At 39.1% G+C, this 60,948-nt stretch overlaps 2 protein-coding genes across 2 annotated transcripts; both read right to left on the reverse strand.

Annotated features, from left to right (window-relative positions):
• Nucleotides 1-8,619: 8,619 nt before the first annotated feature.
• Nucleotides 8,620-30,827, reverse strand: LOC139736045 (uncharacterized). The gene is made up of 21 exons (XM_071646796.1): nucleotides 30,793-30,827; nucleotides 30,116-30,273; nucleotides 29,015-29,140; nucleotides 28,028-28,156; nucleotides 27,489-27,623; nucleotides 26,680-26,799; nucleotides 25,845-25,964; nucleotides 24,982-25,104; nucleotides 24,102-24,224; nucleotides 21,999-22,121; nucleotides 21,284-21,409; nucleotides 19,053-19,097; nucleotides 18,287-18,412; nucleotides 17,010-17,102; nucleotides 16,113-16,208; nucleotides 15,107-15,202; nucleotides 14,233-14,328; nucleotides 12,253-12,354; nucleotides 11,317-11,422; nucleotides 9,809-9,925; nucleotides 8,620-9,423 (listed from the first exon to the last, which is right to left on the reverse strand). The coding sequence occupies exons 1-21, from the start codon at nucleotides 30,825-30,827 to the stop codon at nucleotides 9,363-9,365; spliced, it is 2,256 nt and encodes a 751-aa protein (XP_071502897.1). The 3' UTR covers nucleotides 8,620-9,362.
• Nucleotides 30,828-48,908: 18,081 nt separating this feature from the next.
• Nucleotides 48,909-60,747, reverse strand: LOC139736905 (protein arginine N-methyltransferase 7-like). The gene is made up of 12 exons (XM_071647583.1): nucleotides 60,630-60,747; nucleotides 59,881-60,030; nucleotides 59,288-59,396; nucleotides 58,448-58,560; nucleotides 57,376-57,691; nucleotides 56,529-56,687; nucleotides 54,777-54,973; nucleotides 53,599-53,682; nucleotides 52,990-53,127; nucleotides 51,858-52,094; nucleotides 50,392-50,549; nucleotides 48,909-49,622 (listed from the first exon to the last, which is right to left on the reverse strand). The coding sequence occupies exons 1-12, from the start codon at nucleotides 60,648-60,650 to the stop codon at nucleotides 49,358-49,360; spliced, it is 1,947 nt and encodes a 648-aa protein (XP_071503684.1). The 5' UTR covers nucleotides 60,651-60,747; the 3' UTR covers nucleotides 48,909-49,357.
• Nucleotides 60,748-60,948: the final 201 nt, after the last annotated feature.

The raw sequence follows: 60,948 nt of genomic DNA on the forward strand, positions 1-60,948 counted from the left end.
TGACGTTTGCTCCTGCGACAATATTGTTCCCATGGAAACTTGTCTACACGCTATTAAACCCAAACATAAATTATACCTATAAACATAACCCTAACCCGAATTGTAAACCTCACATTAAACTTAACCTAGAACCCTAGAACCCTGTCACCCTATACCCTTACCCTAACCCTAGGTCCGTGGAGAAAATAAGACAGGAGGAATTGTCGCAGGAGCAAATGTTATGTCACCATTATTACAAACGATCATTGCTTTGATTAATTCTAATTCATTTGTCGATACATACTATGTCGCAGGTCGCATGGACTGATGGCATTGATGGTGTATTAAGTTGATTCGTGTGACCATTTCTGGCCGACTCAGTGGCAGGCATTGTAGGTGATGCTTAAAAGTTACACGCCACAATATGTCTTCATATCCAACAAATCAACACACAGTGCTAACGATTCTGAATCAAACTGGCGCTGTTGTGATTGGTGTCTGTGGAGAGAGCGTTCTTTTAAAACATTTTACATGATTTACGACCAATTAGGACCCTAAATATTCATCCCATCTGAGAAACGCAAAGACATGTATACCAAATCTTTCTTACATCCTTCGGACTTTAGGCCCACTAGTTTACTCATCTTTATAGCGATCATATCAATATTGATTGAATGCAAGAGGATTTGAAGCACTCGAGATAAACGGCTATTCTTTTCTCCCTCTTTTCATCACACAACCAGTTGAGTTCAAACTAAAGATTCGTCCCAGTCATTCTTCAGTGGCGCAGTAACGCAAACGAAGATGTTTAAATTGTATATGTTTTATTGACTACAGTAAAGCTGACAAATCATGCTTTAATCGTTTACAAGAGACCTCTCCTTTCTTTCCTCCAGTTTGTCGACATGAACCACTTACTGCAGTCGTATTATCTCTCTTCCTGAACTTGTTTGTATTTTGAACCATATTCCACAGCGTTAAGTAAACGGCTATTCAGAGACCGAACAAAAGATCTCGCATGGCTTGTTCCAATATCTGGCACAAAAATCAGAATCCCGTATTGAACATGAGATCACTTTTTTTTTCTTGCACGCAATATATTTTTCCCCTTGGTTATCTTTTAAGAGGGGTACAATAATTGGTGTGACGATCGACTAACTGTTGATTCTTTGAGTTGGATCGTGTCATCGACATACTTCTGGCCCGAGAGACGGCCCTGCTACCGGTAGCCGTTAGCACGTAGGGCAAACTTGACTCTTTGCTTGCTGGCGACAACTTACCCCCTCAGCTGTCACTGGTTGGCGATTGATCAAATAATCTTCGCGGAAAAAGCATCTCGGCGTCGACCTTGACAGTCGTGTCTTCCACACGTTGGCCGATGGCCTCTGGACGCCGTTTACACCTAAACACTTAGATTGGCCATCACCCTAAGCTCATAGAAGCGACACGACGGTAGTGGTAATAATCGATGAACAACCTGTGCAGTGTTTCGGTCCCACATGCATGCATTCACAGAGTTGGTGTTACGCTTGACATATCGAGGCGAGTGGGAATTAATCGAAGAAGTCGACCATGTTTGCATTTACTCGATAAAAATCTAACCATCATTATCCGACATCATCTGGTATCCCTGAAATGTAATAAACATTCCCTGTATTTGGATTCAAAGAACATGGCCTAGCTAAAAGAACAGAACGTCAAGAAAGATGTGTCTAGGATCATTACGGCACTGCTTCCCTGAGACAAAATTGCATTACGTCCATCTCTTTATAAAAGAAGAAAACAGGTGATCGAATAATGTTTTATCAACCCCAAGGGGTCAAACATGATTTTAAAGATGGTCATGATGATGATAATAATGATGATGATGATGATGATGATAATAATAATAATAATGATAATAATAATAATGATAATAATAATAATAATAATAATAATAACAATAATGATGGTAATAATAATAATAATAATGATAACAATAGCAATAATTGCATCTATAAGGCGCTTTATACAGGTGTTTCTTAGTGCACAAAAAGACTGAAAAACAAAATAACATTAGGACGATGCAAAACCAAAATTACAATCACAAAAGAAGAAGAAGAAGAAGAAACAAACGATATATTAATATGTTTGATTCCTACAATTTATAATATTTCTACATGATATGAATTTGGATTTAATTTTTTCGTGTGAAATGAGATCAAGTTGTCGAGGGTATCACTCCAGTTGACGTGATCAAGTGGGTATCCTTCCTCAAGATTCGACGGGGAGTGTGTGTAAACTTTGTAAAGTTTTCCTTGAGAGCGAGAGAAAGGGAGGAAAGAACTGTTTAATCGCTCGCAAAACAAACATCCAAGCTTAGTGCAAACGTCTAAAAGACCCCTAATATGTGCGATCGTTGCTTTTAAATTTTCCTCACGACTTTTTCGTTCCCCCATTGTCAAGTCGCATTTGAGGACTGGCCCGAAGCTAAGTTTTGAATGTATAAACATGAAATTGTATACCGGGACTGTAGATTTTAGCGGATAATAGAGCGAGGAAGAGCATTATGTTAGAATAAAAGGGCATAAACTGGTGATATTGTCAGTCAAATAGCGTCAGATGTTTGGCCGTGGGTAATACTGACTTTTGAATGACACGGAGCGCGCGGAAAGCTCTCCGCAGATAAGATCTGCTGAATTTATATGGCGCTGTTGAATTCGTCTCATGTAAGAAATTAAGGTGCCGATTAATTTGCCATTAACTCGAGATTCGATCTTTATTTCTTTTGTGGGACCTTAACCACTATCGCATTGACAATTAACATCCAGCAGTTGTCCTTAATGATGCGTGATTAAAACCAAGAGCTGATGGATTTCTCATAAGCAGCCGAAATTCAAACGCTGATATTATCATTACTATAATATAGTGATGATAATATCAGCGTTTGCATTTCGGTAGCCTGCTACCTGTAACCTGTTACTTTCGTTGCTATACTATCACAACAGATAACTCTATTTTCAATGATTCTACATAATATGGTACTGCTAGCCACCAAGACACTAACAACAATAACCACAACTCTACCAGTGCTACTACTACAACTTCTATAGTACAATAACTACTAACGCTTAAATCATAATTCCTTGGCAATCGGTAAGATTATCAATGCCTATACATTTCCGATGCTGTGTTGTCAGTCTTGAGCATTATTGTTACATAAGTCGAAGTTGGTGTCCCTGTCAATGTCAATGTCTGTATACTGTAAATCGAGGAATATTCGCGTTCATTCAATTTCGCGAATTTTGGGAGAGCCAAGATTTGGAAAATTAAAATGCACGTGAAAGTTCTTGTCTACACTATACGCATTGAATGTTACAGTTAGCTCGCGACAATTTCACGCCTCGAAAAAGACAGTCTGCTCCAGTTCGCGAAAATTTCATGCCGACAAGATATAATGTTTTACAGATTATGTTCCTGTCTTGTTTCTGTTTTGTCTGTCTGTATCTCCGTCTCTGTCTTTGTCTTTGTCATTACCTCTGTTTTGTATTCTATTTACTATGATACTGCATATTATGGAATGGTCATACTCATTTATGTTGAGGGCACACTCGTCACAGGTTTTTGTACTTCTAGAGATGTGACCCCAGCATTTTCAAATTGGTCACATGTTGCAAATAAATGCCATTGAACCTGAACTTGAACCTTAACATTGAGACTTGGAGAGGGAAATATTATGTTAAAGGGGAAAATCAAGCCCAAATATAGATTAGTCTGATAAGAAATAGTAAAATATTACAAGTTCAACGGTAAAATTTTGATCAAAATAGGGTAAAAAATGACAGTTTGAAGTTTCAATATTTTTTCAGGAAACAGTTCTTGAAAGGTAAATATGAATCTGCAAATGGTAAAGTGAGCATGTCATCCCTCACAAAGTTGCCACACAGTTTGTACCTAAATTTTTCTCATTCAAACACAATTATGAAATTATGAAGTTTTTCAACCAGAAACAACATTATGTTTCAGATGTCAATGACAAAAACATGGAATTTTCGTCATTTTTTTTTTTGGGTACACAATCAATGGAAAATTGTGAGGTTATGACATGGTTAGCTTACTAATTCTCCAATCCACTGTACAAGAACTGTTATGCAGAAATTAGCAAAATTTCAAAATGTCACAACTTCCTTATTTTCCAACCGATTTCAGTCAAGTTTTTACTGTTGGACTCTTAGGATTTTACTCATTTTTATCAGACTAACTTATATTTGGACTGGATTTTCCCCTGTAATTACTCATATATAATACTTATTTTAGTGGTATATGATTATGCCTCCAAATTAGTTTTGCATCTCCCTGTCTCGCTGTCTCGCTGTCTCGCTGTCTCGCTGTCTCGCTGTATCACCATCTCTCTCTCTCTCTCCTTCTCCACCTCTCCCCTCTCCCCTCCCCCCTAACCCTCCACCTTCTCTCACTCTTTCTCTCCACCAGATCCCTCCATCTCGCGCTCTCTCCTTCCTCCTCTTCCCTTTACATCTTCCTGTTCCGAGGACATTAATGGAGGATGAATGTACGCAAGGTTGAGGATCGTATACATTGTGTTGCGTAATCGCGAACGTTTGGAATGATTGTATACTGGCGAGCTGAAACGACGAATGTGCATCACGGGAGCGTCATTCTGCCTGAGCGTATACAACAATTCAACAATTGCTTGCAGTTTGAATAACTCGTCATTTCACTGAGATTTTTTTCCCCCTACCCTCTCTCTTTTTGCATCATTCCGAGTTTTGCATTGATTTGCGTCTCGTGATTAAAGTAAACCATCCTCTGAATGGTAAATGCCACTGATTGAATCATATGTCATCACCACTCCTCGGCAGTCAGTGGTATTTAGAAATAAACTTTTTTTTTCTTCTTTCTCTGTTAAAGTAATCAATAGAATAACCTCAAACACACATTCATCGTAAACTCATTATTTGCATTTCATTTTGTTGATTACAGACGAGGAGAGATCATTCACTGAGCTTAGTGGTATAGAACATTCAGTTGGGGCATCACAGAGAGTGATATGGCAAAGGACGCGTATTTCTTCAATGTTATCACGACCACCAATGCCTGAATGAAAAGAATTAAGACGCATCCAAAGATTTCCTCTTTCCTTAACCCTAACACAGCTACTTGGTTGGACATCATGGCAAGAAATATATACCTCATTTTTTTCCTTTTCTTTATATACATCGCGTTCTGGTAAATTAAAGGTATTCTATAGCAATATGCTCTTGATCGCGTAAATCTGTGTGTGCTGTTTCGCTAACTTTTTTTTCTTATTTTTTGCTTTTAACCTTTGCTATTTTCCCCTCATTCATCACCTCAACAAGTGACCAACTTGACACAACCGTAATAAACAGACGAAAAATGTAGCTCTCTACAGGAACATTGGTAACCATGGCAACCACATTTACAATCACATTTACAATCTAAACACTTTCAATTACATCGATTACGCATTTTTGGATGAAATCATCGAGAGACAATAAGCTTCTTTTTTTTATTCGGAATCAAAAAGAAATGAAACACTAGAAGCTCGATGGTCTAGTAGAGATGACGCATGGTCGGAGATCAGGAGGTCGTAGGTTCGAAACCTGCTCGAGTACGTGCGCTCATTATTTCTTTTATCATGGCTACTTTACTAAAACACTGATCAATTCAGTGCTTATTACGTCGATGTAGGGCAATTTTTCAATAAGTTGCAAACTTTTGTTATTACAAAAGGAAGGCCTTATGAATAACTTGTGGACTCGCCCCACGTTCCCATTCAGATAAATTATTCTTTAGTTACAGAATATTAAAAATTAAAGATTCGCATTTGTTTGATGTTCAATGTTTTCGAGATGGAAACGAATCAGTTCACAAGTATACTTATAGTAGGCAGTCTAATTATTTTCATTTACCTCTATTTAGGACTTCATTAGCTTAGAATCACTCATATACACAGGCCCTGAATTGTGCAATTCTTATATATATATATATATATATATATATATATATATATATATATATATATATAATATATATATATGTGTGTGTGTGTGTGTGTGTGTGTGTGTGTTTATATATTTTTGTGGTTTTGTTTGTTTGTTCTTTCTGTCCTTTCTACGTACCCTGTAGTGTTTGTCTTGATCAGAATGACTTTATATTTTCTATTCTAAGTTTTTCAGTCAGTATTGTATCACTTCAGTGTCCACAATGTATGCCAAGCTTTGCTATTTAGTGGACTACTATTTGTTCTTTTCTTAAAGCATGGATAACTGGATAATGTAACATGTAACATTCTTGATTTTTTTCTTTTATGTTTTGTGGAAGAAGAAAATGAGATAAATTGAATTGATAATGATAATTGAACTTTGATCTAACGATAAAATGGGAAGGAATTTTAAAAAAATCAACTGTACATTTTCGGAATTGTTTTATATTGCAGACTGAAACACCTACATACAAGGTATGCTATCTGATCAGATCCGTAGTTCCTGCGACAAAAAAAAAAACAGCAACAAAACCCTTATTCACTCGTTTTTAGATGCATTCCACGTTTTTGCCACTTAACAATTCATACTAATGTAATTCACTTATATGCCATACAAGACAGAGACAGTCCTCCGTGAAGTATTGCAAATAAGGTTCAGGGTTTTTGTTTTGTTTTGTAGTATAATATTGCATTTGGAGGGCGAGAGTGATAACTGTCTATATCAAGACTGATATAATCACTACGGTCTTACTAAAATATATAAATGACTTCTTTATCAGCATTTATAGATAATCCCTCGACCCCTCTCTCATTTAAAATGTCATTAAAGATGCAGTACGGATTATGTCTACGTTGAAACCCTATGAAGAAAATTTATATTCTGTTATATTTGAGACATATCATGAAAAGGGGAACTCTATAATTTATGAGGAAGTGAAAAAAATTATATACGCATTGGTGTCAGCAATAGCCACTGACAGAAAATTCGTCGAAGATGCCTTCATGCATGCATGCCCGCATTCAAACCGTTAAAGGAGCCAGAAACAGAATACAGCATGTCGTTCGCAGACATAAAAAAGGAAGAATCATCCATCCCTTCAACTACCTCTACCCTCTAACTCTCTTTATGCCTTTGTCTTTGCATTCTGAGCAGTCTGCATCTTCTTTGCCTTTGGAATCCTACGCCTTTTACGCCAATCCACTGCTTACACCAGTCAGTGGAAGAGAGACGATTTGGGGTTTGGCGCTCTTGACAGGGTCTCCCCTTTAAAGCTCACTCACGATATGATATGCTACCGAAAGCCAAAGAGGAACCAGTGAGAGAACAGGGCAGGGGAAAATGACGGCGCGTGATAGAATTGGCTGGTATACTAGTAGGCAGAGAGCAGAATACTGTCGACGGGGCTTGGTATTGAAGTGGACCCTCGGGTACGTTGAGAAAAGTAAACATTAAACATGTTTTCATTCTTGAATGAAGCCATTGAATATTACCAAAAAAAAAATGACAGAAGGAGAGATAGAGAGAGAGAGAGAGAGATAAAGGTATAGAGGCAGAAAAGAGAGAAAAAGAGCAGAGAGAGAAAGAGGGAGAGACAGACAGATATAGACAGACAGACAGACTGACAGACGTGAGGGAAGATAGAAATATTGGTACAACGGTACTTCAGCGTGGATTCTCGAAGTGTCTTCTGGAGGTATTTCATGTTGCCGTGGCAACGTAAACCAGGGTGGATATTCAGCATTGTCAATATCGAAAAATGTATGTTTATTTGAGGCAAACTATCAACATTTATGTAATGAAGGATATTCAATGACTTTATCATATAGCCGCCCCCTCCCATAATTGAAGGAAATTATATTGACATGATACACCAAAATTGCATGCGGGACTTTGTGATGACACATAAAATAAACCCTGACATGCCTGATGCGTTCGTGTGTTTGATGAATCATATCTATGGAGATCGGAAAGTAAAATATATCGTATGTATGACCACAAAATGAAAGAAGATTATAGGACATAGTGAATAACAAGACCTATGACTCTCTGAAGACGGGTTGTATACATCATTCGATAGTCAATGACAGCTCTGTAAATACATGTAGATCTATTGAAGCATATTCGTATTGTTTCACGAGGGTTACAGTAAGCCTAATCACAAAATCATTCATGATTTAGTGGGTTTTTTTCTATATCTCAAACACTCGGCATCTTTTCTCTTTCCCTCTCTCGAAACACGTCACCCGTTCAGTCACTGAACAAAGAATATTCACAAATATCATGTGATTTACATAAGATTATTATTTTTAATATTCAATATTCTTTGTAACTATTTGCTCTCCGATGATCAAATACATATTAAAATCTGAAGATGGGATTTCTCTACCGCATGGATTGACTGGACTCATGGATAATCAGGGGAAATCAGTAATGTTCCTCCAACAGAAGGACTATATTGTTTTTATAGCGCGAACTTGAGCATACCGGGATTTTCGATACCATTATGAATATGATACCAAGGTACAGTGCCTTTTGATACTCCTATAATGAGCAATGTAGTTCTGAAATAATTACCAGTACATTAAACCATGCCATAAGAGTCCAGGCAAGATAGGAATTATAGTATGTAGTATGGGAATTAAAACATATATATAGGGTGAAAGCCACTACAAAATCCTATCAACGCCATTTACACCGTGATTCCTCACCTACTGGTATGAAAGGAGCCCGGTAGTTTGACAAGACATGCTTGATTTTAGCGAAAGAAATTCGGCGAGTGGGAAATGAGATGCATAACTGTTTATATAGCCTCTTTTACACAACGTAATCAAGAGTCACGAATTTTGATCCCATCAGAAATCTTAAAGGCATGTTTTTCTTAGTTTTTGGTTTAAAAAAAACGAAAGCCACATTTTCTCCACTGAGCTGCCATCATATGAACCCGAAATAGGAGGTAATAGCTTCATGCGAATGGTTAACCAACCATGAAGTTAGGATGTATATACATTTGCTTCATTTAATCTACACCAAACGCAACGCTCAAAAAGTATATATGAAAATATGGATATCATTCGCAGGATTACATTTATGGATGTCCAACGGTGCTGCATGATTATACATGATGCGGTGATAATTGCCTTTGCCTGATTGTTTGTTTGTTTGTTTTTTGTCGTCGACTGTATCCAACTAAATACGCTTTGTGAAAAATCAGTTACGTTTTCGTTGACTTGTTCGGACCCTGATTCAAAGTCCGAATAAATGAATCTCCGCCATGGTCTCGGTTTGCAGAAAATCTCCTTTTCACATTTTCTTTGAAGCGCGGGCAGTGCTCGATCCAGAACGGGGGGTATCGATATGATGAAAGTATCGTCCGTCTGCTCAACACGCCAACCGGTAACCCACCCTCGTCACCGTGTCGTAGATGTGTTTTTGGATAGTCCTGCAAACCAAGTCAAGAGAATCAGCTAGTCCTGTTATACTTTTTTTTTCTTCTGTAGGCAAAAATAGCTCTCAGAGCTGAGAATTCGTATAGACATTTACACTTATTGACTTTATCTTATGGTAGAAAGTGGTTATCATGAGTCCCTCTGTGTGGCTATTTTCAAAGATTCAACAACATCTTCATTACCCAGAATTCAAATTTATATGTATCTATCAGCTGACGTGTTAAACGTGAATGTAAGAAAAAAGGAGTAATTTGGTGATGTATAGTACGTCTTGAACAACCAATGATTAAATAACAAGACCTTGCAAAGTATACAGACAGGAACAGAAGGGGTGTTGGACACACCCCATTAGCAAGACCTATGTTCTAGTGTTCTCACCTGTATAAGGTGCACGTCCTCCAGCCGAAGGGACCGCAGGGGGAAGTGTAACTTTCCTTCACGAAACGCCGGGAACCTCGGCGTACGGTCTGAGAGTAGGTCTGTAGGGGGCAGTCACTGTACCAAGGAACAAAGAACATTAAAAGTACCTTATTTTAAGAATTCATGTCATGCCATCATTATCATGCATTATCATCAATTGCCATTGTCACTCAACATCATCGTCCTCGTCGTCGTCGTCATCATCATTATTATTATCATCATCATCATCATCATCATATCATCATCATCATAATATCATCATCATAAATATTATCATCATATCATCATAATAATATCCTCATCATCATGTCATCATCATCATATCATCATCATCATCACCATCATCATTATCATCATCATCATTATCATCATCATCATTATCATCATCATCAGCAGCAGCAGCAACAACATCATTACAATCATCATATCATCATTATATCATTATCGCATCATCATTATTATCATCATCATCATCATCACCATCATCATCATCAAAATCATCATCATTATTATCGTCGACATCTTCGATGGTCGATAGCATCTCAACTGACTGTGATTTGGTGTAATTGTGCAGTCTAACGCAGCATGAAATCTGGATCTACCCATGCATATGCTACGACAGAAAAATCGAATGTGGTCTCAGGGAAACCCAACATCTGTCTGATAAACTTTAACCCTGCTCTTTTCATTGTAGGCAGCCAACGTTTATTGTTGGTTGCAGAGTTTCCTACAACCACGAATAATGCAATATGCCGAACAGGCTGTGGCCAACACTGAGGGCGCTGCCAGGGTTGCGCATATTATGCGTATGATATTGATCGATATTAGTCCATATTGTTAACAATGAACTATTACTTACAATAAAGCAAAAGTGAAACACGCTTAGCAGTTTAAGGGGGTGGAGTGAGAGCAGATATAATGGGATTTCCTTTTTTCTGCAATGACACACGAGTTAGATTTCGTAACAGAACTTGCACTCTAAATCTACATTTTAATGTTGCATTGGTAACCCATTACCACAATGAAATTTTATTGCGCAGCACTAACCCAGCATCCTGCACAGTCTGAACTGTGCAGTCACATGTCGTTTGATAATCAATAAACACGATATTCTATTCCTTACTCGAATATTTTGTTTAGTTGTTTGTTTGACACACCTAGTCAGTCTCAGCTTACCCAAACATAGTCATGTGTGGTGTTTTCTACTTGATGCAGTCATTGTTTTCATTCTCATGTCTGTCTTGTCTTTCTTAACTTTAAACATCAAAATACAAAGAGGAGTATTGTGTTTCTAACGTGTTGTTGGCTGTGTTTGTTTGTTTGTTTGTTTTTTTTAACCAGGAATGTATAAAGACTTTCTTGTCTGTCTAAATTTACCTAAACACTATCATGTGTTTCTTTATCTTGGATTTGTTGTTAATCAAGATTTAAAATAAAATGATACCTCCCTACCAGTCTGAACTCACCGTCTCTCACATCGCAGCCCCGAAGTCCCGGTGGGACAAATGCACCTGTTGCCAGGCATACACGTTCCGCCATTTTGACAGGCGGGCCGACATCGCACGGCACCCACTTAAAAGCAAGCAAGCAAACAAAACACACGTCAGATTATTACAACCGTCACGTCTATCCATGAAATATTGTATATTATATATCACATAATATTATATATTATACACTATATATCATATGATTTGTATTATATATTATATTTTATATGTTATATAATATATATTAGATGTTACATATTATATATCATATATGATATATCATATATGATATATTATATGTTATATGTTATATATCATATATTATATAATGTATAATGTATGATATATATTATATTTATACGTATCAACAATGTAATGTAATTATCTATATGACATATGATATGAATGAATACTAGTATTATAAACTGTATACACATATATGAAAAATACATATATCCGATTTATATCCTATTAAAAACTGATTTAGCACATTAATCAAACAGTAATATTAGTTGGTTATTGAAAGCAAAGCGAGGCCCTCATAAAGTACGCAACAAATTTTGCATCCCCTTTTCTTCGATTCCAATTTCTCCCCAAGAATCATAGCATCAGTAGATCTGAACTCATTGTTATACACATCGTTGTCACGCTGGGCGGCAAAAGTTGAACATTGATCATGATGACTAAAAAACAAACAAACAAGCAAACAAAAGACTTAATAAACAAACATGCCACAGCCTCAGGCTATCACAAACCAATTCGTGGCTACGTCTGTCACAATAATTAACCCTCTTACACCCAAAACATGCATACACTCTTGCCACCCAATGATATTCATGATAATGTCGGTGACAATTCCCAGGTTTAAACGCGGTATACCAAGCACCCTGCCACACCCATTTTGTTTCTTACCGTGTTCACACTGAAGTCCGTAATAGCCGGATGGGCAACTACACCTGTTGATACCCACGCATCTTCCTCCGTTTCTGCACGGTCTGTAACAATACGAGCGCTCTGTCGAGGCAACAAAGAGGACAAAATATTTTTTGTCAAGCTTTCTTGGTATTGAAGATGCGGCAGTGGATTCAGAGTTACGAACTTCGCTATTTGAATTCTATGAACGATGGAGTGAATTTTGATTGGTCAGAAATTGTTTGAAAACTTCCGCACAATTTTGAATGACCATTGTGTAGACCTACTCAGTAGAGACAAGAAAATGCTATCTGACTGAAAAAAAAAAGTGTATACATCTATTTTTAGTGAGCAGACATATTTTTTATTCATAAATCTTTGAAAGGTACATAGTATATTTTAGAAAGAAAGAATATACGATATAGGACACAGTCGCCAGTAGCATATTCAATTCAGTCAGATAATTAAGAGCTTCAAGATATAAAACACATAATGCGAGCTTACATCATATAAGTCAAAAAGAATGTCAACAAATCAAATCACCTTTTCCCCCATGAAACCTACTCTCATTCATCAACACAATATTGACGTATGTCTGACGACAAAAGAGGAAAATAATACAAGAGGATTTTGCCGGAAGTTCTGATTCGGAAACTCCCATCTGTTATTATAGGTGACAAATAAAGTACCTCTGCTCCCGCGTTATTGATTGAGATCGCGGACACGACAACAATGTTGTCGTAAGAACACGCAATGTGGTACAGTAGGCCTAGTGTGTTTACATCGACGTGGATCCCTAAAGTATGTTCGTCAGGCACATAATGCCCGCATGGATATCGATTTGTGTGTACGTACATGAATCAACATGGGTCACTAAAGAAACGAGAAATATGTGTGGGGAAAACTATATTCTAACACTGCAGTGGTGGTTAATAAAAGGAAACTACGAAAACGCGGCTAATGGTCTGACTTAGTTACTGATTCCGCGGGGCTACGCGAGCAACACAATACTAATGGCTTTCGTGTTGCTGTGAATAGATACAAATCAGTCTTGATACCATCGAAGCAATGTCGGAAATGCATACAGCGGTGTCACTGAATACCTAAAAAATCTAAAGACTGTGTATGACGGTGATGTATACATATGTATCTGTTGTTGTAGTATTGTTAATATTGACGAAATATGTGTCACTCTTACGCATTTTTCATTGACTATGAGCATGATTTACGCAATATCAAATACTGAGTAGTACAGAGAACATATTCCACTGTATACTTAACTATTAATGATACTGAATATACTCGAGTATTCTGATGGCACGAGATTGAGATTTAGCAAATTCGTGTATCGTAAATGTGTTGGTTTGGCCGGAAGATGGCGCTGTACGAGAAGTCCTCATACTGGTTCGCCAACTGCACCAAAAAAATAAAAAATAAAAAATTGGCGACTAAATTAATTTTCTTGGGAGATAGCACAAAAGTCTAGTTTTATTAACGCAAAAGATTTCATGATGTAGCTCACAGCAGAGTGTGAAAGGAAGAGAGAGAGAGAGAGGGGGGGGATCAACAGACACTGAGGGGGAAAGGTGGGGTGGGAGAGAGGTGGGAGGAAGGTCTCACACACTCTGATCTCTTATATCCAAGAGCGAATTTTGATAGAATTTTGTCGGATCTACGACAACGGTGATCCAGCTGAATACAAGCCAGCGAATCTTTGCCAACGGATTGGAGTTCGCATCTTCGGAATGAAAGCATGGAAAGTAACCAATTAGGAATCTGATCAGTATTCTATAGCCACTGGACGGATAGAGTGAACAAAATTCCGGTCTAAAGAGGATCGACTCACCGTACTGACATCAAGAAACCAGGACTCGCATCCTCGGATTGAAAGTAACCGAGTAGGAATCCAATAAGTATTCTGTAGCTATGGGATGGATAGAGTCTGAGAGCGGGGAGGGCCTGGGTCTAGCGAGGACTCACCGTACTGACACCTGGGCCCGTAGAAGCCCGGTCGACAGATGCAGGTATCCGATGCATAGCACGTCCCGCCATTCTCACACGACGGCTGACACTGGGCTGGGGGAAAGACAACCACAATATGCCCTTATGTGGTTTGTTTCTCACGTTATCACAGATGAGTTTCCACAGTTCACATATCAAAAGATAGTTGAGAAATGCACATAATTATCATGTCGGGAAAACATCGGTGTACAGTACTGCAAGGTGAAAAACATACACGTTTATATACATAATTATGTCATAGTCCCTTGTGTTCATGTGTTACTGCCTACTGAAGAGTAGTCTACGGTGTGATAGTGAAAACAATGTTTATGCTACAATCATAGGAAAACGTTTTACGTTTTTGGACTGAAGTGGCCTTAGGCTATTTCTTTTATTGATTCCTAGATGAAAAGATAGTTACAGAGAAATCAAAGAAAGCTTATATTCCAATATTGAAACAGGTTTACGTTAAATTAAGGTATTACACATAATTCGGAATTCAGTCAACTAATTTTGTCTTTATTATAAAATACTGCTTAAGACATGGTCATAACGAAGATGTTTCAAACATCCTTGCGACATATACGCTCTTCTTGCCACTGGAAATTCAATGAGCGCTATATATGCCAATAATATTTCGAAAAGAATCGGGCAAAGAAGGTAATATTATGGTTAAATCGAAGTTGTGAATCATCTCGAAATCTGCTCAGTCCAAAGTTGAATATCTCCTCATAAAAAAATTACAGGCGGAATGAAAAGACCAAAAAATCCAAGAAAGTAAGCGGTTTCATAATGTTGTCGACAGTTGAGTATAGTTTCCCATCCCAACCGGTGAGGACGCAATTCAACTCACGCGTTTGGCATTGGTCGCCCTCATATCCAGCGGAACACTGGCACTCGTTCGGCCCAATACAGTTTCCTCCGTTCATGCAAGGCAGCTCACAGGTGGCTGGGAAAAAAGGACGTAATGAGCTATTAATAATCCTCTTACTGCCAAAGATAACTTTTGCTATATGTGTGGTATTATGTTTATCACAGGTTGCAACATGACCACTGACAGTGACAGATGTACTTGGAGGGTTAAGAATGCCAATGTAAATCAGTTTTAACACGACAGGGAAATATTACAACACCACGAACAGACTTCTGAGAAGGTGCTAAAGATGACTATGCAGCGTAGTTTTGTATGGAGCGCCAAGTGTCGCATGGCTATTTTCTTACAAAACAGCTGCAAATTCAGTCATTTCGTCGACGAAATGACCATTATGTTTACGAAATGAAAAATAACTGATTTCATAACGAAATAGGCCATGCGACACTTGGCGCCCCATACAAAACTTTGGTCTTTGTCAATGATTTAAACCATTGTTTCAATTGTACCACCTTCATTCGGGCCAATGTGTACGAAGGAGCAGACGTAATTGGAAAAGAAAGTGAACATATTCAGTACGTCAGCAATATCTTCGATTAATCTCGTTCCACTATAAACGTTAATACGTTGCCAACTGGGTGGTGAAAGATGGGGATAATTCTTCGAAGTACCATCAACGACAAAAGTCATCACCAAATATCAGTCATGCACTTATATGGCATATCTGATTTCGTACTATGAACTTTGGGGAATGCGTTTTGATGGAAGCACATTGATATCAAGCGATAAACTAAAATAGGCATATCACAGACAGACAGAAATACAGACAGACAGAAAGACAGATAGTCAGGCGGACGATTAGACAGACAGACAGACAGAAAAGGACAGAGAGACGAGAGTCAGATAGAGAGAAATATATGGACAGACAGACAGACAGACAGACAGATAAATACAGAGAAGAGACGGGCAAAGTTAGGTGATAACTTACGTCGCTGACAGCCAATGCCTGAGTAGCCACTGGGACATGAGCACCTGTTGTAGCGGAGACACGTGCCTCCGTGCATACAGGGTGGGTTGCAGGTAGCTGGGGAGACGCAGGGGAAAGACAAAAATTATGATCATTTTAAATAATAAATCGTAGATTAAACTTTTCAAGGACTTCAAAGCCATGAAGTAAATTCATCATATCATCACTTTTCCAAGAAAACTTGTCATACTTTTATTTGAAAAAGTCGAGAGCCGTGATATAGATGTACATTCAATTCAATATTGCCCCCATCCAACGTGTCCAACAGAAAGGTGATACAAATACAAAGTATACATTAATAAATTAAGCCATATTATGCAATATATTGTTAACAATATTAAGCAAACGTATTCTAGTTCATGTATCTCGGTGACAACTTTGGCCTATCGAGATTACAGTGTAACACTTGTTACAACACGAAGTAGGATCGGTCCCATGAACAGTTATTTTAACCTATCGAAGACGAGCTGATTTTGGTATAACACACATTTCGAACAGACATCTGCCCAAGCATCCCCGGGACTTGTCTTCAACGGCAAAGTGTTTTTGCGCAAGAACAACATAATACTTTATGAAGTAATCTGGGCGACGCAAAGTTAATGTTTTTACAGTTTTATGTGTTGAAAAGAATGGAGACAACGGGGAAAACAATGATTAGCCTGTAATTGGTCGTGCTGTTTGGCATCTTTTAGTGACCACAATGGAGACAAAATATGTGGTGAATTGCCAGTTCAAGAATTATTGATTTACGAAAACCTTCCGACTGATATGATAATACAATAAGAATTATATGATTCAATCTCCACTGCGCTAATGCTTTAATCTCCACTTCAATCACTCTTCACACTTCATACTCACGAGTACAAGTCGGTCCCCCGTAGCCTGCCGGACATACGCAGTAGTTGGAACCAGCGCAGACACCGTAGTTCATACACGGTGGGTCACATATAGCTGGGCAACAATTATTGAAAGGGGGATGGGATAGAATGTCGAATATATCAAATCTCTTCTCTGTCTATCATATATTATCCAAGATGTTGTTGTTGTTGTTGTTCATTTTCCATCTGTGAAGATGGCTGGATAGCCCATATTCAGCTACAATAAGCTGGTCTTCCATGGGGTCCAGTTGGATGTGGGGTGGGACCACTTCACCGGGTTAGACACCCTGCTCTTTGCGATGAATGAATGAAGCGGGATCTTTTACGTGCATGAGCTGTGACTCTCTCATACACGGGACCTCCATTTTATGTCCTATCCGAGGGACAGAGTGTTTTGCCTCTTGCTAGAGGGGACGGTATGTTTACACACAACATTGCTCAGTCCAGACTCGGGTTCGAACCCGGGCCGCGTGATCGTGAGGCAGACGCGCTACCGACTGAGCAAACTCACCGCCCTCTAAGATGATTATTGTTACCAAAGATTTAAAAAGAATACTGTGACAATCGCGAAAAAATAAATCAATGTGGTTTGTAATTGATTTTCAAGTAAATCAACATGTTGATATCACTCTTACAATTTGCATAAGGTGAGTGCTCTGCTCGAACTTTCTTCAGAGGTCCATGGCGGGAAACTAGATGGTGTTATGACTAAAAAAACTGTATGTGATTTCCGTCGAAACAATAATTGTGAGCATTTTTTGTACCCTCCAAAATGAGCTCATTTACAAAGAGGAATTCATTTTCATCAACTATGGCTAATCCATATCGATCAAGCTGGCATTCCAAGTTGTTTGGATCAAATTGTTTCACCATCCTTGGTACTGCAAAGTGATAGGGCTCGTGAAGAGCAATTTTATTAAAGCTACTATCTTTGGTGTGGGTCCAAGCCTGGGAGCGTCCTTGGTGTGATTTCAGAATCACTGAAATACCCCCTCTGCGTTAGTCACTTTGGCATCCAACGTTAGAGGTCTCAAATGCGTGTGGGTGAGCATGAACCTTGCTGGGAACCTCGCTACTTTTTCGTACAAAAGATACTGAAATAAATCTGTTTCTGGCGTTGCCTGCCTGCTTGCGAATAGTTACAGATTCGATACAAATAGCCATGACTGATATCATAATTGCAAGATTATCCTAACTGTACAAACGAAACACCAAGGAGATCGAGGCGGCATATTTCCTCTGCGATCATATACTTACCTTCACACCTGTACTTCAGCCTGGGTCGAACCATGAAGCCATCTCTACACGTGCAGCGGTAGCTCCCGATGGTGTTCTCACAGAACTGCTCACAGCCTCCGTTCGCGTCCGCGCACTCGTTGCGATCTGCGACAGGTGGAAATCATCGAGGTGTAGAAGACACTTTTGGCAGTTGGATAAAGGCGCGCATCTTATATAAGATATGTATTTGAAAGACCGGTTGAAAGGCCGTTTGAAAATGGGCACATGACTCTGCTCATTACTTAAAGACACAAACAGTATTTATCATTTGTTCGTTTTTTTGTTTGTTTGTTTGTTTGTTTGTTTGCATCTTTAACGTGGCTGATAAAAACCTTCCATGGTCTTCGAGTCCCCTTCCAGGAACTGGTCATCCGTCATCATTTTAAAAAATCGTTCATTAATTTTTGTTTGTGTATTTTTCTTCTCTTTTTCTTCTATCGATATTGGGGGGGGGGGTGGAGGTGGGGACAGGATACAGAAGCACAGAACAATGCTTATTCTAGTTGCCAGCCACCACCTGCTTGGGTTAGACTAGCCACTTGTATGATGTATATAGTGAGAACCTAGGAGTAATTACACAAACGTTCGCAGAACATATGGGAGAAATTATTCCACAATATTAGCGGAAGAGGACCACGATAACATCAAAAACAGACTACAATTACTTCAGCACATCGTTCTTATCTGCTTGTAATGTCAGAGGCATATCTGTGTGATGCTTGTGGGTCACATTAGTCTTAGCTACTTGATGATGTCCTGATGTCCTTCTTCACGGCACATGTTGTGATTTCTGGAGGAGGAGGAGACAAAAAGGCAAGACGCGTCATTGGATAAGAGCTGAATGACAATGTGACGCCATCTCCGCGGAAACCTGCTTCCAAAACTTATTTTAAGGTCATGACAAAACTACGTGTGTTGGCAGCATGCAGGCGACTGTTTATCCAAGTCCCCGCCGCAGCCAGGGAGACATTAATGATTGACAAAGTCAACCTCTAACCCAGGTCTGATTGTTTCTAACCAGTCACCATGGTAACAACGATAAACAATGCTCATGACTACACGACTTTGGCGCGGCATCGACTTAAAACTTTGGGGTGAATAATCGCAATGAACCTCACTGAGACAAAAGAATCTATGACATTCTAAAAGTTTCAATCCTGCCCTCGATCTGCACGTTCTACCTTCCATTTTGAGACATAACATGAATGACAGAAGCCATATTGATTATCATAATGGTAATAAAGAGAAATGAGAGACAGACGAGGGATGATGACTAAAACAGTTGAATTATAAAAAAACTAGAGCAAGAAGGTTGGAAAACAAGAAGTTTACGTGATTAAAAAAACAAAAACCCAAAACTTGCCTCGCCTTAAGGCCTTGTTAGAGAAGAAGGATGCGCCCTGGTGAGTTTCGATAAGTCACGTTCATGACTTAATAAGGATCCGTAGAGAGAGTTTCAACAAGGTGCCTTCTCACCGCATGCAAGATTCAAAAACCTATATAGACCTACCTATATACAGTCAATCTACCTGTCTATCTTATCTATCTATCTGTATATATATATATATATATATATATATTATATATATATATATATATATAATATATTCATTGATACATAAATATATTTGATATAAAAGACCTACATATATAACACAACTTCCATACACATGTAATATCAAAGTATGGCATCTCCCCTTTAACATAAAATAAATCATTGAAGTTGACACAACATGAGGAAACGTGATTGAAATGATGAAAATAAGATCATGGAAAAGCGTAGCTTCCTGGGAAAAAAATATAGATAGAATAAAATTCCCCTAGAACACTTCCGTCGCCCTCCAGGAGCAATAAAAAGCAATAATATCCAGAGCTTCAGTCAAAAAAGTGGATGCACCGCATCTCTTTTTCTATATAAGTTCAGTTCCTCGTGAAAGATTTTTTGTTTTTCCAAGGCACACTCTCTTCTTCTCGCGACGTAATTCTGATGCATGTGTGCTAGTAAGGGCACATGTCTCTCACGTGCTCACCGTGTTTGCCAAAGACCTGTACATCCACTTTTTAATTAAGCGGCTAAAAAGGCTTGATGCATTTTGTTTATTGCCCGCTTTTCGGCGGTACCATTGTGCCCGGCATACATCGCTGAAAATCCGTCGCAAATGGGTTCGACATTTTTCTCCTGCCGTCGATCCCCAGTGTACGATACTGTTCTATCTATCTCTACTCTTCCCTCCTCCCTTTTTCTGAATCTGTCTATTGAAATCATTTTATCTATCTATGTATCAAATCAATTATCTTTTATTTATGCATGTCTCTGACTGCTGTTTTTTTCCACTTCCTCTTTATCCATTTCCCTTTTCTCAATGTCAAATTCTTGCTGTACATCACTGTTTGACTATTAGTAGTCATAACTCGTTGACAGCGAGGTAATAAAGATGCGGACCTCGTCTCGCACACACCAGACTACAACTACTGCTATAAAGAAACAAAAATACTGGAGAGATGGCGCTACCAAGCACAGCCTTTTGATCTGATTGCTATACAGCCAAGTGAATGTGGGTTATGGCGGTCAAAGCTATATTGGATGAACATGATTGGACAATTCTAGCAACGATCACTGTCCATGTTCGACGGCTTTCAGACTGATAAGAGAATTTTCTCTCAAGAGTATGCTTGATAGCTCCTTAACGATACTGAAGTAATAAAGCTGATGTCAGAGCAATATGTCAGAAAAAGGGTCATTTTACAGGGGGTCTACGTACTGATGGTTGGATTAGTAACGAAGACTGATTATCTTAAGAAAAACATTGAGAGTCTAAGATCTCATACTACCCAAATTATTCTTGTTTTTATTTAATGACACTAATCGCAAATTTTCAAAAGAAAAATAAATAGTGGAGAGAAACCCGTACCACTGAGACACTGCCCACAGTCTGTGGTACACAATAAAAGTTTAAAAAGAAAATACAGACCCACCTTCGCATTGGCTGGTGCTGTTCACCACCAATGCATGGGCGGGGCCGCAGTCGCAGTGATGCGATCCGTCGGTGTTGATACATACTTCCTGGCATCCTCCGTTATTGATCTGACACTCGTTGATGTCTGTGTGTACGTCGTGTAGGAGCGAGGTTTGGAGAACGGGGAAAGAAAGAGATGGAAAATGTTTGACATGTTTAAAACACCACTGATCCCTCCCCCCCCCCCGCCCGCATAAAGGAACAAAATGGAAAAGAATGAAGCTTCTGTGAAACTTAGATTTGCTAAGAAGAACTGCGCACGAAGAATTTCGGGAAGATAGAACGTACCCGGAAAGGAGAACAGAAATGTATATTGCTATTAATGGATGAACGCTTAATCCACATAAAAATACCGACACTTCATGACGAGTTATTAAAATGCAGCAGTGAACCCGTTTTTACAGAAGTTCATGGAGCGGGTACAAAACGCAAAACAGAAAAGTAAAGAAGAAAGACCTGCTGGGTATACGTGATCACATGAAAAAAAAAACGAGTTTAAGACGAAGAAATCATATCTCAGGACGCAAATTATACCAAACTTTAGTTTAAACGAATAAAAGTCATGGAAAGAAATGGACAACAACAAGCTCAAAAAATGGAAGGCAACGATATCAAATAAATGAAGGCTTTCAATGTAATATAACTATCACTGTCAGGCAGGCCCCGTGTCTCACCGATACAGGTGGATCCGTCTGAATGGAGTTGGTACCCGATGTCGCAGTAACACCGGAAGGAGCCGGGCTGGTTTGAACAGTGCTGCTGGCACATCTCTTCTTGCGACGAGCATTCGTCTATATCTGAGCGTACATCATGAATCAATTTTCACATAATTATTTATCAAACAACATGACTGGGTGCGAGAGGAAGTTACATAGATTATTTTGAAAGGTTTTCTGTGCACCAGTCTACTCCCTGAAGCGGCGTATATCATAACATGGAGACTCATCCGACGAATTATTCAACATTGTGCACAAAAGAAAATTACTGACACGATTCGCGCTTAGGTAGGGCCTACAGACAACTTTGGAGAGGTATTGTGCAATCATTGTTAAAGAGCGTATGTATGTGCACATTGTGCCCTCTACATAACTTTGTTATTGTTTGATGTATTACCGTCATATTTGGCACATGGGTAGAACAACTCATACTCTACATGACCGAGCATTTGACATTTTTCAAGTTCACCCATAGAGGGCGTTATTTTTCCAAAATATAAAGAAATACATAGGAAATGTGCTAAAAACATGATTTTTCTGTGTAATATCTTTATCCCCAGTATACGTTTCTCAGTATAGATTAATTATTTCATATTTGCCACAAATGATGTACAAGTCGAATCTCATTATTTGTCTAGTTGAAATTTGTCAAGGTCCCCACATGGGGGCACTATTCAAAGCAAACTACAGAAATACATTATGAGACCTGTCATGCATTGTTTGGGATAAGTGCGTGAATAGTAATCACATTTCATATTTTCATATTATTGGAATTTTAAGTTTGCAAATTGATAATGTGATAACAAATGATATTACAGGCATAACTTGGGTGAAGGACTGAAAATGACACAAAATAGAAGGGCAATTTTTGGAAAAACTGTTATTTTCAACTATCTCTATCATATCTATTGTTTTATGTCTATGTCACGTAAAAACATAGGAAATGATAGGAAAAACATTTTAGAGTCATAATTACTTCACATTTTTTTTTCAGCAAATTTCAGCCAAGAAACGCCAATTTCACACACTACAACATTGTTAATTGAGATTGGAACAGAAAAATACGCAAAATTTGACTGACATGGTTGTCAGTTTATGGTTGCCATGGCAACCAGCAATATCAAATATAGCACAATTATATATCAAAATGTTTGCAATAAGATTTTGGGAAAATTCACAAAATTTGGTTAAAATTGGATAAAGGGCGAAGGAGTAGCGAATGAAAATCTGGTAGGGGCACAATGTGCACCCCCCCCCCCTTGGGCTTTATGGGGTTAGATGAATATGAGGCGCGAAAGCAGGTTCATGATATTGTCATAGAATAACCAAAACTGTGGCATTCTTTTCTCAAGATGGAATACAATATCACTTATTAGGCAAGCTGGGGTAGATTCTAACTGAGAAAAGATAACTAAGTCAGAGAGAAGATAAATTGAGGTAGCTTCTTTCAACAACAAATGCACTCGTCATCATAAAATTGCTCAATGCGCTCGCCATCATTATACTGCTCAAAGCAGAGATGTGTTTGTCACAATTAAGTTATGTAAAAGCCGAGCAAAATTTAAAAAAAAAGGAGTGTAACCAATCTAACCTTTCTATGAATTCTCTTTAAAACTTGTTTATTTATTTGTTTTCTTTGTTATTTGCCTATTATCAGAAGATGATGGCAGTGGTACACAGATGTATTATACGGTTCGTGTGTAAGGCTGCCGCTACAAAATTTGAGAGTTTGCGTGATGCTTTTATTTCATAGTGTACAAACAAGCCACTGTTAACTGCGTTGTTGTTCTTGTTGTTGTTGGTAAAGTTATAGTATATCAGCAGTGTATGATTACAGCCGCCTTATATTGCTCGCACATGCTGTCAAATTAAACTGATGTGAACTTAACTTGGGAGCACCGTGGCATATAGTGGACAAGGCTCGTTATTTGTAAACAAAAGGTCTGGGTTTGGAATCTTGCCTGGTTAGTGCATCCATCCTTTGACAAGATGTTTTACTCAGTATGGAGAGCACATGTACCCCTGTGTCTACTCGAATGTCAAATGTTCGCATTATCTTACCGTGGCACTGCGAGCTGACCTGCCCCACCTCGTAACCCCGGAAGCAGTCGCAGCTAAAGGTCCCCGGTTGGTTGATACACTGCTGGTCACAACCCCCGTTGTTGTACGCACATTCGTCCGCATCTATTGAGTAAGTAGACCAGGAAAAAAAAAAGTATATGAACGAGGGAGGGAGAAGCGTAAATAAAAAAGAAAGAAAGAAGAAGATTTCAAAAAGTAAATCAGAAGATCAGACTCAGAGACAGACAGACAGACAGACAGACAGACAGACAGACAGACAGACAGACAGACAGAAATTTGGATGACTCAAACACGTAGGCACTACATTATTAACTATGCACATACATAGGGCCTACCTACAAAGACACATTCACACACACAGTCGATACGTACATATTATGCATATCTATGTGCAAACATCTAGACTTATAAAGAATAAAGGGACCTGGATGGGCGGAATAAGTGGACTATTAAGTATAGTCATTGTTCTAAAAAAATGTAGGCCTCCTATTGTTACTCTGAACCACCGCCGCTTGCTACGTCACATCCGTCAGTTTTTGAAAAACTTGGGTTTATCAATGAAGCAAAAGCAAGGCATTTTGAATAAAAAAAAGAAGAAAACAGACGTAACTCTGGAACGAGATGTCTTGATAATGTACACAAACCTCGCATAACTGCGAATCAATTAGCGGAATACTTTCTCTATTTTTTTCATATTTTATGTATACCTCTCTGCTTCATCTTTCACTCTCTATAAAATTTCACTCTCTCATTTTTTTTTAGATCCTAGCGGTGCCCTTTCGGGAGAGGAAAACAAAAAGTCATTGCAACGAGAGAACAGAAAATCATGGTGACAGTGTTGTCTGAAGCCATTTCTTACCGTCGCAGTTTTTCCCGTCGCCATGGAAACCAGCATAGCACTGACAGAAGTAGGATCCGACGATATTACCGCATCTGGCAAAGGTGTGACAGTCATGCCGGCCAGTGGAACATTCGTCGATATCTGCGGCAAGGAATAATCGAGGTATAGTCATTTTTATTTTCGTTTCATATTCTTTTAAGATGTATCTGCTGATCTGTTTTAAATTGTTATTCATTTCTAATAATCTGTAGCCACTAAACTACTTATCTTTTCACAGATTAACTTGACTTTCTATCTACTCATTTATCGTTTATCTTCATACCCACGGAACAATTTTTGGTAAGCATATTGTAACTATATTTATATTCATGCGTGCATTGTGTTGTTTATTTATTCATTCACGCTCTTCTCAGAAGCAGTCACAACAAAATAATCCTGCTTATACAAAAGAGGCTTACTAAGTTAAGTTTCAGTATATTGATTTGATGGAAGTATTGACGTTAATCAGCATCATCATCATTATCATCATCATTATCATCATCATCATCATCATCCTTATCATCATCATCATCATCATCATTATCATCATCATCATCATCATCATCATCATCGTTATCATCATCATCATCATCATCACCATCATTAATTTTCTCCATCATCGTATGACACTGTTATGACTAAATATTTGATGACTGAAAAAATTGCTGCAACCAATTGTATCAGCGCAACAAAAAGTGAAGACCAACAGGATCAGTTGCATAGGGTTCATCATAGAAATACCAAAGGGTCGCCGAGCAAGGATGCGCTAATGCGACACGTTGTAGTGACGCAATGATTGGGCTATAAAAGGTGCAATGGCGCAGACAAAGTAATATACATGCCTTGGCAATCCGTGGCGTTGCCCTCAAAGCCCGACGGACACACACACAGATAGCTGCCGACCAGATTGACGCAGAGCGAGATTCCGGGACACACCGCACCTCGAGAGCATTCATCGATATCTGATGTGAGGAACAAATCACGTGGATACAAACAAAAACAAGGGAATGCAATAATATGAGGAGAAAAGACGGATAGAATCACCGCTCTTTGCATTAAAGATGATATACATCTAGATATTTGAGTTAAATGATTAAGAATCTCTGTAACCGCCAGATTTGAGCTATGAACTTGAAGTACAGATTGGGATAGCACACATATTAACCATCACATTATGGAACAATTCGTCCATACTTGCTTTCCATTATACGGATGCGTCAATTCATTGGGAGGCCATAGTATTTTTTTATGGGCACATATTTGACAGAACTCTGTTCTTAAACGCTTTTATCTGACTTAATGCGAAAATAGCGTTTCCAGTTTGACAGGCATGATGTGCTCAATCTATCAATTAGTGAGGGATTTACGTTGAGTTGTTATCGTTTTCTTCCCAACTGTTGAGAGTACTTCAAGGCGACGTGAATTTATCATGCGCTCAGACGGAATACAACCTGCTGTAAACCGTTCTGACGCAGAATTCGTAATTTTAGGGTTCTGTATGGTGAGAGCATTTGTTCGGGATCCCTTCGGATGTTAAACTTATAAACCAAAATCCTCTTATGACTATAACTTTAAGGTATCATTAACATCTAAGATAGTAGAGTTTCAAGTGGTGCTGGCATGTTTAAGGACTCTTGAATTGAACTGAGTAAGGAACTGGATATTTCGTTTCTTTACCTGCGCAACCAGCAGCCGTGTTCTCGTAGCCATCGTGACACACGCAGCGGTACGAGCCGTCCAGATTCTCACAGGACGCCCCCTCTCCGCAGAAGTTCTCCACCTCGCACTCGTTAAAATCTGGGCAAATTGTCAATAAAATTACACTAGATGAAATATGCAATGCATGGCAAGATTCCTACGTAGTAACAGGTACGTACCTTGTATAATAGACATTATTTGACACTTTTACGTAAATATCGAAACAATTATCTTACATCAGATCAATTTGAATTAGTATGTAGGCCTACATTATTATCAATATTGTTGAATTCATTGGCAGAACATGCTCAAAGAGATGGAAGCTTTCAGAATCTATTCTCTCCTTCTCCCTCACTCTGCCCCATCTGTCTATCCAGTAAATCTTGAAGAATTAGCTAGTAGAAATGGACATATGGCTCTAGTTTTATCCCTCTGATCTTTCTTGCAGTACAATCTTAGAATGCTGTTCAAAGAGTCTGTGACCCAAGATTTGGCTCATGCATTAACCCTCAGCCTGCCTCAATAATTACCTGCCCATTGGTATATTATGTGAAATTAAATGTGCACATAAAACTCACTGGCAGAGAAAGGGTTAGAGGATTACAGTAGCCTCCGTTTACTTGAGATTCATTAATCTCTATTCGTGCTGCCTTGACAGGGCTATCCTCTCGCAGTACGAAAATCTGTTCATTCATTCCGCCTCTCCGTCTTCTTCTCCTTCTTTCCCTCTTCTCCTTCAAGTCATCCTCCTTTGGTTTTTTTCCCTTTCAGTTTTCCCCAGTTCTTACCCACGCAAAATCCATTCGAATCCCGCGCGAATCCGTCCAGACACAGACAATCGTACGAGCCGGGTGTGTTCAGACAGTCGGCATTCGGTCCACATAGGATGTGAAGTAGCTCGGTGAACTCGCACTCGTCCACGTCTGAGTAGGAAAGATCGTTGGTTATAAAGGATAACGCAATATATAATACATAATAATATACAAAATTCATAATCATTAGAGATACATATCATATCATATCATATCATATTACAGTAGATATTTACATAATGAATTTGAAGTCATGCATCAAATGTAGTTTATATATAGTTTATAATGTTACATCATATCACAACGGTACACAGTCATGAAGATCCATGTATTCGTTCACCCATCTATACGTATATGAAGACTTTAAATCCATCATTTTTCAATGGATTAATCGCCTTTTGGTTGAATAATCTTCATATCCATCTATTTATCTATTTATCTATTTATTTATCTTATTGTCTATCTATATAAACATCTATCTTGTTACAATATTTAAGACGAGACGAAATATTCACCTTCACAATTCCCGTCGCCAAAGAATGAGAGGAATCCAGCCTGGCAGATACACTGGTAGTCACCGTCAGAGTTCACACAGTCGGCTCCGATACCACAGACATCCGGGTCCTCTGTGCATTCATCTATGTCTGAAACAATAACAGAGACAACAGTAATGTAACTTATGTATATCGATATTGTGGAACATTCCAAGAATAATGACGTATAAGTGGTTTGTACTGAGTTTGATCTTGGTATTACAACAAATCTGGTTCCAGCCTCAATAGGGTAAACTGTGTGTCATCATACCATTTCTATCTGTAAACGCCCAACTAGAATACTTCCGCAGTTTTTGCCATTGTTTTCGTCTTTGTTTTGTCTGGTTTTGTTTTTCTAAAGAGAATAATGATACAGTTTCAGGAGACTTCGGAAACCTTCTTAAGTGGAAAAGGCATACCACGTGACAGACTTTCCCTGCAAAAACACAAAACGCTGGAAACGTTCCTGCAGTGCTTATGTATAGAAAAACAAAAAGTATTGACTGTCGTATAGATTAAACAGGCAGTCCAGCGGTGTGGGGATCCAAACCTCAGGCACTTATTCCATTTTTCTTTAGTGATAATAGGGTGGAATCCCGTGTAATAGTTTGCTCACACACTTTCGAGGAAACATGAAAACGATACTGATTCCTCACGCAGTTTTCCCTGTTTTACTGCTAAAGTTGAGCTAACATTCTTAACTAAGAACATTCCAAGACGCGCCTTCTTTGACAAGTCAAAAGAAGGTCCAAGAAAGTTCGAGAAACTTCTCCGATTTCACTTCTTCGTCTCTCTTTTTCTTTTCGGATCCAGTCGCCACCTTCTACAGGTTACAATTAAACTAGCTTCCAAAAGTAAAATCACGTATCAGCCAAATACAATGAAAGGAATCGAGGGCTTTTACCCCCCCCCCCCCAGATAATCTAAAGAAGTTAGAAATTTATCAAACTGATTAATCTTTATACTCACCTGTACATATTCCCTCATGGCCGACAGGTTGATATCCCATGGCACACTGACATACATAGAAACCGGGCCTGTTGGTGCATTCTTCGTTTAGGTCACATATATTCTCTTGCTCACACTCGTCGATGTCTGGTAGATTTCGTGTGTCACAGGTTCATTGAGAGAGAAAGAGAGCAGTGATAGATAGATATGTGAATTGAGAGAGAGAGGGGAGGGGAATAAATTTAAAAGACAAAGATATATCTAAACAATACGAGAGGGACAGAGCCAACACATGATGTCACAGACGACTAGCTGTTACACCAATGGGAGTATTGCGTAATCAAAAACCAGAAGTCAAGGATAAGAAATAGTTTGAATATTGCTATTTCATTCAATTCAATTTATATTTCGTATCTCTGTATGGAAACATTATATAATGTAATGATGCAATATATTAAAATTTAGTGTAATATAATGTAATATAATATAATATAATATAATATAATATAATATGATATGATATAATACAATATGATAGAATAGAATGTAATATTAGATATGATATAATATATGATAGAATAAGACAGAAATGTATCTTACATATATATAGATACAGAGGGTGACTCAGGGTTTATTAACACAAAAAAATCTGTAAGCAAGTGCGTGTGTGAGAGGTTTTGAGCTATTTCTTTTCACGATACCAAAAAAAAAAAAACCACACCCTGACATAATCATGGGTATACTTTCATAGGTTCCCTGCATAATCGTCTTGTTCTTGATATCGACGGATCTATACATCCTGTTCAGAGATACCAAGAGGGTATGATTGTATTGCACAAACTATCCAAAACTTTGCCTCTCTTGAAAAAAAGAAAGAAATGTTTTACGTTCTTTACATTTACATGTGCAGCCTAAGAGCACGTGCATTTTGTATAATTCAGATGACAATGAAAAATTATTCAATACATTCATCTTTCTGATTTACGTACAGCAAACTTGAGAGGTGGCTGATGTTGGAACAAATCTGATGAAATTTTATTTTCATTCACGAAAGACGCAAAAGAAAGCGTTGTGTATTGAAAGGTGATGATAATACGAACATAAACACATGCGGCAACCTACCTGTGCAGTTATGGTTATCTGAAGATAGTGTGTAGCCGTCCAGACATGCGCACTCGTAGCCTCCCGAACCGGTGGGCAAGCAAATATCCGAACAACCGCCATTCTCAACAGTACAGGGCTCGACTGTAAATAGAGACAAATACCAAGCACCACACAAACTGTATTAACAGCTATACAAAAGTGCTGAAATGTGTTTTATAATATTATTTGTGTGGGTGTGAGTGCATGTATGCGTGCGTATATCTCTGTATGTATATATCTGTATATATATATATATATATATATATATATATTTGTGCGTATGTGTTTGTGTGTGTGTGCGTGTTTATAATACAGTCGCCTTTCGCATGTAATCCTTCACTTTCTTTTGACTTTGCAGTGTGTGTTCTTAACAAGGAAATAAACAAGGAAACTGTTATAACATATTACCACACAGGAAAAGGAGCTGACGTTGTATTTTGTGATGTATATGTATTACCTTATAATCAATAATAAACAATGCTGAAAGCTGGATGGTATACAGAGACGTTCGTAGAGGAATAATGGAAACATACACCCACTGTACGAGGAAATGGAGAGGACGGAATGTGGGCGTATATCAGAGACTTTTACTCTCAACAACGGAAGATAAGTTCACCGGCCTGATGGATGTGCAGAGTCACACAACATCCTCTTACACCCATCTCTCATCCTCTTTCGAGAACCGCATCATTTGGGTAAATATACAGATAAACTAGCAAGCACTATAAAATCATGTCAAATACGATATAAATGGCTAAAGTCGCCTTGATTCACTTCCCCAACGATATAATGTTTCTGATATTTAGCACCCAGTTGGAGGAAGCGGTTTCTGATCGTGAATTAACCCAGAAAACTTTAGAGACAGGACCGATACCATCTATCACAACCGTCTATCATAAGTCACAACAACTGATGTCAGTTCTGATTCATCCGGGCAACGTTCACTAAAGGTACAATATTAAACATTAGCATCTGGAATTACTGTTTTAAATTCCGAGGATAGGACATAAAACCGTCCTCTTAATTTAAAACAGTAAGTCCAGTTGTATGCAATGATTTAACTTTGTACCTTTTGTTATAACTCAAAACGAAATTGGATGAAAAGGGTTTGATTTCGTACTTCTTACTTCGTTTCATATCAAATAAAAGCAAATTTAGTGAAGAATTATGTCAAGCAAATGGGAGGCTTGTGAGCCCACAATGACATCATCGCCATAAAATCTTTGCGAAGCTGACTGCGTCCAATATCAATTTTTTAAGGAAACGTGTGAAATTTAGAATTCCCATAAGTTTAAATTTGTGATCATTTTCTAAATCGAATTTTCGTTGTTTCTTTATATTTTAGGAGAAGGGTTCAGTTTTTCAGCTTTACTCTATTAATTTGAAAATGGAGCATATCTTCACTTTAAGTGGAGGACTCTGTAACACACCCCCCCCCCCCCCCCCCTCACCGCACTACAACCACAGTCCTCTGAATTCAGGTTACGTGTACGGCGATGAGACCAAGAAGGTATTATCTCGCCTAGTATACCCCCTTGATGAGACGATGCGACGTTGCAGCGGCAGTGGTCGACTTAAAGGGAAAGTTTCTTTTACAACATTGTGTCTATTCAGCGAACACTCGGTGAAAATTTCACTGAGAATGGATAAAGAACAATGAATTTCTCGAGTTTTGGTTAACCGCTCGTCCTTAGGAAACTTCAAAACTAATCGTGAGGTAACAAAAGTAGAACGATATTAAAGTAAACAAAAAAAAACTTAAGACAAATAAAAAAAACACATTCTTATGAAGTGTCTAAAAAAAAACTTAACCTTCATTAGCTCCTGCAGCAGAAGTCATGAAAATTGATATCACATCAAGGCATAGCGTGTACTTTTCATTAAAAAAAAGATTCGCGAAATTCGTTGATATAATTTTGTCTGTCTGTCTGTCTCTCGTTCTTTTATCATCACGTGACGATTACAGTTTTGACCTAGGTGAGGCAGCACATTAATCAGTACCAAAAACTAAATAAATCAACAACCTTTGAATGTCCTGATCGATCTTTCCCCCTCGCTCACTCATCATTTCACCACTCTTCCTAAATTCGCTGAATAAAGATCATGTTTGGGGACACTAGTTCCAGTCAGCTTCATTGCTAAGAATTAAGAATGAAAGAAGGGCGAGCTGTGCACACAGCCTAGAATCCAAAGCAACCACATACTTATGAGGATTAACCCTTTCTGTGCCAGGGAACCTTGGAGAGTGTGTACAACGCTATAGCATTTTTCCGTGCGAATCAGCACCGAAAGCACACAAAGGGTCAATTGCCTCTCCAGTTGGAAATTCAGGATTCCTTGACTGCGATGAGGTACCGAAAGTTTACTCCCAAAATATGAAAGTCGCACTAAAACCAAATACGTGACAACTTCGGGCAGGCGTCATTATAAGTAGTTGACTGCTAGACTGATGTTCACACGTTTATTATGTTTCTCACTTTCGATGCTTTTTCCCCTCTCTTTTTCGTCTGTTTCGCGTTAGCAGCTGTCGAAAGTCGAAGACTTTCCTAAAATCATGACAATTCATTCTTTCGTCTGTCATAGTAGGGGGATTAAGGGGGTGCTTATCAATATACCGCGTTTGTTTCTGACCTGAGCTGTCATAGATGAAGTCGCTCGTGAGGTACGATGGGACGCCGGAGCTGTAGCTGATCTCTGTAAAAGGTGAAGGCGTTGTACTTGACTGTGGCTACAACAAAAAATTCAAATCAGAGAGATGAAAGAAAAATATAAATGGTTCATTCATCTCTTAAGAAGATATGCATTCATGCCAATTAGGAATATAAGATGACAGTGCACGCGACACATTGGTTGAGTTGATCTAAAATGCCAGATACGTAGCAAATACATGCAATGATTACTAATGAGACTCCACGGAGGCAAATACTAGTATATAGGAGGATTTGGTTATATGCTCGCGCCATATCAAAAACATTTTTTCCTCGGTAGGAATGTTTAAGATAACGGTTTGGGCATGGTGAAAAAAGGAGGAAAATATATACTATGCAAAAACGTGATTATCATTATTATATTTCTACAGAGTAAAGCTCAGCGCCCTCGACTATATCAGCTAGGATTGGGAAAATGACTTCATGTATATGTGTTTGGTCTGAGTGTTTGCACGCAGTAAAAAATCTCCGTATGTATAGCATGAGTGAAGGACATTTGACTGTCTGCATGCACCTGTCATGTCATTAGGCCGTTTTCTGCCCTGGTTGGAGCAGGTAGCAACGATTCACCCTCAAAACGCTCATCTCTATACACATGGAACACGTCACCGACAACCAGGTACCATGCAACTATAGACTGGGTCTGTATTTCAATGTTGCTCAATCACCGGACGCATTTCGACGCAGTTCAATCGAGATGAAGAGATGATTCCTCGTCTTCTTCCTCGCCTTTTCGAAGCCGAAAAGGTGCGAAGCGAGATCTGAGACCTCGTTTTATCCGACTTCTTGGGTCCGAAAAGGCGAGTTGGAAGATATTACTGTCAGATGTCATCTTCTTGCTTTCTTGGAGCCGAGAAGTCGAGAAAACAATATCTCACAATTCGTCTTCTCGGACCCGAGAAGGCGAAAAGACGAGATCGGTAATCTCCGGAACTCACCCTTTCGGACCCGAGAAGTGGCTAAGACGAGATTGGAGATGTCCGGATCTCACCTTCTCAGATCGGAGAAGTCGAGAAGACGAGATCGGGGATCTCCGAATCTCACCTTCTCGGACCCGAGAAGTCGAGAAGACGAGATCGGGGATCTCCGGACCTCACCTTCTCGGACCCGAGAAGATGAGAAGACGCGATCGGGGTCCTCCGAATATTACCTTCTCGGACCCGAGAAGTCGCGAGGACGAGATAGGGGATCTCCAGATCTCACCTTCTAGGACCCGAAAAAGTGAGACAATTTAATGATTTCGTCTCCTCGGGGACACTTTATAAGCTTCCGCATCACGCTATGCAGTACGTAACGCGAGAAGAGCAACGGTAATCATTTATCACTTTGTATAATCCGTCAAGTACGTGATGTTGGTATGTTTGTTGAAGTGTTTCGTTGAAGACACCCAATGTTGTACTAAGGAATTCTTCATTCTCCTTCGAATTTCATTCTACTCACAACGAATTTGAACCATCATCTCGTGTTATGACCTCGTTTATGTCGATGCAGTATAACGGACTATGCGTCATCGTTGTAGGAAAGTGATCTGCCGATGTGCTCGCCAACGAATTTGTTAATGAAATATCCGCTGGAGTGTGGTTTGGTGGCCACAACTGCTTACTACTTAACTGACTGTCATCTTCGCCCAGTTGCCAGTGTAACTATGATTTGAGATACCTAGCCATTGCCTCGATTTTCAAAGGGTGATGTTCGTTATTCCAAAGATTCGTTTTCCCGACACACAAAATGTCGTATACCGAGATGTTCGTGAATCAAAAAATTACAAAGGTGCTTACTAATTAACCTTTTGACTTACGAACCTTCGCGATAACGATTTTTTTTTTTCATCATCGGACAAACGAATAATGAACTTTATCTTATTTTCCGATTAACGAACCTATGGAATAACGAATCTTCGGCAAATTTTTCAACAGAGTGTGTTTGAGGGTGTGTGTTTGTACCTGGGTGTCATGTACAATCAAGATGAAGAAATCAAGTTGAATACATACATATGATGATATCATAATATTTGTACTGTAAATCCTTTGTATACGCATTATCTACAAGTTCGGGGCCCGGATAATGAAATGGGTAAACTGAGCAACCCTCCTTCACACTTCATTATGAAGGTTTTCATAATGAACTAATTTTTGCAGTTGGAAAGACCTATATCAAGTCGAATGAAAGATGCTATGTGATTGTGCATTCGATTCCAGTCGTTCCTAAACTCATGCGTAACTTTACGAACAGCTTTATGAAACAGTGCCCAGGATTTGTTTGACCTGCCCAGTTTGGATGAGAAGTGACAATCAGAGTCCAGGGTCTGAGGTCACAGGGAATGTGTGTCTCGAAAGGAGAAAGTTTTGAGCGTTCGCTGCGCTTAAATAACTGAGGGCTGTTTTGTTATATAGGGATTGACAAGAATCTTGTAACTCACGAACATAATGATACAAACACAAAACAAGTACAGACTGGATACACGACCTATCGTTGGCGGCTATCTATTAGCAGTCAAGTTGAATATATCTATAGCACTTGGTATAGCCCAGTTAAGCATCATTTTGTAAATTGTTAGATGTTGTATTAAATATTTGTTGAATGTAATGCCCAATATAGCTACCAAATCAGATGATAATGAATCATTAAGAGAAGAGTACACAATATAGATGAAATCAGCTTTGACCCAAAAACAACTCCATGTGGGTGCAACTGATATCATCGTTTGATGAACAGTTAGTACAAATTTGGTGTGAAATGTTGTTATACTTGAAACAAAGAAACCGACTAAAATGCTTCAGATCATATGAAGTAGCGTAAGTATATATTTGAGAACATATTATAGCTACAGTAGAGGTTAAGAACTGATGATGAATAATATACCGCTGATACACTCAACAAACGTCGGCATGGCGTACCATAATCATGGAGGTAAACATGAAAAGTATTGCTGTTAAGACAACATCACCGTCACAAGCGATGCTAACACTGAAGAAAGGCGGTCTACAAAATGTATCTCATTTCCAAGACACATGAAAAAAATATATACATACAAAATATCATTGATGTCTTCTCAATTTAGTGTGCAAGTTTTTCACATGTTATTTACGCTACGACGTTGACTTTTCCCATTAAGGTTGCATGCTTTGGAGCAGAATTGAAATTGAATTGAATTAAGCTACACGTAAATCAAATCAAATTAACTTTATTGAATTGAATTGAATTGAATTGAATTGAATTGAATTGAATTGAATTGAATTAAATTAAATTGAATTTAATTAGATTGAATTGAACTGAAGTGAACTGAATATTTTAATATCTTGCTTCACCTGAAGATAATTGACATACAACTTCTATCACATCAAATCAACCCATAGCAACAAAGACAATGAGAAAGCGTGTTTAATTCAATCAATAGAATTACAATTATCCTGCACCATATATTTTGTTCGTATTAAACGGTCGATTGAAGAAAGAGAAGGAAGAAAGAGAAGCAAACCATCGATGATGACATCACAAGAAAGATAACCCAGAGGTCTCTAAACCCGTACGGAGAACGCACATGCTACTGCCATCACCGCTCACATATTGAGCTCGTGTCAAGGCCAATTTGGAACCCTTCGCTTTGACTCCTGAGCGCAGACTCGGCTCGTATGTTTGATAACACGACGAGATGGATCGAAGGAGCGAATTAAGGAGAGTCTGTCGAGTTTCGTCACAACCCGTGTGACCCCGGGAGCCCCCGTCTTGTCAAAACTGTGTGTGATGTGATTCCGTTACCGTGTGGATCATGTGAGAGCATATTATAGCCACTCTCACGATCGAGGAACAACCACCACATCATTCACATTACGGGTCTTATGTTTGTTTGCTCTGCAGCATCTTTTCAAGTTCTTATCTAGGTAAAAAGAATAAAAGTTGAGACATTTAGGGGATTCATGTGTGATCAATCAAGGAAGACAAACTCATATGAAAGTTGTAAAGAGTTGACAAAAGTTTATGAAAGCAAGTCAAAAAGTTGCAACCTAGGTATCCACCCCGACCCTACACACGTACTTTGTACATCTCTCCAATCCATTATCACCCTTTTTGATAGAGGGATCGTGGTCAAATGAACAAGGAAACTCCTGATAAAACTCTACCTCTACACACACAAACATACAAATCATTCTGTAATAAGAGGAACAATCAGCCATCAAACAAGTTTTGAGGGGTCAATAGAATTGCCAAGAGGTAACAGCATGAAATTAAACGGGAGGGGGCACAATGGTAACATTAGACAACGCTGACCTAGGAACTCATTCTCCTTTCTTTATAGTCGTGTCAAACGTCTTAACGTAACGTCTTAGCTATCAAAAAAAAACACAAAAAAAAACGTGCAAGGTATGCCTTAAAGAGTGGTAAAAAGTGCAGAAACTTTCAAAGAGGGTCAGAATTTATATTTGGTATATCTATCCTATCATAATTATTGAAGCTGAATAAATGAACATGACGTAACATTCCGTTTTATTTGATAAACTCACCGACGAACCCCCACCGGCTTCATCGACATTGCCAGCCGTTCTCATGACTAAACTATGCGTGGTGGGAGATGCAGCGCTTCGTCTGGTCGTGAAAGGAGTCGAAAAACTCGTAGTCGATTTCCTCGTCCGCTTGCCCGTCGTCTTCGTCGTCAATTTCGCAGTGGCATAGGCCGTCGATTTAACCGCTGAATTCGACATCATACTCGTTGTCGAATTGGCTTTCGAGGCAGCAGCTGACTCTGAATTCGTCTTCGAACTGCTAATGGATTTCGTCGTCAACTCAGTTGCAACATTGTTAGCCAAGTTGCTCGTTGAATGCAATTTGGACGTGGTCGTCAAATGTGCTGTCTTCGTAATACTTTCTGGCTTCGTCACCACACTGGTTGTCGATTTAGTGGATGAGCTCGTCGTCGTAGACTTTGTCGTTGAATTATTCAACCTGCTACTTGCCGGACTGGTGGAAGTCGAGGCTGAAGCTGTCCCGTTACTAGCGGAGCTCGTAGGGCTATTACTCGTATTGGTCGTCGACTCTGACAAAACAGTGGTCTGACTTAAGCAACTACTCATGATGAAACATAGCAACGTAACAGACACTAGCACATTCATGTTGTCCTCGTGATGTATGTACTACAACCACAGAATACGAGTTTTGGGTCCCAGCGCAGTCGGCTGAAATTACTCCGATGCGGCGCAATGCCCGGCAGGTAGCACCGTATAATAATAATCCCCAATATACCGCAAGTTCTGTGACGTACTCGGTTGAGTTCTCCAGTTGTACTGTGAGCTCGATCAGCACATGATCAGCCACCAGTTTGTCAAGCGGCTGACGAAGGATGTGATAATTCAGAGTTCCACCTGTGACAGTCACAATAGTCAAACCTTTCAAAGTACCGTGTGGTATGCACGGTACCGACCAATTGTACCTCCGGAAATATTGATATCCGTTATCTGCGCCCACGGTGAATCCTCGACAGACTGGAAATCATAGTCTACTTTCAAGCGTGACACAGATTCCATATGCCCTCAGACCAGCGTTCCTTCCCTCTCTCTTTCCAACTTTTTTTTTCTTAAATTGCTCATCTTCACGGGAGCTTTCTCGATGACCCCTTCTCTTCTCTTCCCCTCCCCCCACCCCCCCCCCCCCACGCTCGCTCTGTTTCTATACTATATCTATCTCTACTTCGTTTCCCTTCTCTTATAGTCGCCCAATTCTTGTTCAATGTCACTTCGATAGTAGCTCTTGAATCCTGTACCTTGTGGTTTTCTGACCTCACTCATACTTCTCTTTATTGGTTCATAGTTTCTCTTCCATGATATCAAGGGGAAATGTTCAATCTGTGTGCGCTATAGTATCCCGCGGAGATTATATTTCCTCCACTCTCCGTCCGATCAAAAACATATGTTCCCAAAATATAAACACACTATATATACATGCATGCACATGACCATGGAGCAGATTATAGCGCCATTATAAAAACACATTTACCAACACTCACTCACAAACACACTCAACCATGACAAAGACATACGTAAACACACACACATAACCCACTTTATTACCAATGTTACTTATTGCACGGAGTTACCTGTTTACCTGATTATCTGTCACTTACTTTTTTTTTCCAATGACGCGTTTCCGCTGTGGTTAACAAATACACACCTGCCAACTATGTTTCTCTCTTAACTTACGAATTCATTATTTACACCAGAATATAATCGTCGTTTGATGTCAGTGCGATTAACTAAGCGATCGCTTCAGTTTAAAGAAAAATAGCTGCACAAGTCACAGTTGCCTACGTAACATTTTACTCACCCCCCGATCATAGCTGCAGACTAGTGTGTAACAAGTGGGAATTATCTCGATCCTTGAGTGATACAGTACAAGTATTGCTGATTTCACCTGTCAGTTGCATATACGGCACTGGAGTCATGGTTTTAGTTATGGAAAAGGAACATCACACAATTATTGTTACCATTACTAAAACTACTTGCGAACAATGGCAAATATAATATAATGCAAGCCCATATACAAAGAGAATACCCCCCCCCCCCTTGCATATACACTCCCTGTGCCTGTAATCTGAGAACAGTATGCATTATTCTTGACGCATTTGACAACGCGTATAATACTCACGTTAAGATATGGATCAGATAAAAATTCAAACGGTTCCTGCATGCTCTCCCTTCGCCAAAATTAGAAACTGATCACATGCGGGGCAGTATTATGTTTCCCATTAATATTCTCAATGGACAAAACTACAATCAATAGTTGTTTAAAAAGAAATCATCATTCATCAGATCAACAAATCTACACACAGCATTTTGCCGACCATGACGGCTGAAAACGGCGCCTAAAATAGACAAAATTTCACTGCCCAATCCCATCTATATCAGCATTTTGTTTTTATATCTTCTTCAACAGTAGTGATGATACACATTCTATTGATATGAGTTTGATGAAAGGGGTGGAATAGGAGGATCATATTCAGGCAAGTTCTGGCATGGATGTATACGACAGTATATGTACTTCAAAATCTTTTTTAAACAGAAAACAACATATTCATCTTTCAATGTTTCTTTCATGAATTGCTCAGCTGTGCAACCATTAACGATGGTTAGAATACTCGTTCGTGAACACGCCCAATTTCCTGCAAGTTTCAAGGGTAGACGGCATCCATTGTGTGAATATAATGCGTTCAATAATGTTAACGATATATACTCTCATCTAAATAAAGTGGTAAAAAAGGACGCAATCTTGGCCATTCAATTTATTTCTTTGCGCATTTCAGCCGCTTCAGGATGCCTTAAAAGGGAGAAAAAGGGGGAAAAACAACGTTTGCAAGGAATCGTTTGTTGTGGTGCATATTAAAGATTATTTGTGGTGTTAGGAAAGTCCTTATTCAAACAGACCCGAACAGGGTTTTAGCATCTATAGGGTTGCTATAATTATATGCACAGTTCTCCCAAGTCATAAGTGCATCTATCATTAGGTTCAGCATAGTTCTGCTGTCAGCTCGTTTGTGGTACGGTGGTAAAGGTCGTGATTGATAATAAACGTCACATATTTCGCTGTCGCAAAAAATAAACAAAACTCCGCAGAAGTGCAATCATATATCAAATCTTTTTTTCTCTGAGAAAGGGGTCAACAGGAGCCACTTGGAGGAGACACGCACATTAAAGAGAATCCCCCAAAGCGTTTTCTTGTCGACTTACTGCACTAAAAAACAAACGTTCTGAAGGGACAGTGTCACAAGCGAATCGGGCAAGTGTCTTCAAAATTAGACCGAAAAGCAAGAAACTAAAGAGTTTTTGAATATGTACGTTTTGCATGAAACGTGACGACAGCCATTTGCACACTTTATGAAGTAACGTACAGTTGTCATCATCGCGCAGATTCCCATTAATCAAGTCTTCGCATACACTTTCGAGAATTAAAAGTGATGCTATTATATCAACTTTATTGACAAATTCATTTCAACTAATACCTCTTCCAACATTTAAAATGTTGAAGATAATGGCCTTATATCAATGAACTCAAATTAAATTTGATGTATTCATCACATCAAATTATTGTTTCATTTAAATACACTTAGCAAAGATGACTTCCTGAAGTTTCTGCAATGTGGTGTAAAAAAATGAGTGTGGTGTATGGACATTCCTTTAAAGTAAAATAAAAGTGGGAAAACTGTGACGCCTATCATCAAATTTGCATGTTTTATGATAGTGATTGTGATCAATGCCGCTGTTTCACGAAAACAGTTGACAGTTGTCCAATTGTGATGACGTGCAACTTCAAAGCTGTGTGTGTGTGTGTGTTTTTTTTTTTGCTGTGTTCTTTGTTATGTAGTTGTCTATAACATTGAATAGCGTTACCCTTTTAGAAGAGACGTGCAACTTCAAAGCTGTGTTTATTTTCTATTTTTCTTTGCTATGTAGTTATCTTTAACATTGAACAGCGTTCCCCTTTAAGAAGATTACTACGTTTCGATTTTCAGGGAGGGACGCCCCCTTTCTTTTTTAGCCAGGGTAATTGAGACAAATGTCAGCAATGGATGAGGTCCTCCGAGAAAACTTCGAATGCTTGGGCTATTCAAATTTGAAATCTGAACGCATGTAATTTTGTATTGTTTGAAGGTTTGCACGGAGAATTAATTGTGGTTACCATTACTTCAGTCTGAATGCATTTCAGTCCGACAAAGTGCATACTGCCCCATACGTCACTAGTCATATCGCTTTGAATCGTCCATGCTTGCGCACATAGTACAGTATAAAACCTTGAAGACATACACACACTCACTCGATGTCTCTCTTCTCTTGCTCATTCTCTTACATTTACATTTCATCCTTTTCTCTCTTTCTTCCTATGCATTATCATCACCATCTTCTTCTCTTTCCTTCTTTAAAAAGAAAAATACACATTTCCCTAATCAGATTTCTGAACTTTTATCTTTTGAGTATGTCGATACATGTATTTCACTCTGAGTGTTCAACTGTTCTGCAGAAATGGATTGAAGTAAAGACGCACAAGTTGTCCAAGTTGTATGCATATAACCCTTTTAGAAATATTTTCTTCAATATTCACTTCCTTTTTATGTGTCCTTTATCTACACATTTGCTGGCAGAGCCTTTATAACTCCAGTCATGATATCCATTTGTTTATTGAAGTGAAAATCCTTTTCTTTCTTTTTTTTCTATCTATATGGTTTATTAAATCAAATCAAAATCATATTATTTACACACAATTGGCAGCAATTTGAAAAGAATCCTTTTCTTGTATGCAGCATTATTATCTCATCAATTTTCTTGCCATGATCATCACCACGTGCAAAAACACTACCATCACCATCATCATAATCGCAATGCATAATGTATTGATATCTTGGCATACACTATCAGCATTTAGTCTGGGATACACACATGACTATGATAAGGTGTGTCTATCTTACAAATACACTCCATGAGAAGAACAATAAGTAACAAAGCAGCTCAAGAAACAAAAAATCCTTGAAAAAGTGTCACCTGGAGAGGTCACAATTTAATGATTGATTTCCCATGATCAAAGTGCTTGACACACTCGAGTTTCTCTTCAAGTGGCACGCACATTCAATAAGGAATGTTGTTGATGATATGACATAGAAATTACATGTTGACAGATATCTGCAGAAAAGTGACAAAAGGGAGTAAAAAAAAAACCTAAAGTAACCTTATGTTTTTGTTGCTGTTTTAAAAACAAAGACATACATAACAGATTGCAAAGACAATGAAATACATTAGAATCGATTTGAGTGCAGCTCTTTTTCATGTTGTACAATGCTAGACTTTGTTTTAGTAAGCTTTTCCATCAAAAACATCATATCCATTGCCTAAACGAGTATTTTAGGCCAAAATAATATAAAGGTGGATAATTCATTAATAACTGTTAAAAAGTGAATTGTTTTCAGAAATCCAGTTACAGTCTGTAGATTATATCCCAGGGAATATGCATGACAAATTTGATGGCTCCAATCCTTGATGGCTAGCCAAGCATATATACAACACACTACTACCGGTACTTAAATGATCACAATGACAATAAATGGCCGTGACATTTCTTAATTTGTAATTGCTAGGTGTGTGGGATGCTGTTTCTGGCCAGGCTAAAGCAATTTTGCCTGCCTGGTGATTACACAAGTATAACACATTCCATTCTTATCATGGAAAAAAAAAATAAAACAATTATGTAAATAAGTAATCACTATCTAATTTTCTATCAATAAATTTTCTTTTGGAATGCACATGATCAGTGTGTTGCAATTTTCTCTTACCTTGTACAATACAAGATAAAATTTACCATGATATTAAGGACCTTGGTTTTTTTTTTTCTACCACACCTCTACCCTCCCCCATCTCCTAAAAGTGATAGATGATTAGATTTTCCTTCTTATTCTTTGGGTTTCCTCAAATAGTAAGCACAGACAGAATGACAGTTAATTCATCACATATAAATGGCAAGACAAGATCAGTTCAATGAAAGTGGTTTAAAGGGAGTGCCCACTAATCATAATTTGAGCTGACTTTGATAGGAAGAGTGAAGACCAACAGCACTCTTCCACGGAAACATGATAAAACTTGTGCTGTGGATACCATTTCTGTACAACCACCTTAATCTTGTCTGACTCTCATAAAGCTTTTATTGTTTTCGTTTGGTCCAGTTTAAAGGGATTGTATAGTTTTGGTTGAGACCTAATTTCAGGTTTCTTACATTTTTTGGTGAGATAATGAGAAACCTCTCATGAAATATGAAAGAGCATGTAATTCTATGAGGAATTCAACGTTTATTTGATGAAAATTGGTTTTGAAATGGCTGAAATATCAAAAAAAGAGCGATTCTAATAAAGTGTGGGACCCTTTATTACAATCGCTTTGTTTTACTTGTGTTTGGATGTTTCAGTCATTCCAAACCTGATTTTTATCAAATAAACTTTGAATCCCTCTTAAAATGGTATGCCCTGTACTATATCATAAGTGTTTTCTTGGTATCTCACAAAAAGTTAAAGCCCAATTCTCATTGCCCCCAATACTGTACCATCCATTTAATTCATTTCTTCACATCATAGTACAGATGCTTACTGTCAGGTTTTTTGGCTCCAGCTGGATTTTTGTGCCAAAAGTGATTTTGTTGGCTAACTTTGTCAATTTGGGGGTGCTGAATCCAAAAATCAAGGGTACCATTTTTTCTAAACACATCTTCAGCCGCCACTTTGAATTTCAAAATGGCCGGCATCTAAATATAGGTTTTGTCCTATATCTCAACTTGTGAGCGATCAAAATCATTAGAAATGGTGGCATTACCTATGTTTGTGATACAAGAGGTTTAATTTAAGTCATCACTTTTGTTCTACCTCATCAGGTTTGGTCGCCATCTTGAAATCCAATTTGGTTGCCAAGTTAGAAAAGGTTTTGTCCTGTATCTTGACTTGAGAGCAATGAAAAATGTTAGAAATGGGGGCAATACCTGTTTGTGATACCATGAATTTCATTTAAATCACAGCTATTGTTCAACCATTAGGTATATATAGTGGCCATGCTGAACTTCAGTATGGCCTCCATTCAGGTAGGCAATTTTTCCCTTACGTCGGCTTGTGAGTAAGACAGCTCATTCAACTTTTTGAATATATTCATGTCTGTGATTTAAGAAAATTCATTGTTAAAACTTTCTTTCTAAGTTTGCAGCCACTTTGAAAGTCAAAAAGGCCACCATTCAATAAAACATTTTTGCTGTCATTGACTACACAGCTCTCTCCAATGCTGTCTCTTGCTCAAGGGATATCGACTTTTGTCACTGGTCCTAATCACAAAACTGTCATAACCCTAGATTTTGACTTGTATGAAAGAGTAAAACTTAGATCTTCCACAGGCAATTTGAATTTGATTGTGAGGGTAAGTGAGCTTCATGCTTGTTTTGCTTCACTTCACGCTATTGGAAATTTCCTGGAAGATAGTGGTCTTGCATCCATCAGTACTGATGCCAGTTTGTATTCCCCAACAACAGTTTGTCAGATCTTCACCGAAAAGTGGTTCAAGGTATCGAGTTCCATTTTACTATAACATCATGGCCTGCCATGAACTCTTGCTCGAAGCTTCCTTGAAGCAGAAAGGCTTAGAAACTGTGATGCTGAAATGCCACGAACTACGCAACAAACTTCACACGAGGCAAAGAGGTAACAGTGATCTATGAAAAAGTGAAGGAAACGGTGAGAGACAAGCTTGACGAAACTGTTACTCAAGAGAAGGGAGAAATAAATAGCGCAGTTTCTGATGACCTGCATGAAGTAGGTTGAAAACCTTCTTCATTTAATCTGTGCAAGTAGGCAGGGAGAATGGGAGCTACATCTTGCTTCCACGGAGGAGCAAGTGAAGTACTATTTTGCACATGACCTCCACAAATACGCTCGGCTAGTCCCGGTGTACCTTGCTGATATGCGGATGCATCAGGGGACCAATAAAGAAACCTGGAATGCTCTGAAATGTGGTGACTTCAGGGTGGCAAAATCAGGTATTTACTTCACAAATCTTTTTCATAGATCAAACACTGGAACAACTCATCAGAGAACTGAAGGTTGTAGGTGGCATCATTGGACTCACTCCGAATGAGGAAGCACTCAAAAGACTCTTCCTAATTGGTCCCGAACTTGTCACCATAATGCATGACTTTCAGAAAGCTTATTGCATAAGCACAGACAAAACAGCACCCAAGGAACACTGTCAGCTTAGTGGGTCAATGGCAGATCGAATGTTCAGCCATTCTGCTTTGATCAGAAAGGGCATTGTCAATCACTGTGGAAACCCATTCTCAGACAAGAGCATTGATCTAATGAACTTAGTTTCAAATACAGCAGTTCCAGCAAAGGCAAAAAAAAAAAAAAAAAAAAAAGAGGACATACTCCACAGAGATACAAAGGGATTGGAGAGATTTGAAGAGTTTGTAAAAGAGAGAATGGTAGCAACTATGGCAAGTGTGTTTGGGACCCAATGAAGAAAATGAAATTGAAGACTTTCAGCACATGCAAAAAGAAACAAAGTGCAAAGTTGGTAATAAGGTAGTTAAGATGAGAGAAGATCATCAGCTTCTGGCACGATTTCTTGTAGTAGAGCAGTCTCGCCCTGGAATGATCGAATCGAGTGAAACAATTGGGAAGTACGAGTTCTCTGTCATCTTATGGTCACTTTTTTCGTCAGATGGAAGTCTTCTCAATCCCACTAACAAGAGTGCTTTCATTCAGGTCACTGAAGAATACGATGCACCATCTACAAACACTGAACCAGAAGTCAATTTGACAAGAAGTGAACCAGCCAAGATGGACAAGCGAGGCAGAGCGTGCAATATTGATGCGATGGCAGTTGTACAAACTATCAACATGGATCCATCCATGCTTACTTGCTCTGACCTTGCTAAAGCCTTCATTCAAAAGATTGTACCTGCATATGAAGAAGGACACATCATATATGACAGATACACTGACAATTCCTTGAAGGCTCAGACACGAGGAAAAAGATCTGCTGGCATTGATCCTGTAAAGTTTGACATCAAAGACTCCACAAACATCAAACTGTCGCTGTGCTTGGGTCATCGACCCACTACTGACCTACTGAGATGTAACCATGTCTTAATAAATGGAGATAGAGAAGACAGTGACAGAAAAGATTGTCAGTGTCTTCATTCTTTTGTCATTGAAGTTTGAATGAATTCACAATTGAAAACAACAGATTTTGCAACATTTCATCTTTGACCTTGCTGCATATTCAACAGACTGTGCCTTCCATGACTGTATAAGCATCACAAGTGACACATCATTGTAAGAGGAATAATCAAGCTTTCTAGTGATACCACATTCACGTATGATGATGAAGCAACAAGAGATATATTACCCCTCAAACTTGAATTGCAGAACTTTATTTGAGGAGTTTAGTATCGCCATGCACTCTCATGAAGACGCAGACACCATCATACCTATGCATGTCCTGGATGCATCGAGAAGCGGCAGGGAAATTAAAGACATAGACGCGCATTCCCCCTGACACAGATGTCTTCATCTATATGATGGACTTGTGTTCGAACAACAACATTCAAGGCAAGCCAAGTTTCACCACTAGTAAAGGGGAAGGCGAATCAAAACAACTGATATACAAGAAAGGTGTGCCGCTATTGGATGTGAGAAAAGCAAAGGACTGCTTGGTCTCCACGCTTTCAGTGGTGCTGATTGGGGAGGGAAGTTTGCAGGCATGTCCAAGAGTAGATGGATAAAGAACTATTTCAACCTTGAGCCAAGTTCTGATGTAATCCATGCCTTCCAGAAAATAGGGGGCAGTGGTTTTGACATGGACAGCATGACAAACATCACTGAAGATTTTGTGTGCACAGATACGCCCAGACCAGTGCATGCAAGACAGTCAAGGACCTTCGGTGGGAGCTCTTCAAGAGCAAAAACCTTGAAGCAGAGGAATTGCCAAAAACACTTGTTTGAGTACTAAAACCACACATTCAGTGAGCACACATCGTATCAATGATCGGGGGAAAGCTACAAAGAGCCACTTAAACAAATACCACCTCTCTCTGGAAATGGATGGGGAAACATCAACAGATGGGACATTTTCTCCCAAGAAATGCCTAGAACTACCTGTACCTAGTACCTTTAAAAGTACTTGCCTGAATGGATTTTGTGTGGTATCAAAAATATGGATATTGTCACTATTCTAAAGGATCCAAAGCTCTCACAAGTTGAGATATAGAACAAAACATACACTGTACCAAAATGGCAGCCATCGTGAAATTAAACATGGCGACCAAAGCTAATGAGATGGTACGATAAAAGTGGTCTAAATGAAATCTGTGGTATCACAAACATGGGTATTACCACCATTTCAAACAATTTTCATAGCTCACAAGTTGAGATATAGGAAAACAATATTTCAAATTGAAATTAAAAATTTGAAATTAAAAATGGCCAAATGAAAAATGGCAAATTTGAAATAAAAAATGGCCAATAAACATGATGACGTACGACGACAGTAATGATTAGAATGAAATCTGTGGTATCACAAACATGGGTATAGCAACCATTTTTAATGATTTTCAGCACTCAAAAATCGAGATATAGGACAAAGCTGTGCTCAGAAAAAATGGTACCCTAGATTTTTAAAATCAGCGCCCCCAAATTAAAAGTTAGCCCCCAAAAATCATTTTTGGTCCGAAAATCCAGCCGGAATGCATAGTGTACTGCACTATCAACTGGAATATGGAGCAGAGCTTGTTCTGAGGATTAAAGGTGACCTCCGGATGATTTTCAGATTTTTACATTTGAACAACTATACATTAGTTATATTGAGGACAGAGTTTCAGAATTTATGATACTTGGGATGAAGAATAAGAATATTTTCAAAATTTAGAACAAACTGCAATGAACAAGGATAATGACATGGCAGGGTCACCATAAGAATGCATGAGTTGGGGCTAAAGGAAGCAGAACAAAAGAAGAAGGCATGCATATACACAGGTGAACTCGCAGGTAAGCGGTATTGTAATGGAATTACACTGCTACATTTCTGAAATGTGTGAGCCTCCTATGTCATCATCCTTGTTCAGTGTAATTTGTTTAAGGCTTTTCAAAGTATTGTTTCTCTGCTCGAGAACCACAAATTCCACAAATCTATACATGGAGTTGTCGATTTATGTACTGTGAAATTGTGAAAATTGTCTGGAATGCCCCTTTAAATCAAAGATTAATATCTAAAAAGGAAGTACTGTAGTGCAGCATGCCAATTACATATGTCTTACAGGAGATAAATTTATGTCTCACAGGAGACGAGTTAAAGAGATATCCCTTTATGCACTTAGCATCACTTAATCCGGAAGATTGTTTGTTGATAAGTTCCAATAATGATGTCTAAAATTTCGTTTTGCTGAAGAAGCTAGCCAATTGCTAATGTATACCACAGTGAATTTTCCGTTCACGCTATCCTTGCAATTGAACTAATGTTCTGACATCATCAACACCAGAATATGCAATGAACACTTGTCTTGGGAGTGCACAGCAATCACTTCGCTTGTCTTCACATGTGATAGACAGCAGAGACAAAGGCAGGTGTGTAATATTAGTTGCACTGCCATAACCATGATGCTGTCTTCCATTCACTGCGATCTCCTCGTTTGGGCTGATATTCAAGTAATACACAGTACTATTTTGGGTATCATGCAGGACATAAAAGTGCAGTAAAATTTGGAGTCCTTATACTGTCGCGAACATAAATACCCATTCCACTGCTTCGCCGACGTGTACTGCAATTTCATCGTTGCTTCCACGATCCACAATTGATGCAAGGCAAATTTTTCCATAGAAAACTTTGTTCTCATTCTTTCCTTCCATTTTCATCTCATCACTTCAGGTCCGTCTGTCTGTCTGTCTGTCTCCTCCTTCCTTTCACTTGTCATCCTCCTTCCCATCACCTCTCAAAACGGTGCTCCCACTGGTCAGTCACCTGGGGTTTAACTGGACCATGAAGTTGAAGTGGACATTGCCGCTGGATGGATTGAATGTGACTTCAAAGTCCAGGCAGTCTCTGTTTTCCGCCTCCACGCGGGGGTTGGTCTTGATGAAGTGAACTCCCTGTTTGCTGTGCATGTCCCAGATCATCTCCCCTCCCTGCCCCTCCAACTGATTCTGGAGTCCCGAAGAGATGACGGTGGTCTCATCCAGCTGGTATTCCATCCACAGGGCTACTCCATGGCATGTTCCAGAACTAATGAATGTGAAAGAGAGAGAGACAAACACATAAACACAGAGACCCAAAGCAGGCTGGTACTTATGTAAGCATGACACGTTCACCCTTAAAATACTGTGGAATGTTGCACCAAATATCAACTGTAGACTTTCTATCAAGGATAATTTGCTGAGTCTGAATGACAGGGCCGACCTGGTAACATTTATCGTCTGTCAATAGGATTACTAATGCATGTGTTTCTAGATGTAGACTAGAAGGAGGATTGGAAGTTAGCTCCTGTTTTTTTCAATTGCTCCCCCTTCAAAAAGACAAACAAACAAACCAGCAGGCACACACACACAACCAAACCAACACAAAATTCTTCCTAGGGAAGCAAATGTGGCCATCACTATAGCATCACAAAGAACTTTAAATTTTCCCAGCAATCAAGGCACTTTTATAAACCTGGTTCTGTTAGTATCTGCTATCTACCAGGATAAGAATCACCATCAGAGAATTTGGGATCCCCCTACCCTCTCCTCTTCAAACAAAGGATGCCTTCCTGAGCATGTCTGACTGTAGAAATCAGCGCAGGTTTTGGTACAATGGGCTACAAGTCCAGCAAAAAATCTTCATCCGCATTGTGTGTTACAGACTTCCTGTGATATTGAATAGCCATTCAATCAAAACGCACAATAAATCCTTCTACGCAGCCAGCCCTAACGTATCTTCTAATACAGTGAAGTGACAGGATCTCTTGAACAAGTTTGCATGCAGAAAATTCTTCTGAGCAAGTACAAGGTCTCACCTCCTGAAGTCCACTCTGCCACTTGTGATCACCTTGTCCGTTGGAATGTCTTGGGAGAAATCAAAGGTCATGACCTCAAACCCCTGGGTCAAGGGTCGGCCGGGATACTCCCACAGGTGGTGAGGTTCTGTTGCTGCATCACTGCATTCCGAGGCTTTCTGCTCACGGATGAAGAAGAGAGGAACATAAATGGTATGTGGATTTACTATTCCCACTTCCTTATTTGGTTAAAGGGGATGGCTAGTAACTGATCAGTGGGAATCAGTGGGAATGCTGAGGGATGATTGTTCAAATCCTTGTGGGATTCATTTAAGAGTACATTATATATCTATTCTTGTGTGAAAATTATTTGCTTCAGAATGGTCTCATATTCAAGTAATGTGCAGTTTAATGCTTCCAGGTAAGCATCCCTGGTCAGTGATGGGGCATTAATCTGCACATTACTTGAATATGAGACCGTTCTGAAGCAAATAATTTTCACACAACAGTAGATATATAATGTACTCTTAAATGAATCCCACAAGGATTGGAACAATCATCCCTCAGCATTCCCACTGATTCCCACTGATTCCCACTGATTCCCACTGATCGGTTACTAGCCATCCCCTTTAAATGACTCCATTGTCTCCCAGTGATATAGTTTCATGCAGGACAATTTGTTTGATATTTGCAAAATGAAAGAGCTAGAGAGTTAAGTGACCATCATAAGATATGGTGCTGATCAATGACTCTGTTTCCAAGTTTGGGTTAGTAATAGGATCATTACCCATGCCTTAAAATCACACATAAACAACAAATTGTGTATTCTATTCTCAAAAGAAAGTAATAGAAACTACATCTATGGTATCAACAAGTGAACATCACATGAGGAACGTTTCATATTTCATTTCATTAGAACAATTTTGAAAACATTTTCTTCAACATCTCCCTCTTACAATATCCAATTCTTGCAACTGTAATATCTTGCAATTTAAATATTCAATATCAAACAAATTGTCCTGCATGAAACTATATCACTGGGAGACAATGGAGTCATTTAATCAAGAAGAAAGTGGAAATAGTATTGGTAAAGTGACTCCCACTGTACATTAGCACTTTTGTTGCAGGGGGGGGGGGGTGTTGTGGGGAAAGGGAAATCACATACATGATGAAATTTGAACTACCGTAGCATACCTAAATTTGATATCATTGTGACTTTATTATTCATTACAAAGTATTGTGGGTCCCATTGACAACTGATGTGATACATGTTAAACCCCCCCCCCCAAAAAAAAAAAAAAATGTTGTTAAAGATGCTCAGAATTTCAGCGTTCACAATCAGCACATCTTTAATACTCAAATAAGATTTTTGCCTATATACATGTATTTCTAAAGGCTTCATCAGACAGTCAGTGTCTGGGCTCAAAACAGTCAGTCAGTTTTACTGCACACCTTTTCATTATTTCTTAGAAGCATCTAACCCTAACCTGAACAAGGTTGTCAAATATCCTGACATCAAATCCCTCCAGTGTCTCCACAGGAGCGTGGAATTTCCACAGGTGGTCGAACTGGACGGCCACTCCCATCAACCTGGCCCTAGAGGGCAGCAGCTTGACGTTCGGTGCTAGGAGGGGCCGCAGAGAGGCGATGGCATACCAGAGGTACAGGTTATGCCAAGGAAGGAGACTGGTGATGAAGAACGGCTCAGAGAGAACCAGGTCGACCTGCAAGCACAAATGACAGTAAAATAATAACCACTTGATAACCACAACTTGCTTCCTTCAGGATAAATAATGTCACCTATGGCTGGTTTACTTTTGTATTCAAGCTTATGACTACAGCAGTATATTTCTCCTGATGAATGAGTATAAGAGTTATGAAACTTGCCTTGGTATCTGCTTGATACATTTCAGTGCTTGAAATTCAGCTTGCCCGCATTAGTTGCTGGCATATTGCGCTTGCCTCTGGTAAGCTTTGTGGTTGTCCAGAATAATCTCCACTCAAAAGATACCATCGGTACTCAAATTAAGCTTAAATAAGTTGATAGATAAGTCATCATCAATGTCCATTCCTCAGTAAACAGGAACAAGGGAATTACATTCCATGGCAGTTCTGCAATTTGCATAAGTGTGGTTTGGGTCTACTTGCAATTCTGCCCCCATTAGTCATGGCTGTGGTGAACCTTGCATGTGGATATCAAGCATTGTTTGTGTATATACACATGAAGCAAATGCTGCTATTCCCACCTCCCACTACCTGAATTGCCCAAACAAGTATCACTGGTTCAAGGAAAACTGTGTGCTTGTCTTTCCGTATCAGTATCAGTCTTAATGCATGCACGCAGCTAAGGCATGTCTCAACCTGCATAGACTTCTCTATCCCTTGCTTCATTTTTGCTTGTTTGTTCGTTTGTTTGTTTTTCCCATGCCATTGCAACGAGTCTTTAGATTATGCAGTAAATCGGCAGCAGGCACAGAGCCATTTTCATAACAACAAAGACATTCAAACCAAAGTAAGTGTAACAAGTAGAAGAAAGTATATGCTGCATGATGTTGACGTCATGAGAGCCTCTGTTTGTGCCAAAGACTTAACCACTACCACAGCAAAATATGGGCTTGCCTTGTTTCCCTCCAAGTGTTGTTCCCTGAGATCCTGTGCTCTTTGATTCAAAAGCTTGACCTTTGACCTCAGATCATTGGCTGCGAGAAGAGAGCTCATGACCCGGTGACACAGCGAGGATGATTCGAGGCTGTACACCTGTAGACGATGTAGCAGAAAAGATCATCAGCACAAAAATTATGCTACAAGACAAGTCGAAAACACATAAAACATTGCTAGGCAGGATTTGGATTGACATGGTCACTAAATTCATGTTTACATGTACAGGTGATACATAGAGTGGACTTTTCTGTGGAGTACTTTTAGTTTATAAACTACTATCAGTACGGCAAAACTGTAGACTTGATAGGCTTTTGTACGTGTATAGCACTCTAAACATCATGTATGTGCAAGTGTAAACTACCATACTGGTTGCTATATTTAGTGTAATTTAATTGAATAAAAAGTACAGTAACAACTCCATTACTATGGGGGTTGTGGAAAATGTTGCCTTCTATTTCTCCATTTTTCTGTGTGACATCATTCATTCATTGTGAGATGCTTTGATAAAGAAAATTCAAAGCGTGAGAATTTCCAGACAAGTCCAAAAGTCGAAGAGAAAGCTGATACCTTGTCTGCACCAAGTCTTGCCGCAACGAGAGGTAATATGGAACCATCACCGATACCTAGGCATACTGTATCTTTGGAGACAATCTGTAGAAATATAAGAAGCGCAATAGTCATCAAAAATAGAATATGAAGAACTTGAAGAACTTGAGCAACAGGTAACTACATCTGCGGAACATTTCAATGTTACTACAAATACACACTGATAGACATGTTGTATGCTCCTTAACCCTAAAAAGACTGGGCTATTTTGGTAGCTCGAAAGACTGGGGGGGGGCCTAAAGGGCCCCCCCATAAGATCTCAGCCGTGGATCGCGCGATCGCCGCGGAAATTTGTACAATGGTAGTGTGCGATATAATCTACAAGATCGTATATTTAAATTTTCCAAAATAGTCTTCTTTTATTTTATTTTGATTAATTACGCTAATTTATGCGAGAAATCAGACTTTTTGATCTAAATCAGTAAATAAAGCTCAAAAAGTGCTCATTTTGGGTGCAAATATTCTTTGTGGCATTCTTAGCAAATGTACTTGAAAAAAAATTCAGTATCAAAATTAATTTCTTATTTATTTTATTGTTTTATGAATTTCTTATGTATTTCTCTGTTTTTTCGACCTTTTGTTTTTGTTGTTTTTTTCATGAAAATTTGTGGCAGACCCTTTTTGAAGCATAATAATACTAAAACAAATTAATTTTAGCCATTGAGAGTAAAAATAAGCATATTTATATGAACCATGTGAAAAAACTCAATTTGTATTGACTTTATACACAAAATCACATTTTTGAGCCATTTTCGGTCTCACGTGCATGTACAAAAAGTTATGTAACTTCAGAACTGTACCCCCGGGCGTCACAAATTTGGTGTCAAAATGTGCGGGAAACTCGAAAGAAAAAAGTCATAGAGCATTGCGGCGAGAGCATTGCGTGTTGCAGAGTAATCGCGCGAAATGTCGAGGGGGGGGGGGGGCCTTTTAGGCCCCCCCCCCCCCCAGTCTTTTTAGGGTTAATCACATTTTACCCACAACTGCAGCAAAATATATATGCTACAGGAAATGAGTACACCTTATATTAATCACCTAAATGTCAATGTCACTAGAACGTTGAATAGTCCCATACATAGTATTTGATGATGCTTGCAGCAGTACATCCACATATCCATTATGACTGTTTACACAGCTACCTTTTCTAGCGCTCTGTTAAACTTTCCCATCCGTCTCCAGTCATTCAGCATGCCGAACCTGGGCCGACTCCAGACTACATGGGCTCCACAGCGGCATATAGGTCTGTCGGTTGCCATGGTAGCAGAATCCGCTTCCTTCTTTACTTCAAACCACTGGCTGTACTCATCATGGGTCATGTTCAGGGTCACTGGGTCATCTGCAAACATATATACACACAATTACACAGGCAGTTGCACACAAATATTCTTGCCAAAAAACAAACAAAAAACAATGACAACAATACCAAAAAGCAAAGAAAACACAAATATTTCACCCTTCTGATTTGTTTAGTTCTCTGGTGCTGTGTTCATTTGATTTGTTTGGATTTGTTTTCACTTGTTCCAACAAGCAGGTAATAATTGTACTTAGTGATTACTAAAAGTTTGTTTCATGAGAACATGCAAATTTGTATCTGCATTCCTTAAGTGAAACTATGTGTACAGGAAATACAAGTTTAACTGAAGTAAAAGTATATCAAAATTCCAAAATTTTCACATGTGCTTGTTGTCAAATGTTGTGAAGAATACAAATGAACATTATTTTATTAAAAACAAAACAAAGTAAACTAGATATATCGCTACAGCTACTGATATGCCTCCGCCATAATGCATGGTTCTCCTAATAGGTCTATAGTACAATGTCTTGACAATGTGTGATGACAGTTTCACACAATTGGCAAAATATTAAAATGACAGGTTTGACACAAATGTGCTGAATGTTCACTTTCCTAGAACTAGGTTCAATTGGATGAATGATTAAAATGTCAGAGTGCAGGTATTTGGGGAACTGATGATTTTTACTTGACTTTTGACCCTTTTATAAGTTTATGCATTGAGTAATTTTCAAGGTATTGAGAAAAAGTATAATTTCAGTATCAAATGGGAAAATAGCATTATCTAAACCTGGCCTTTGACCTTTGACCTCACAGTTCCAAAGAGAATCACTGTTAGGCTGAACATGCATAAATATGTAAGTTTCATGATGATACCTTGAGTTACTTTCGAGATATGGAGGAAAAAGTGCAATTTAGCACTTTCACTTGACCTTTTACCTTTTGACCTTTGACCTTTTGGCAAGAAACTTCCTCAAAAATATATATGGGGTAATACATGCCATACATCAAGTTTTAAGAAAAAACCTTCCAGCATATTGCATTTTCAGGAAAGTAGTGACATTTTGAGGAGTTGACCTTGACCTTTGACCCCATGACCTTTGACCCATGACCCCCAACTTCCCTAGATAATCACTGCCCATCGGTACAAGCATATATACTATAAAGTTCCATGAAGATACCTTGAACCATTTGCGAGATATGGAGAAAAACATGAAATTTCAATTTTTTTTTCACAAAATAACCTGCGACCTTTGACCTTTGACCCTGTGACCCTAAAATCCACACAAAGTATTATCCCCCAAGGATATACCCTCATACCAAGTTTGATATAAAACCACCACACGGTTCTTAAGATATCGACAAAAACAAAACGGGACGGACGGATGTACAGACGGACGTATGGACGGACGGACGGACGGACGACCCGAAAACATAATGCCTCCTGCCACTTCGTTGCGGAGGCATAAGAAAAAAATGTAATTATCAAAATGGTGTTTTGTTCCATGTTTTTGTCTCTTTTTTTGCTGTTCCAAGTCTTTAACACTGCCAAATAAAATTGGTTATTTAATTCAGAAGATAGTTAGTCTATGACACAGACCCTTGTTGATGGGCACTGCTTGGTCCAAGAAGTAGATTGCTTGCATCCAGTGATCTCTCCAGGGGGCGCTGTCACCGTCCACGTGACACCAGGAAGGGGCTGTGCTCAGGGTCACCTCCCCCTTTGTGTCCATACTCAGCTCCCACCACATGAAGACTCCTGTGGATTGGGACAACACACACTGAGATCTTCAAAGGAGCTAATGGCAAGTATGCACTGGTATGCCTTACCAGAAAATACTGTACACTGTCATTAAGTGACTGCATGATGGTTTTGTCACATCATGCAAGATTCCCGATCTGTGTGCACCTCTTTGTACATATTGTGATGAAAGTGGATCAAACATAACTGGTAACTAATTAGTGACAGACATTGAAAAGCTCCTTGATTGTTGATGGCACTTATTTTGCCTCAATTTGTGCAGTTGAACTAACTCATGTTAACCCATTGAGGACGAGTCCTGAGTATACTCGGGCAGGTGTCTACGGGAAATGTGTGTTGTAGCAAGATCAGTCCATCCTCAATGGGTTAATGCCTGAAATAATACAGTCAACCTTACCTGAGGTGACCTTGCACAAGTTGAAAAATTGGCAAAGATAAATTCTGCCTTGGATGGATATATGTATAGATATGTGTCAAGTCTATTGTATAAGAGGAAAATTCATGTACATTGATTACAGGGTTTTCTCTGGTCCATTTGGATTCAACCTACGGAAGGTTAACTGTAATGGGTTACTCTGCAAGAAGAGTGTGCATTAGGATTATATTTACAACTTTTTGGTCTATCAACAGATCGATGTGTTTTAAGGTGTACGTGATCACACAAGGAACATCCAGAAAGTGTTACCTTGGCATTCTCCAGTCGAAAGACTTCTGCTGGTGACACTATTAGCTCTGTGCTCGGAGAAATCCCCCTTGGTGAAGTTGAAGTCAATCATGGGAAGAGGATCTGTGACTGGACAAAACTGATCGGGCGACAGCTGGCTGAGCTGCAGGTCATGCACCGAGGCCGCTCCCGCGCACGAGTCCATCTCTGGGTGGGGGATTATGTCGCCGCGGCCGGGGATCCTGATTGGTTGCAGCTTGTGCCACCGCCACACGATATCCGACTGGACAACTTGGGCAAAGACAATGGCTGAATGTGGGACACAGATGCAGTCATCCTGCATAAAAGGTAGAGTGGGAGAAAGGGAAGTAGATGGATAGAAACGATTGAAACATGTGTCTCATAACCCCTATAATCTGTCTAGTTGAGTTCCATGTAAGAGTGTTTTAACTGTGAACTCAGTATTCACATTCACTGGCATGTCATAGCTTGCCCTATTCTGTGTCTGGTATCACAGAGTTATACGTTCATAAAAATTTCACCTGGTAAGGTCTTCTGACAAATTTGCATGGCCATGAAATGACAAATATCTTTCAAATGAATCTTTGCACTGTATTTATGAATCGCCATACATTCAATATCATTTTATTTCTCCAAAGTTTGTGAATCAACTGATATTTGCAAAATCGAATATAAGCCAATACACTTCCTCCCATGACATGACTCCAACGAATATGGGGTCAAAGGTGGGGGGGGGGGGGGGGGGGGGGGGGGGGGGAGGAGGGGGAGAAAGAAGTAGGATTGTTAAATTGCTTCTTGAAAAGGGGAAAATACTGAATCTTTCAATCCATCACTTAGCTATTTGAAATTGTCTTACATATCCTAATATGCAAATCACCTTGTACACAAAATATAAGCCATGGTGTCCAGTAAATGTCACCATTTTCTGATCTGGACTTCTCTATCTGGAGAAGGAAAACATGCACCTCTGGCACCCATACACAAACAGAAAAGAGTGACTACGATGGAAGCTATATTTATCATTTGAACACACCAGCACGTGGTGTACAACACACTCCATTCAATTCAATACCGTCAAGAGATGTTTGTGAGCATGGAGGTATGTGGGAACAGCCCCCTCGCCGATGAGCTCGGTGTCAAAGACCTCTGCTGCCAGGATGTTTGCCCTGGCAGGCATATCGCCATCTGAAAATTAAGAAAATTGACAGTGAATATTAATATCATGTATCCCCCTTTACTCATCCTATTCTAATTTGTATTAGTTCTTATGGTCACTGTCATGCAAGGGTACACAAGTTGACCTAAGAATATGTTGGGATTTTCACAACATATCACAGGCCAGTAAATCAATATTTGGTATGGCACGCGCCGTAACCCTGGGTACTGTCATATCACGGGTTTACTGTGTTGTATACATGTAGTGCCATCTCATGTCCTTACGATTTACTGACACATACTGTTATCCTGGTAGCAAAATTTCAGAGATTGGCATTAATGATCCCAGTACACGTTAATCCCTGTTGTTAGTGTTATGATGTGTTTACTGTAATTAAATATAGATAATAATAATGACAATAATGCACTTTGTATACCTTTTTTTTCCTTAATTTCAAAACATCAAAAGAATTTGGACAGTTGGTGTCATAATCAAAAAGAGACCACGTAATCAAATTCCTGGACTCATGAGATGTCTCAGAATTCATTCATTGTTGCATTGAAATCCACAACACAAAAATTTTTCTTGCATTAAGCAACAAAAAAACAAAAATAACCGTCACCCACTTTATGGTAACCCAGAGTGCTGAAAAACAAACAACACATAAATAATTCAACAAAATGGCAGATTCTTAGTGGGTTCCTCGGGGTTACAAATGCTGAATCCTTTGGTTATGTAAAACTGCTCCAATCTCACCTGGACCAACTGTGACTTCTGTGGACCGTTTAGGTATCACCGTGATCTTGTCCCCAAACCCATTCTTCGCAATAATTTTCTTTGCTGCTTCGGCAATTGGCATGAATGCCTGTCAAACAAAAACCAAACAAACATAACACAAGACAGAATCGTGCATGGATACAAAGTTCTAGAAGATCCTATTCTGTTCTGTTCTGATGCAGCAGATATACTTTCAAGGATAATTTCATCAAGACATTTTAACAATTGTAACTAGAGTGGTCAAAAAGATTAGCCTTGATAGGTCAATAGCTTTTGGTGATTCCACATCTGCTACTCTTTCTTGTTTAAGATTGTCATCTGGGCATGTCTCTATCTATGTTATATTTCACATTATATACTAGTAATAACACATTTTGTATTCCTTTCATATCTAATACTGATATTTGTTATATTGTGTTGTTGTTCTTATTGATGTTGTTGTATCTTTAAAGTGAAATAAATCCTTCAAGTCCTGTTGGCCAAACACAGTGATGGCACAGGAAGGAAGAGACATCATGGTGAGAATTGCTCCTAATTATCTTTCAATCGAAAGTCATCAAGGTAGGGTTTACCTCACAGGCATGGACCGAGTCTGCACCACAGGACGCCGCCATCATGGCCAGGAGGCCAGTTCCTGTCCCAATGTCGAGTACCCGCACCTCTTGGCCCCGCTCCCTGATGATGGCCACGGCACGTTTAATCCCTTCATAGTACTTCTTGTTCTGTCACAGACACCATGAACATAACAGAATTACTTCAAACAAGCCTTGACCCACATGCAGTTACAAAGCTACTGCCATGTTGGTGGCCATCTTCAGAGCTATACTATTAACAAACAATGGTTACAATCCATTTATATGCAACACACATTTGCAACAATGTTGCCCTTGTGCCATACAAATAGAATGGACCTGGGCAGATAGAACCAGCAACAGAAATGATGGGAAGACAGTTGCTTTTATTCTCTTTTCTGGGATATCTAATCATTCTACCAGATGTTGTTGTTGTTGTTGTTGTTGTTGTTGTTGTTGTTGGTGGTGGTGGTGTGGGTGGTGGTGGTCTCTTTGTTTGTTTGTTTGTTTGTTTTTTGTTTGCTTAGTCCTTTGATTCTACTGGGATATATGGCATCTTCCAGTCTACTCAACATAATTACACATTCTTCCGCTTGCAACGACAATAAGACTTTGAGTTGCATCTTGCATGGCTATATCATTCCGGTGCAACCAAGTCACGCGCAAGAGTAATCTCCATGTGTACTGATAATTCTGACTGGGATCCCACTAATGCTTTGAAAATTCGGGAGAACACAACTCGAACTTACTCTCTCATCGTCATGCAGCATGTCTGTGTACGCCGACCTCGCGATCTCCTGATGGAAGTCATAACTCTCATCCTCCACCACCCACTCGGCAGCTCCCGTCGTCGGGTTGACGTGGGAGGACATGGGAGGCAGCACCATCTTGGAGGACGAAGATGCCAGTGGTCTCTGCTGCGTACGGAGATGGCGTGTAATGTCCACCACTGCGTGCACACGTGCAAGTCTTGCGATCCTCGGGCAGATACACGAAATTCCTCTCAACATTTACTGGCTTAATTGCTCAAGCCATATGAGTGAACTTGGCAGGCTGTCAATGAAATAT

Source organism: Diadema antillarum, unplaced genomic scaffold (assembly GCF_040938485.1).
Source record: "Diadema antillarum isolate AM-2024a unplaced genomic scaffold, OU_Dant_1.0 scf00000028, whole genome shotgun sequence".
Classification (NCBI taxonomy): domain Eukaryota; kingdom Metazoa; phylum Echinodermata; class Echinoidea; order Diadematoida; family Diadematidae; genus Diadema; species Diadema antillarum.

Excerpts from the sequence above, each read along its gene's own strand:
- LOC139736905 (XM_071647583.1), bottom strand. The coding sequence starts at position 60,650 with ATGCTGCATGACGATGAGAGA. Across the intron at positions 56,688-57,375 it reads TTCGACTGGAGAATGCCAAG|GAGTCTTCATGTGGTGGGAG; the intron begins GTAACACTTTCT and ends CCCAATCCACAG. Across the intron at positions 54,974-56,528 it reads AGCAGTGCCCATCAACAAGG|ATGACCCAGTGACCCTGAAC; the intron begins GTCTGTGTCATA and ends ATATGTTTGCAG.
- LOC139736045 (XM_071646796.1), bottom strand. The coding sequence starts at position 30,827 with ATGATGCGGTTCTCGAAAGAGGATGAGAGATGGGT. Across the intron at positions 21,410-21,998 it reads AGACGGATCCACCTGTATCG|ACATCAACGAGTGTCAGATC; the intron begins GTGAGACACGGG and ends ACGTACACACAG. Across the intron at positions 15,203-16,112 it reads AGGCATTGGCTGTCAGCGAC|CCACCTGTGAGCTGCCTTGC; the intron begins GTAAGTTATCAC and ends CTTTTTTCCCAG.